Source organism: Orcinus orca, chromosome 5, assembly GCF_937001465.1.
Source record: "Orcinus orca chromosome 5, mOrcOrc1.1, whole genome shotgun sequence".
Taxonomy (NCBI): Eukaryota; Metazoa; Chordata; class Mammalia; order Artiodactyla; family Delphinidae; genus Orcinus; species Orcinus orca.
This window is the reverse complement of record NC_064563.1, coordinates 66553076-66623912: the sequence shown is the minus strand read 5'-3', so window position 1 is coordinate 66623912 and position 70837 is coordinate 66553076. Positions and strand designations below refer to the sequence as shown.

Here is a 70837-nt window from a genome sequence, read left to right as displayed (position 1 = left end):
TTCAGAGCAAGGCCTAGTCCTGGCTCTGACTGGGGAGGAGAGGCCCTCCCCAGGCTGCCCAGGGCAGTTCTGCCCCGTGAGGGCCAGCCCCAAGACACCTCCGCAGCTAGGACAGGGAACGAGGACCCATCTTCAAGTCACACCTCAGAGCCTTGGCAATCGACTCCTCCCCAGTCGCTGAGGGCCCTCAGCCAAGTTCATCCTTGAACCCTCAGGCTTAGTACAGAGCCGGAGACTTAAAAGGGAAACGGAAATTTTCAATGAATACTTGGTAAGATGGGGAGTCACAGGGGCTCCTCTGCTTCAGAAGTAGAACAGGAACAGAGACGGGGGGAGGGATGGGGCAGGGTCACAGCTGGGCAGGCCTAGGGGAGTCAACGATGGCCTGGCCCCGTCCCCTTCAGGAAGGGCACATGGGTGCCTGGGCACCTGGCTTCTCCCTCCTGTAGCACAGCAGGCAGCCCAGGGGATGGCTGCCCCCTTCCACCCATGACAGCCCAGGCCTGGGCTCCTCCTGGGAACACACGTGGGAGTCCTGTCCAGCCCCTCCCCCCTCAGCCAGGGCCCAACCTCCTCCACCCCCCTAGTAACCCCCCTTCCCCTCAGGCCAAATCTGGCCAATTTGTTCTGAGACAGGGTTCTGGTTTCATAGCCTCATTTGAATGATTTCCAACCAGAATTCCCTCCTCCTTTGCAAAGCTCTGCCCTCCCCTCCCCCAGCCTGCCTCTGCCTGAGCTGCTGCCCCAGCCAAGGCTGGTGTGGAAGGAGAAGGGATGACCCTCCACCCCCGTCACTCAGAGTGATGCCGGCCACCACCACCCCCGGCCCCGCCCCCGGCACTCCCGGCCTCCACGCAACCTGCGACCCCAAAAGAGAGGCCCTGCAGGCTGGCCACTCAGAGCTCTGTCTCAGGTCTGAGAATGTGGGGGCTTGGGCTCTGCTGTCTGTCCTTTCTGGGGCCTCGGTCACCCCACCTGCCACAGGAGCAGATGATGTTCTAGAGCTGAGCCCAGAGCCCAGCCCTGCCCTCAGTAGAGTTTAGCTGCCAGACTAGAACAAATCCCCATCCTACCAGCCGCCCCCGCCTGCCTCCGACACATTCTTTAGTCCCCTGGAGCAGGAAGACTCTGTTCAGATACCACAGCAAGGGTATCAAGAGGAAGCTGTCCCTGTGCACAGCCAGACTTGTGAAAAAATTACAGGCAGCCCCCGGGGTGCTGTCTCATGCTTCCTAACACTCCTTACCAACAGCAAGATCAGGCAGAGATCCGTTCCCCCACCTCTTTCCTAAGACTGTGTTCTGACCCAAAGTCAGACCTGCACGGTGGAAAAGGTCTCTCCCTCCAGGCCCTATGCCCAGAAGGTAGGCAGAAGAAAATTTCTACCCTTGTTTACAAACAAGGAGTATGAAGCCCAGAGATATTTAGTAACTTGTCTAAGATCACACAGCAGGACTTGAGCCCTGGCCAGTGTCCGCCACCCCACACTGCTGGGTCTGGGTCAACCTGGAGGGCACTCTTCAGCCCAGGACACCTGGCCCTCCTCCCTCTTAGGGACCGCTGAGCCACCATCTGCAAACTCCTCTCCTGGGAGGTGATCCTAGAGATGGGTCCAACAATCTGTTCTGCAGTTCAGGTATGTCATTTCCTGAGCCCTCGGGTGGGGGCTGGGTTGGCACAGATTCAGAGACTTCGTTTTATTTACTTATTTATTTATTTATTTTTGGCTGTGTTTGGTCTTTGTTGCTGCATGCAGCCTTTCTCTAGTTGCGGCGAGCGGGGGCTACTCTTCGTTGCGGCGCGAGGGCTTCTCATTGCGGTGGCTTCTCTTGTTGCAGAGCATGGGCTCTAGGCGCACAGGCTTCAGTAGTTGTGGCTTGCGGGCTCTAGAGCGCACGCTCAGTAGTTATGGCGCACGGGCTTAGTTGCTCCACGGCATGTGGGATCTTCCCGGACCAGGGCTCGAACCCGTGTCCCCTGCATTGGCATGCGGATTTTTAACCACTGTGCCACCAGGGAAGCCCCAGCAACTTCGTTTTGCACACACAGAAGAACTAGGCTCCCCGCACAGAGTGGCATGTGAAGCCAGAGCTCTGGCGCTGAGTCAAACAGAAAAGCACCCCAGTCCTCCCTGTGCTGCTGGAGCTTCTTGTCTCCTCTCCCAACCCTTGTGGGGGTCCCTGTCTTCAAGGCCCCCTCTCTAAGGTACCACTTTTGCCAAGTGTCAGATACCCTGGGTTCAAATACAGGCTGTAACCTTCAGTAGGCACGTGCCTTCAGATAAGGCAGTTTCCTTATCTGTAAAATGGGGCAATAACAAGTTCCTTATAACCTCATAGGGTTGCTGTAGGGATGAAAATACATTAAAAAAAAAAAAAGTCGAGTACAAGACACAGTCATTCCCTTCTCCTCCCTTCATACATTCTGTGTTCAAGCCCAGTACAAGCCCAGTTTAGGAGGATAAAGTGCCCCCAGCAGAGTCAAAATTCCAGCTGTTCAATATTAGAGACCTCCGTGAAACCCAAGGCAAGATGCCCAGCCTCTGTTCTTCCACCTGAAAACGTATCAACATGGTAGAGATGAAATGAGACAAGAGACGTGAAAGTAAGAGCAGTGGGAAAGGGAAAAGGTACAAATCCCAGTTTCTGGCTTCCTTTAATCCACATGCTCCCCACCTGCTCACACACTGTGGGAGAAGGCCCATTTCTGGATCAGAGGAGGAACCCTCTGCCCCTCTTTTCTTCCAGGGCCATTCTAGGGTCTCCATGACTCATCCTCCACAACAAGCCACTCTTTTTTTTCAGCACTGAGTGGGGTGCCCTTCCTGCTGGTGCCTGGCCCAGAGAGGCAGGAGCGGGGGCTGTGGGGTGGGTCTGGCCTCCACAGGGGTTCCACGGCTAGATCCCGGTCCCACCTGCACCCCGATGCTACTTCTTTCTGCCCAGGCCTTAGAAATTGCCAAGGGGCAGAAGGCAGGGGAAGGGCTTCTCCAGGAGGTTCCCATGAGGCTGTGCTGGTCCCCAGAGGCCATGGGGATCCTAGACCCATGACATCATTGTCCCCCCAAACCAACACTTCTTCCTAAATGGACGCAGAGCAGAGAGCCTTAGCTATCTACCCCTACCCTCAAGTAAAAAATGAAACCTTCACACTTTATTACCTCTTGAAAGCATTTGTTAATGGTCTACTATGTGCCGCACACTTTCTTTTCATCTTGTTTCATTTTTTCATTTTCTCAGTGACCATGTGAGGTGGATGCTATTAGTTCCCCTGCGGTAGAGCTAAGGACTTATAATTGGATGCCTTCAGAGATGGGTCCTGCCTTCTAACTCAGCAAGGCCTCATTCCTTCCAGTCTGCCTGACCGCTACTTCCTAAAACCCCTTCTCTACCTGAGAAGAGATATGGCTGTCCTGCCAGCCCCAGAGAACACCCCTCTCCCCTTAACACTGTGCCCCTAACACCTTCTGTGACGCCTGTTTCCTACTTTAATCACAACCTTCCAACCCTAGCATCTGCTTGTGTCCTGGGGCTCTGGGGTTAGGCCTATTAAAGAGACCACACAGGGGACAGAGGGAGGAGCCCCTCCTCTACCACTCACCTTCTTCCTAGGCTGGTTATTTGGAAGGAGCTTTCCCAGGCCATCAAAGCAGAAGACCAGGAAAGGAATCAGGGTTGCTGGAATCCATTCCAGGATGTCTCTGTACTGGGGGGTGGGGAGGTGTTTAGGACCAAGCTTTGGTGTCTGGTTGTGGGTTTGTGTGGGGTGGGTAAGACAGGACAGATTCCATACACCAATGTGGAAGAAATGGCCAAGAGAAGTCATAGATATATCTAGGGGAAAGGATAGAGGCTATAATTTGTGGGTTTTCTTATTCTCTTCTATAGCCCTAAATATAGGAATTCATTCCTTTATCCAGCCAACCATCTAAACATCCACTCATCCATCCAACCATCCATTCATCCAATCATCCAGTCATCTAATCATCTAATTATCTGTTCATTCATGTATCCTTTCATCCATATACCCATTGTCTTATCCATTCATCCTACCATTCATCCATATTTCCATCCACCCATTCATTTATCTACTCATCCATCCATTCATCCATTCATCTGCCTAAAAATCTTCTCAGCTATGCTTTTGTATCCATTCATCTTTCCATCCCTCCATCTATCTTTCTATCCGACCATCTATTCACCTATTCTTCCATCTCTTCTCATATTCATCCATCCATGCATTCTCTCATCCATACACCAAGTTGCCTATTCTTTCATTCATCTACTATTCATCCATCCATATATCCATTCATCTATCCATTCACCTACCCGTCATCCATTTATTCAACTATTTATTCATACAGACATTCACTTATTTATCCATCTATCCCTCTATCCATCCTGTGATTTACTTTCTCATCTACTCATTCATTCATTAATCCATCATTCATCCACTTGTTCATATATACATACATACATACATATTTTACTCCATCCATCAATACATTTATCTGTTAACTCATTTATATAGAAAAAAATTAAATAACTTAATCAAGTTCTTAGCACAGTGCCTGGCACAGTAAGCATTCAATAATGGTAATCAGAGTAGTTGTTCTTATTCTAAGATTTTATTTGAGAAGCAGAATAGTGTGGGAGTAAAAAGAATCAACTCTAGAGCTAGCCTACCTGGATTCAAATCTTGGCTCTTCCATTTACTAGTTCTGTGACCTTGGACAAGTTATTTAACTTTTCTTAGCCAAGTTTTCCCATGTGTAAAATGGAAATGGCAAGAGTACATTACCACTGAGAGTTGGAAATGTAGAGTTGTCCCGGAGACTAAATGAATTACTAAATGTAAAGCACTTAGAATGGTGCCTGGCACATAGTAAGCCCTCAACACATTACTATTATCATCCATCCATCCCTCAGGCATTAACGTGCTTCTATCTTGTGCCAGACCCACGTACATCTTCCTGGGAAATATGCTTCATAAGGACATGTTCCCTTCTTCAAGGAGCACACATCCAGGCAGAGAAGACAAGCAGAACACTTATAATGCATGTGAGAAGAGCTCTCAGAGAGGCATGAAGGATGCCTAGGAGTAATGAGGGGGACATTCCCCACATACCCACCTCAGCCTCTTCTCTTCTCTATAAACTCTCTTGGGCAATCCTACCCACTCTCTGAACTTCATCCCTGGACTCCATCCTATGCCTGATACTCCAGCTCAGACCTCACTCCTGAGCTCCAGATCGATATATTGAATGGCTTACTGGGCATCTCTCCTTGAAAGCTTCAAACTGAGCCTACTTTTCTCCTTCACACATCCTGTTCTTCTTCCTGCACTCCTGAATCCATAAATGGTGCCAAAGGACACCCAACTGCCCAGTCCTCAGAATCACCCAGGCCCAGACATCTACTATATTTCCCCTCCCACATCCAGTCAGTCACTAAGCATGTTGCTACTTACCTTTGCAAGATCCCTCACACCCTGTCTTCTCCTCACCATCTCTACAGCACCTCTTCCTCACCCCATCTGCATCCAGGACCTTATTACCCTTCCCCCAGACTGTGGCCTCCTCCCCTGCCTACCTGCCTCCATCTCAGTGTCCTCCAATCCATCCCACACCTGCCTCACTCCACGTCCCAAAACAGTGTGCTCATGATGTCACTCTTCAAAATCCATCAGTGACACCTGGAATATTCCTATATCACCCTGTCACTTGTCTTTCTCCTCCCCTGGACTGGAGGCTTCTTGAGAGCAGCTCACTTATCTACATTGCCTGAGGCTCCATGCCTGGCAAAGAGGAAGTCTAAGTGTTTGTTGAGAGGATGCATTCTTTTAGTAAAATAGGAGGTGAGAATGGAAGAAGGTGCAAGTGGGGGCTCGAGTAGTGTAAAGTCTGCACAGCTGCTGCAGAGGGAATTTTATTGAAAATTAGCAAAACAAGAAAAGGATTGCTCAGAGAGGTCATGGTGGGAATGTTTGGGAGTGGGAATAGTCCAGGTTGGGCAGGGAGAGAAGTGCACCTCAGAAGGCCCCCAGGTGAGGAGAAAAAGGGGTTTGGGGACCAGAGATTTTGAAACTAGGCAGACAGGAGGAAGTGGGGGGAGCCTGGCGTATCAGACGTGCAATCTGGAGGAGATGGCTAAGTGATAACCAGGATTGCAGTGTAGCCCAATGTGCTGCACTAAATGGAGGCCAATTAGAAATGAAAGAGGAGGTCACCGGAGGTGAGAGGTCAGCATCTGGGTGTGAAAGCCAAGAGGCTGGAGCCAGGAAGAGCGGTTGACCAGGTACCAAGTCCCAGAAGAAGCTTAACTGTGAATCTGAGGCTCAGAAAGGTCAAGGGAGGTGAGGATGGGAGGAAGGTAGTACAAGGGAAGAGTTCAAAGGTGGCTTCAAAAGTAAGTGGAGGGCTTCCCTGGTGGCGCAGTGGTTGAGAGTCCGCCTGCTGATGCAGGGGACACGGGTTCGTGCCCCGGTCCGGGAAGATCCCACATGCCGCGGAGAGGCTGGGCCCGTGAGCCATGGCCGCTGAGCCTGCGCGTCCGGAGCCTGTTGCTCCGCAACGGGAGTGGCCACAATGGTGAGAGGCCTGCGTACCGCAAAAAAAAAAAAGTAAGTGGAGAGGATGGTGGGAGAACAATGCCTGGGAGCAGTGCTGGGGGTGGCTGAGGGGAAGGAGTGGCAGGGTGTCTGGAGAAAGCAGGCTCCAGTGTCCCCCACATTCCTGCAGACACTCCCTTCCTGATCCCCTCAGGCAAATACCACCTCTCTCTCTCTCTCTCTCTCTCTCTCTCTCTCTGTCTCTCTCGCCCCAAGTTCAACGCCCAGGGAAGGAAGACAGGTCCAGGGAGAGTTGTCTCCTGCCTTTCTCCTTCTCCCTATCAGGCCACGACAAAGCAGGGAAGGGGGTCTTCCCCAGCCCCCAATAGTCAGGGTCAGGGCAGCCACCTCCGGGCTGATGTCACAGCAGGCCTCCAGCCAGAGCCCAAGTCTGTTTTCATTCCTGCTCCATGAGACAGGAATAATTAATAAGAAACAGAGAAGGGCAGAGAGGCAAAGCGGAGGGACAGAGCTGCTTGCCTGTCAGGCCGCCCCCTCCCCCAAGGTGGAACCCTGTACCATTCCTGGACTGTACTCCTGACAAGGGCCTTCAGCACCTGGGGGCCCAGCTCTCCTCCTCCCTCTCCAGTCCCTTCTCTGAAGACGGAAAGCTGAGGCAGCCCTTGCCCATGTGTGCAGAGCCCCCTCCTTGGGGGGAGAGTGTCACTCTGAAGTGGCCCAGGTGAAACACTTCTAGGTTCCCTTAGGCTCCTTTCCAAGCTGTCCTGTAGTGGGAAGAACACAGAATCGTGGGTAGGTTAGGTCTGATTCAGATCTTGGCTTTGCCATTGACTGGCTCTGTGACGTCAGCCAAGCCATGTCATCTCTCTGAGCTCTTCTGTAGAATGGGGATAGAAGGCGTCAGGTGCTCGGAAACGCTTGTAGACAAATGTGCCTTGCAGCAGGGAACAGGTAGAGCAGAGGCTACAGAAGTAGCAATGGAGAGGGTGCCCAAGTAGAGTTGTAGAACTGCTGGGACCAGGTGCCCAAGACTAGTCTTCTGGGCCGTGAGAAGTGGAAGGCCCAGCTGGGGAGGAATTATGGGAGAGGGGAAGTCTTGGTCAATGTCATTTGTCCATGACCCTGTTCCTTCCTCATCCTGAGTTGGAATGTCCTGTGTGCCCCTGGACTGCCCTGCTCTTACCTGGCACAGGACCTTTGCATATACTGCTCCCTTCTTCCCTCTTGCCAACTGCAAACAGCCTCCAAGGCTTAATTCAAGTCACCTTCTATGGCAACCTTCTTTGATGGAATTCCCAGCCCAGGTCCCTTCCTTCCAGCCCCTGGTGCTTACCTAGCTGTAGCACTTACCTCACCACGTTGTATTAGTTGATTTATATATCAGTGTCCCCCTCTGAGCTGTGTGTACCTTGAGGAAGTGGGAGCTGTAACCGGTTCATCCCCACACCCTCAGCTCCATACACTCAGACTGGCATATGGAAGAGCCCAATGAAGGTATGTTGAATAAATGGAGGGAGGAAGGGAAGGAGGGAAGGAGGAAGGGAGGGAAGATATACTCAGGGTCAGATACCAAAGGGCTAAATAAAGGGACCTGGATAGTAATGGGGGTCCCAGCTTCCTCTGCTGGGCATCAGATAACTGGTTAGAGGACCCCTGGCCTTGTCCTAGACTGGCTCAGGTCACTAAAGCTGTGATTTTATCCTGCACCCATAACATTTACTTTGCCTTGTAATTATATACATTTCTTTGCATGATTATTTGAAGAGCATCTATGTTCCTATTAGACTAAGCTCTTTGAAGCAGCATCTGTCTTTGCTCTTGTTCATCACAATATCCTAGTGCCCAACACAATGCCCGACACATAGCAAATATCCAGTAAATATTTGAAAAATGAATGAATATTGGAGGGAAGGAATCCCCTCCCCCACCCCCAAACAGACCCAGGATCAGGGCACTAAGGGGAGAAATGCAGAAACCATGGTCCCTCGGTTCCTTGGCAAGTTGCTGCATTCTCTACCCCTTAATGAGCTTCGTCACCCTCACCCTCACTGCCATCAAACCGCCCAGGCCCCAGCAGCCCTATCCCAGGAAGTGGGCCAGTGCCTGGGCTAAGCCTGCAGCATAATGTCCAGCATCCCCATGGCTGAAACAGGGTTGGTGGATTTCTCCCCGTACCTTGGTTTCCCCCCCACTATGCCACCAAACACTACTCAGAATTTTCCTATCTGTTCTTATATTTTATTTAAACGTCATACTAATAAAAATGGTAGCTGACATTTTTGAGTACTTACTATGATCCCAGCACACACTTTACATGTATTAACTGATTTAATGTTTGCAACAATCTCATGAGGTAGAAATGATTACTACACCTTTTTATAGATGAGGACATCCAGGCACAGAGGTCAACCTGCCCAAGATCAAAGACTAGGAAGCTGGGCTTTGACCCCAGGTCTGCCTATACTCTAAATCTGCAGCCGAACCCACTGCACTACCCCAGTCACCCCAGATCTCCGGTTTCTAATCCAGGGTCTGGCCACCCAGACTTAGATCCAACAGCTGCTGTCCAGGGACCTCTCCCTGGGGCCATCCTGGAGGAGGGGGATACTGTCAGGGGCAGAGCACAGTCTAGAGCAGCTTACTCTCTCTACCTATCCCTACTCTCTGTGTTCAGGCACAGAGAGAGGCACGAAATGTGTCATTTGGGGCTGCAACTCCCTCTCTGGGGCAGATGGGATGAGGGAGGTGAGGGGAAGCTGCCGGTACCCCAGGGCTAACACTTCCCCCCAGCCCCCATCCCACTGGCTTCCCTTTTTAAGAACTAACTTGGGAGATCTAATTTTCTGCCCCCAGGAATGTGTAATTAATTAACGAAGACTCTAACCAGATTAAGACCTCGCTACCTCTCATTCCTCACCTGGCCGCAGGAAAGCCAGACCCCTCCGGAGTACCCTCATCCTTCCTATGCCCTATCCTCATCCCTCTTTACCCAACTGCTCCTGGGTCTGAGGACTCATCCCAGCCCCCAGTGAGACAGACACAGGTTAGCAGGGTTAGGCGGCCCAGGTGGGACTGCACTGGGGGGGAGGAGCCTTCCAGGAAGGGGGATGGCTTTTGTCCTTCCTTCTCGGCATCCCTTCCCCCACCTCTTTTCAGTCGTGGGAAGCTCTTATGGTGTGTGGGTTGGGAGATGGGGCCAGGGAGGATCTTGTAACAGGACGTGAGAACCTGGGTAAGGGAGGTGACTTGGGGACATAGCGTGCATGCAGGGGAGTACAGATCTGATCACACGTGAAGGGAGGTATGTGTCCTGTGCTGCACAGGGCACATCCAACAGCGTACCTTATGCACCCCGATTGCTGAGTTCCAGACGCCCCTTGAAATCTTCAGCCTGGAGCGCACACACCAAGTGTCCCTTCATTGTGCGGCTCCCAACCCCCCACCCCATCCCCCACCCCCCACCCCGCCCCAGCCCCGGCGCTCAGCGCCCAACTGTCCCGCTCCCTCTGCCTACCCAGTAGGCGGCGATGCCTTACCTCTTCGTGCGGAGCCCCCAGCCCAGACTCCCGCTAAAATGATTAGAGTGAAGGAGTAAGTTAGAGGGTCACTCCAGGAGACGCGGGCCACGAACCCTCCCCCATTCCGCAGCCTCGGGAGTAGGAAGTGGACACTTGAGCAGGAGCTTGGAACGCCCCCTCCCCTTTATCTGAGCCCTCAGCCCGGGAATGCGGCGCAGGGTGTGCAGGACGCCACTCAGCACCGCGTCCCCTCCCCTGGCCGCCCGCCACACCTTGCGCCGTTGACAGCGGCGGCGCCTGGGCCCAAGGCGGCCTCGGGGCCCCGCATCGTCCCTTCGAGCCCCCGCCCTCGGCAGAGTCCCCAACCAGGGAAGAAAGGAGGGCTCGGTGGAGGAGCTCCGTCTCACCCGATCCCCGGTCCCCGGGTCCCCCCCGCCCGCCTCCTGCCCCACCCCCTCGGGTCCGCCCCTCCCCCTCTGCAGCGCTGCTGGGCTCCGTGGGGGGAATACTAAGGAGCGGCGCGGCGGGAGCAGCCCCAGAGCCCCAGAGCGGGAGCGCGCGGCGAGGGGCAGAGCGGGCCCCGGAGCCGGCACCGCGCGACAGCCGCGCCCCTGACCCTCTCCCCGCCAGGTTTTGAGCCGACGGGCCGAAACCCTCCACCTCCGCCTTAGACCAACTCCATTCCCGCCGGCCTGGCCTGCCTCCCAGGGCCGGTCCCCTGCACCTGAAATAGCTGGCTGGGCCTCCACAGCTGCAGCATCGCCTCCCCCTAGCTACTGCCCCCACTTAGAATTCCTCTACGGAGCTCTGCCCTGCCTGGAAAGATGTGCGAGATCCGTGAGGCTTTGTCCACATTCCTTCCCGGGTCCAGCCAGACCCGGATGGGCAGGTTCTTTAGAAACCTGTTCCATGCCCCACCAAGGTTTATTGCCCAAGGTTCCCTCCTTCTGACACTGGGAAAGTGACTGCACACACCTCCCACCCCACCTCCCTGTGTGTGTCTGCATCTATGGGGCCTCAGAGCCCCACGCCCACTCCACCCCCTTTCTCCTTTGACATTTATTTCCAGAAGCTGTTTTCCTAACCCTCTCCCTGGTTCTGGTTATTTATCCTCTGAACCTTTCAAGTGTGCAGGCAGTCTCTGGGTGGGAATCCCAGCCTCGGGCCTCACTTACTGGCTCAGCGACTTTGGGCAAGTTACTTAACCTCTCCCTTTCCTCCTCTGTAAAAAAGAGATAAAAATACTTCCTTCCCTGGCTGGGTTGTTGTGAGATTAAATAAGATCCGTGTATAAATGGAGCGGTTTAGCCCAGTGCCAGGAGCATAGTAACCGTTCAGTAAAGAGGAGCCGCACTTCTCCACTGACACTTGCTGAAAGGAGCTGGCCTCTGCATCCGAACACCCGTGGGTTCTCATCCCCTTTGTCCAGGGCCATGTGACCCTGGGAGCTGACCAACTCCCTCTACCCCCAGACCCCTCAGAGACCATGGGTGTGAAACACCATCTGTAAAACACCTTCCAGACTCCGACAGCCCCTGGGAAGGCCTGGGCCTTAGAAGGAAGGAGCTCTGGGGTAGTTTCCTCTCTGCTGTTACTGCCCCACTTCCAAGTCAGATGCCGCAAGGCTGAAGCATAAAAGGGAAGTGGTACTTGGAGTGGCTTGCATCTGGCCTCCCAATGACTCCTGGGAGTTCTGAAGGGCTGGCGCTGAGGGACTGTGAACTCGAGGGCATCAGGGAATCCTGCCTTGGGAGGTCGAATGAGAAGGGGCAAAAGAATCATCTTATTGCCTTTATTTCGCTGACGGCCCAGCTGGCCCCACGGCAGGGCAGAGGGCCAAGCTCTCACCCACACTCTCTGTGCAGGCCAGTGCGTACACACACACACACACACACACACACACACACACACACACACACACACACACACACACACTCACTCACTCACATCCGACCTCTGGCTCTGAGAGTCAGTCTCTGGGGGGCAAGGGGTTGCTCCTCAGCCTGCCCCTGCCTGCCCTTTTATGACAGCACCAAGGGCGGGGGTGGGGCAGGGCCCTCAGCCCCCAGAACAAGTCCCTGTGCAAACTGGAGGGGCCAGCTGGCTTCGGGATGGGGGTGTCACATTTCTCCATTCCCAGAGTTCCCTCCTCCAGTTCCTGAGGGAGGGACTGCTCTCTGCCTACCTGGGGGTCCAGACCCCTGCCAGGGCTGGGCCCTATGGAACCCAGGTGTATTCCCCACCTGACCGCGCCAGGACCTCCAGCACTGAAGAACAGCCAAGTCTGAGGTGGTGGGGATCCCCCACTGGAGAACAGGAAGGCCGGGGCCCCGAGGGGCTTGGGAGGGGTCATCACCCCCTCTCCTAATCCATCTTCAATATGAAGAGGTTTGGGGCAAACTTCCTGCGGAGGGAGCACAGGCCTGGAGGAGAAGTCCTAGCTTGGGCCTTCCCCAGACTTCCATCTTCTGGGCCACAGCCGAAGGCCAGACATCCCGAAGTCCCGAAGTCCAGCCAGCTGGTCAGAGTCCTGCACAGTCCCTGGAGGGCACCCGTCCAGTGGGAGCTGGGTGTCAGACCTGCACAGGCAGCGTCTGGTTCATCTGCAGCCGCATGTCCTGGATACTGCTGAGGATCTTCTTCTGGTGGCCCGCCAAGGTGACCCCGATCCGGAGCAGGTCTCTGCAGACGGGCCAAGGGCACAGTCAGTCCCTCCCCGACTGCCCACCACTCCGGGCCCAGCTCAGGGCCCCCAGCCCTGCCCCTCCAGATGGGAGGCACACTCACTCTGCGGTCATCTGGGCCACCAGGTCAAAGGACGCAAACCCCGCACTGACAAAGCTCTCCTTGTACCGCCCCATCTTGATGGCATCTAGCCAGTCACCAACTGTCGTGAAGGTCGTGTAGTCTGGGACCGTGCGGTCCAGGAGGGGCTGTGACATGCTGTGGGGAGAAGAGAGGGACTTGATGAGTCCTGATGTCAGGGGAAGCAGGGGTAGTGCTGCTGGCTCGGGAGCAGGGCAGGGGCAGAGGCAGAGGAACTGACCCAGACTGGGCACTGGCGATGACTTTAAGGCTGGCGGCGTTGCGGATGAGCTTGTCCAGGGTGTTAACGATCTGGGAGAATTTGGGCCTGAGGTTCCGGTCTCGCACCCAGCAGTCCAGCATGAGCTGGTGCAGTGCTGTGGGGCAGTCCATGGGTGGGGGCAGCCGGTAATCCTGCTCCACGGCGTTGATGACCTGAGCCAAGAGCAGGGAACCCTGGAGTAAGCCACCACTCTGCTCCCCAGCCAGTTCCCACCCATCCGAGCGCTCTGGCTGGCCCCACTCACATCCTGGTTGCTCATGTCCCAGTAGGGTCGCTCGCCATAGCTCATGACCTCCCACATGACGATTCCATAGCTCCAGACGTCACTAGCAGAGGTGAACTTCCGATAGGCTATGGCCTCTGGGGCGGTCCAGCGAATGGGGATCTTCCCGCCCTGGTGGGGGGGGCACACGCCCTTCACCCTATGTCTCCGGGCTGATCCCCAGCCCCGAGCCCCTGCCTGGTTGGCCCCGCCCCCAGTCTCCCTCCCGGCGGCTTCCTGTACCAGGGAGCTGGTGTAGGTAGGATCAGAGGGGTCATCCTCCAGGAAGCGGGAGAGGCCAAAGTCTGAGACTTTGCAGACCAGGTTGCTGTTGACAAGGATGTTGCGGGCAGCCAGGTCTCGGTGCACGTAGTTCATCTCAGACAGGTACTTCATGCCGGCAGCAATGCCCCGCAACATGCCCACCAGCTGGATGACCGTGAACTGTCCGTCGTTGAGCTGGAGGCAACGAGCAGGCTCAAGGGGGTGCCCATTGCCTCCTGCCTGGCCGCAGGCCCACCCAAGACCCTCCTGCCTGCCCGCCTGCCCACCCTCTCCAAGTCCTCCAAGACCATGCCTCATCTACCCCTCTGACCATGTCCCTCGTGCACTGAGAGTAAGAAAGCTGCCCTCCTATGTGGCCGGCATCTGTATATATCAACCCAATTAACCCCTGTGAGGACCCAAATAACTTACCATTCTCATTTTACAACCAAGGCAGCTGAGACTCAGAGAGGTTAAGTAAAGCCTGAGGTCACACAGGCAGTAGGGGGCAGACAGAGTCCGGATGAGAACTCTGGTTTTCCTAGCTCTGAAGGCCCAGCTCTTTCCCTGCACCATGCCACCTCGGTAAATATTTGGACTTGAATAGGGTCTGCCTGACTTGTGGGAGGGGGTGGTTTGCCCAACCTAGCTCTCTGGGGGTGGGGGGAGGAAGAGGGGGAGGGGCCAGGGGCTGGCTCTTACCCGGAGGAAGGAGTCCAGGGCACAGTTCTCCATGAACTCAGTAAGGATCATGACTGGCCGACTTTTGGTGACCACGCCCTCCAACCGGATTATGTTGGGATGGTCAAACTGACCCATGATGGAGGCCTCGCTGAGGAAGTCCCGCCGCTGCCTCTCTGTGTAGCCGACCTTGAGTGTCTTGATGGCCACAAACACTTCCCGGCGGCCAGGCTGTTTTAGCCGACCCCGGCACACTTCCCCGAACTCCCCTGCAGGGCACAGGGCACAGATAGTAAGCTATTTCTGTACCCAACCACCTCTGCCCTCCCTCGGGGTCACCACCAGCCTCTCCTCCCCACCGTGCCCCAGGGGACTCACCAGCTCCAATCACCTCCTCGATCTTGACACAGGACACATCGATCTCCTTGGCAAACTCCCGCACAGCCTCATTAGGGTCTTCGTAGGTAAAAGGGTCGATATAAACCTTCATTCCAGGAGCAACTAAGGAAGAAAAGGTGGGTGTGAGAGGGGGTGAGATCCTTGAGCTGGGGACAGTGAGGGAACTCTGCGACCCGGGATACTGCCCCAGGTTCCTCCCCCAGACAGGAACACATTCCCAGCCTCTCTGCTAAACCTGCTCCGTACTCCTCTGTTGAAGCCAGAACTTGCCCCTCCCCACCCCGCCACTGTCCTCTTGGTGAGAACTAGTAACCATGACCGCTAGACACCTAGGATTCTTCTTCTTTCTCCCTCATCTCTCATCGTGTCAAAACCTATTTCAGATCCGTCCCTCTCCTCATTCCCACTGCCCCCGACCTTGTCTAGGCCATCAACACTCAGACTACTGCAATAGCCTCCCAGCTGGGCTCTCTGCCTCTAGACTTTGCTCACCAATCTAGCCCACACACCTGTCTTCCTACGACAATACTTTCATTGTATTGCTCCCCAGCTTGAGAGCCTTTCAGATCACCGGTGGTGCAGTCAAGTCCAAACTCCTCTGCCTGCCTTTCAGGACCCTCCAAGGACTGGCCGCAACCACCCAGCCTGGCTTCCCAGCAGCTGTCAAACCAGCCTTCTCACTGGCCCCCCTGTCGGGCACTCTCCCCACCCCACCCACTACCTTCCAGAGGCTCCTCTAGCCAGGAATGCTCTCCCCCACTCTCTAAACCCTGCTTATCCCACCTGGCTCAGCTCAGCCCAAGGCTACGTCCTCCAGGAAGCCTTCCTTTTTTCTGAACTCTCACTGCCCTCTGTCCCAGGAACACCCGGCTTAACACTTAATTGTTCTCTCATTGTTTCCTGTGTATACCTATGTCGTCTTTCTTACAAGACTGACTACCCCTGAGGACAGGGGTCACATCTCACTCATCTCTGGGGCTAGCAGGCGTGAGGTAGGGGCTCAGGAAGTGGCACTTAATTGGAAGCAGGAGGGGGCAGCCAGGGCAGGAGTTAAAGGAATAAAGTCCCAGACAGGGAAAGGGGTGTCTCCAAGCCCTGCAGGGACGAAGGGAGCTTTGGGAGGTTGGGATGAGGAAGCAAACTCACTGTATTGCTGCAGCTTCTCCGTGTACTCTGAATCAGAGCTGTGCCGCTGCTTCCTGGAGGGGCGGGGTGGAGGGTAGGCATGAGACAAGTCCGCAGCTCCTTCCCTTCAGGGGACCCTTGGGCTCACAGGAGGGGCAGAGAGCATAGGGGACCACCCAGTGCCTGGTGCTATGGTCAGTGGCTACAGCTGCCACTGGGTCTCCGGGCAAGAGGCTCAGTGGACTTGGTCCCTGAGGGAATCTGCCAGTAGATTCAGGGGACAGGGAGGGGACAGGACGAGGACATAGGCATGGACTGGAGAGAGCCTTTCCGACAAGGATAGCCTGGGCCTGGGAAGGCTGTGGTTCTAGGTCTGACGTGGGTGATGGTTCACCTATGTGGCGAGAGGGCTCTAGGGCACTAAAGGGAAGCTCTAGTCAGCCCCTGGGCCTGGGAGTACCTGAGGCAGACGACAGCAATGACCACAACAGCTACCACGAAGACAAGCCCAGCTGTGGCAGAGCCCACGATGAGGGGGAGCTGCTCCTGGAGCTGCTGGGCACCAGAGCCTAGAGACGGGGAGGGACAGGTGAGTGGTGGGGTGGAAAGTGTGGACAGGGGCAGGGACAGGTGTGGGGGGTGTGTGTGTACCTCTCTCACTTGTGGTCTCAAACTCAGCCGGGTGGCTGTACTGCCCATAGCCAGCTACGGTGCGGGCGCGGACCTGGACCACGTAGCGGGCGTCAGGCCGCAGCCCGTCCAGCTGCACGGAGTTCTTCTGGCTGGTCACTGTGGAGGCGATGCCCTCACTCTGCAATACCAGGAGGAAGGCTGTGTCTCAGTGGGCCCTGACGCCCATCGGCCCCTGCCCACCCCCGACTCAGTACCCAAGGCTTTGCTCTCAAGGGCCCCTGACACTCTCTGGGGTAATCTTCTTGTCCCAAGGCTTCCTCCTGCCCCTGGAGGCTCTGACCTTCTCAAAGTACTTCATCTCGTAGTCCAGGATGACTCCGTTGGGCCGCTCTGGGGGCGCCCAGGACAAGGTCAGGCTGCTTCCGGAGCTGCTGTGCAGGTGTAGTGTTGGCACTTCAGACGGGGCTAGGGGAAGAGCGGGGGGGCTCATCACGGGCCCTGGCACCCTTCCCAAGGACCCAGTTCCCACGGGACCCCCGATGGTCTGTGCCCCAGGCAACCTCAGCTCTATGTAGGAGAAGATGACTCAGGCCCTACCCTCCTGTGTGCCCTCCTCACCAGCCTGGTTGGTGGTGATATTCACAGCCGCGTAGCGGGGGGGCAAAGGGCTCTTGCCCGAGACACCGTTGACGGCCTGCACCTCAAAGGTGTAGCGCGTGTGGGCCAACAGATGGCTGATGTGGACCCGGCGTTCTGTGAGGCCCAGCTGCCGAGGCACAAAGTCCACGTTGTCATCGCAGCGTGAGCAGGTCGCGGCGCCCCCGGCCCCAAGGCCCCCACGGCACTTCTTGCAGATGACGTTGTACAGGAGGTCGTCCCGGCCACCCAGGTCCCGGGGCTCACTCCACTCGAGGGTCAGCGAGGTCTCATTCACATTGGAGATCACACCCCGGGGCGGAGACGGCACCGCTGTGGGAAAGGTGGAAGGAGAGGACAGTGAGCTAGGGCCCTAGGACCACCGTCTGTCCAGAGTTCCTGCACACTCCAAGCTGCTTCCCACCTCCTTGCCTTTGCCTCTGCTTTAATAAGCGGAATACCTTGCCTACGCTTCTTCGCTGGGCACACTCCTATTTATTTGGCCTTTAAGGCTCCACTTGAGAGGTCACCTCCTCTTGGAAACCTTCCTTGATTCATTCTCTTCCCGTCCTCTGCATTCCTGTAACAATTCCTGGGCATCCCTCCAGCCCAGCACTTAGCACATTATATGGTCATTATCTGTTTCCACATCTGTTTCTCCCACCAGGTTGCAAGCTCCTAGAACAGTGACTGTATCTTTTCCTCCACATCCCTGGCGCCTGGCAATTCCTGGCACTAAAGGCTGAAGCAGGGAAAATGCAGGACACCAGGCTGCCCCAGGGTTGTGAGGTCCCCTCTCTGATTAGAGTTGGGCCAAAAGAATAGCAGTTCTAGACAGAGGAAGGAGTAATGGACTAGAGGGTCCTAGCCAGTTTCTGATACCCAACGAGGAGCTAACAAATGCTTATTAAATGTTGGTGCAAGGGCTAAGCCTTTCAGCTCACCTGGATTCTGGCTCAGGGCCGGTCACTTCCTACCTGTGCCATGTTGAACACAACATCTAACCCCCCTGAGCCTCAGTTATCCTATCTGGAAAGTGGAGCTATTCATAGAGACTGTCTAGGCACCCCCGGGCTGGCCCGCAGAGGGAAGGCCTGGAGTGGGAGAGTATGAGGATGCGCGTTCACTCACTGGTACAGGCACTGTCTGCAGAGTCGGAGTCTGCGCGGTAGAAGTTACTGTGGCAGGTGCAGATGCTGGAGGCTGGCGAGGTGGTGCGGCTATTGGGCGGGCAGGGCAGGCAGGGCCCCTCTCCCTGCTTTGCCTTGTAGCTCCCAGGGGGACAGGCTGGAGGAGAGAAAAGGATGGATGTCTCACCTCTATCCCTGCAGACACCAACCCGCCACACCTCTGTAGGAATCTGGCCCTTCCCAAGCACAGGTCTCGGTCCCCCACCTCCCAGACTGCGGGGGCCGTGCTGGTACTGCCTAAGTCCAGCTGCAGCTACAAAAGGCCCTTTTGCCCCGTGGAAACCCCACATCAGCAGACTCCTCCCCGCCCCTGCCCCGACCCCGACCCCCAACTCTGGGGCCTCACGGACGAAGACGTCAGCTCCATCACCCGGACAGCCTGGACTTGTCTAGGCAGGGATGAGAGGGAGGAGGAAGAGGAGGGAGGGGGACGGGAAGAGACCATTAGTGGGCTGGCAGCAGCCTCTACTCTGCTGGGGCGCCCCCACCCCTCCCTGAAGCTCGAGGATAATTATTCCTGAAGATCCTGAAGAACGCCCCAGAAGAGCCAGGAGGTGGGGCCTCTGAGTTTCACAGCCAGCCTCTCTCCCCACCCAACCAGAGCAGGGCAGCAGCTCCTTTCTGCCCTGGGGCAGGGGTGGGTGCTGAGGAGCGGTGAGAAAAGGAAAGAAGGAAAGCAGGCAGGAAGGCTGGGGTCACCTGGAGTTCAGAGGCCTCAAAACATCCACGAGGGGAACCCCAATCCCCAAAGGGAGCCCAGAGCTCAGGGCCTGAACACCCCTTCAGAGCCTCTCTTTGGGCCTGGCTCTGGAGAGTCCCCATATCTACGATGGCCATATAATTTATTATTCAAACTGCACTATTTTGAGAGTGAAAGCGGGCACCAGTAATAATCACGTTAGCATGACAGGCATAAACCAGGACTGCCCTGGACACACTAAAGCATATGGTCATCCTGCCCATATACAACTGCCTTTGGGGAGGTCGTCCGGGGTGTTGGGTCTGTGCCCTTCTCTGGGGTTTAATCTCCTTCGACTAAGGTGATATTCCATCCCAGCTCTTTTGAGCCAGTGGGAGAGGGGGCAGGGGCCAGGCCAGCCTGGTTGCTATGGGAACCATAGTGCATTTCCTGCTAGGGACCTGCAAAGTGTTAGCCGCTCTTCAGGTTGTCAGGCTCATCACCCCCACCCCTTTCTCCACTTAGGAGGAGGAAGTCTGGGGGCAGGTTCCCATAGAGAAGTGGAGAGGGGCAGGGCAAGGCACTGTTCACCTTCCCACAACAGCACCCGACACTGGGCCTCACAGCCAGGTTGGGCCTCCAGCCCCCTTACACTGAGGGTTGTGCTAACAGCCAGCTCCCACCCCTAGTAGCTTCAGGTTGCAAGTGCCAGGTGGGAGAACAGGGCAGAGAGGACAGAAGACAAGGCCCTCAGCACCTTGGCCTGCATGGTACAGCACTGGGTGAGGCTGCAGTCCCAGCTCCCACATTCCCAGCTATGAGGCCTAGAGTGCAGAGCCTCTCTGGGCCTTCTTATTGGCTCCACAGGAGACGCAGCTGGAATCTACCTTACAAAGTTGTGGTAAGCCTCAGATGAGAGAACCTCTCATGAACGGGTGTTTTAGCTGGAAAATCTAGCACGCTGGGAGGTCTTATGAGTCTCGGCAAGCCACCCAAGACAGGCCTCCTAACCTCCTCGTCTATGAAACCAGGACCAAACAAGCCTTGTCCCCCGTGCATCCCAGGGCTCCCGAGAGTCACAGCTAACACTTACATGGTGCTGTGCTTCCCCACGTCCCAGGCACTGTTCCCAGGGCTGCCATGCACTGATTCAGTTAAGCCCCACTACCACTCCACGAAGGAATCACCATTAATGTCCCCATTTTGCACATGAGGAAACCGGGGTTCAAAGAGTTAAATAACTTGCCCAAGGTCTCACAGATGGTAAGTGGCAGAGTCAGGACTCAGGACTTCAGAGACTGGGCCCCTAACCTCTGTGCTATAAATACTGCTTCTCAAGATGCAGATGAGACCCCTCAGGTTAATCGGCCAATCACGAGGTGCCTGCAGCTCTGGGTCCCACCTAATACTTGCAGGGTGAAACGTAAACGTGGCACTGGACAAACGGGCATCTCTGCTGGCCTCCCGAGACTCTGAGCACGTTCTTCAGCTGCCTCCTTGTCAAGGATTCTCCACGTCTTCCTTCCTCTCTCTTTAGTTTCATTTTTTTCTCCTGGTATTCTGGTGTCTCTCCTCATTTTCTCTCATCTCCCTCCTTGCACCATGTTTTCTGCACCTGATACCCCTCCTCCCTTTCCTCCCTCTGCCCCAGACCTAAGGCCAGACCCCCCCGTCTGGCAGGTAGGAAGCGGTGGGTAGGGGGCAGCGGGCGGCTGTGGCCCAGACCCTCCCCAGGCCAGTCCCCACTCACGGCGGCACTGGGACTCCTTGGCGGCTGGCTCGTGGCCGGTGGCACAGGTGCAGGCACCCACAGGCACCATCCACTCCCCGTCACCGTTGCAGTAGAGCTTGAGGGGTACCGAGACCTCCACGGCGTTGGCGATACAGGTGCCAGGGGCAATGACCAGTGAGGTGGGCTCAGCCCCGGTGAGGGTCTCGGGGAAGAGCGCGAAGCCTGCGGTGGTGGATGCGCACTTCTTGTAGAAGGCACGCACAGAGATGAGCGACATGCAGGCGCCCTGGTCCTGGAAGGCCAAGTAGAAGCCGGCCTTGGAGAGCGGCCCGAAGCTGCGCACCTTGGTGTTGACACGGCCGGCATCGAGCCGCGAGAAGCTCTCATCGGGCGCGATGGTGTCCACCTTCACGTAGGGGTTCTCCATCCAGAAGGGGGAGGAGGCCGAGGCCACGTCGCTGTCAGCCTCATAGTAGAAGAGGTTGAAGGTCTCCTTGCAGGAGCCAGGGATGTTGGGGATGCTGTTGCAGTCACGCACAGTGAACTTGAGCTCCACGTAGACCCGCTGCACGTCCTGCCGCCAGATGAACCCTGTGCGAAGCCAGTTGTTCTGGCTTGACTCGCGCACGTTACACACCTGGTACGTGCGGATGGGGTTCATGGCCTCGTCATAGCCGCTCACCTCTTCCCACTGTGCAAGTGAAAAAGACAGAGAGTAAGCACCGGCATTTGCCGGGTGCTTATCACATGCCCAGATCTGCTACATTTACTTCACAGAGATGCTTCCATGGTGTAGCGGTTGAGCACACAGACTACGTGGGTTCAAATCCCAGTTCTCTGCTTGTGGTGTGACTACAGGTAAGTCACTTAACCTCCCTGTAACCCCACTTCCCCATCTGTAACATGGTAAGAAGATGTATAAGGAATAAATGACTTTAAATGACTACAGCACTTAGAATGGGGCACTTGGTAAGTACTATGTGAGAATTAGCTATAATGTTTATTATCTTTATGCCTTAATTTCATTGTCTATAAAGTGGGACTGATTGCAAGTAAATGAGGCTGTGAGGAATTAAATCAGTTTAATATATGTAATGGGCTTGCACCAATACCTGATACAGACAGAGCAAGCATTCAGTAAACTTTGGTTATCACTATTACCATCACATTTAACCTTCATTGGGTTGGCAAGAAAGTTCGTTCAGCTTTTTCCGTAACATCTCACGGAAAAACCCAAACAAACTTCTTGGCCTATCCAATACATCTGTTGTCCCCACTCCAGAGGAGAGGAAGTCAAGACTCACAAAGGCAGGGACTTGCCCAAGGTCACAGAGTCAGGTCTGGTGACTAAGGGCCTATAATATCACCCAAATCCAGTGTTCCAGAACTTAGTGTAGTTGTGAAGGACATCTAGGGAGGCTAATTAGAACACTTTAGAGACGTCAGGACTACAGGAATGTAACAGTCAAGAAATGGAGGCCCAGAAAGGCAAACTGTCTTGCTCAAGGTCACACAGCAAGTCAGCGATCTGGAACCAAGGTTTCCTTGTTCCCAAGCACCCAGGAAGGAGGGAGATGGTCAGGACAGACATGCAAAGGGATGTCAGGCAGGAGAGGGATGGAAATAGGCTGAAGACAGGCTGGGGGGTGGGCAGAGGGAGAATGAGCCAAAGGTGGTGTGTATGTGGGAGGGGGGACAGAAGCAGGCTGAAGAGTCAGAGATGAAAACACTCACAGAAACGGACCATCAGGCAAAGGAGGAAGGTGACAGATGAAGAGGACGGGGATGCCGCAAGAGGGGGAACTGACAAGCAGTGGGCAGAGGCAGCCCTTCTTGAGCCCTGCTGCAGGGGTTAATTGGCAACCAACGCTCAGGAGAAATGGTGGGGAAGTCTTACCCCACTTTCTGGATGAGATGTCCATGCCAACTCAGACGTCACCCATTTTGTATCCATGAGGGTCTCTGGGGGAGCAAAAGGAGAAAAAAGGTCAGGGGCCAAGTTTAGGATGAAGAGAAAGAGGAGGTTGCCCAGGAAAGGCCAGGACGCCAGGCATTGATTCCCACCAGGTACTCCCACCCCATCCCCAAGTTCCCCAAACCCTCAGCTCCCCTGGCCCAGAGGAGACCCTGCAGCCACCCCCAGAGATGTCATAACGCCAAAGATGTCTTGTCCGGCCAGCTGGGAGTGAGTGTCAGCTGCTGACCCCAGGTCTGGGTTAATGAGGCAGAAGCCAGGGCCAGTTCACACACCTACAGGCTCTGCTAATCTCCACACAAAGGGGCTGGCAGGGCCTTTATCCTGGAACAAAGGGCCGTGTGCTTCAGACCCTGTTGCTCAGGCCTCCCTTGACTCCACTCCCAGCACAAAGGCCCAGCTCCACACACGCCCAGGGGAAGGGAAGAGCAGTCACAGGCCAGAGCCCACTCTCACCCAGCCTCCCACAGACCATCTCTGGAGGACAGGACAGGAATGCTCTTTGAGGACGGGGTGAGGGCCACCAAGGCCCAGACTAGTTCCTCTAGAGCTAGTTCAGTTCTTCCTGCAATCCTTGGATAAAAGTACTGCTGGCGTACCTCTTTTACAGATGAGGAAACTGATGCCCAGATACAGTACATATAGGGCGTAAGGTAAAACCGTTAGGACTTGAGGTGAAAAGTTGAAAGGTGACTCAAATTCAGGTCTATCTGATTCCACAACTAACCCCTTAACCAGGGCACTCTGACTGCGATATGCCCCTCTGTAAAGGGGGAACAGAGAAAACCTGGAAAGCTCCTGTGTATACTCTAAGTCCCACCCAAGATGTCATCTCCTCCAGGAAGCCTTCCCTGAACCACCGAGTCAGGGCTGGACACCTTCCTCTATGCATCCAGGGCCAGGTGCTTTGTCATAGCACCGATCCTCTTCTGAGCTTCGGATTTTTTTATCTGTTTCCTTTTGCTCGGCCACAGGAGGCGCCTATTAATGTTTCTGACTTAAACTTGCTCCCCTAGGAACCTGGATCCTGGGTTCTGGCTTGAAAACTCTCCTCTCTGACAGTGTGACCCCAACATTAGACCCAGGAGCAGAAAAGAGGCCCCAAGTCCTTTCCCATAGCCTGGAAGACAGCCAGCAGTTCTCCCCTCCACTCCAACCTGGAATGGGGCAGGGCCGCCCCAGAACTTCTGAAGGCCTCCACATCAGCAATGGGGCAGGCTGGAGGTATCCAGGAAGGGAAAGGCCCAAACCCCACAGGCTCCAGGCTTTTGGCCTTCGCCACTTTCCTGCAGTCTGGGTCTGAGCCTAGGATGGGGGATGAGGCAGCTGTGGCCCCAGGCCCTCATGTGAGGCAAAGGGAGCAGCGAGCAGCAGCCATTCACTTTGGGGAGTGAGGCTCCCTCGTCTTCCTGCAGCAGCAGCTGGTCCCTGGAGGGCCCGGCTGCAGGATGCGCTATCCCAGCTTCATCGTCGGTGGCCTGACAGGCCCCTCTGGCAGACAGACAGACACAGACATTTAGCAAGGGGGTAGAGGGGTACGGGAGGGAAGACGGGATGGGCAGAAGCAGGGGCCCCAGAAACAGGCAGGGAGGGAGACAGGCGGGCGGAGCAGGCGGATGGTGGGCGGCATCGAACTGGAGGGATGTGCTGAGCCGGCTGGCTAGGACCAGACAGCCGGGATGGCCGGCGGTGGACTACAAAAGACAGCGAGATGGAGAGACAAGGAGGCCCCAAGAGACAGACACAGAGACAGAGAGGGAGGCTGCCAAGTAGCCTCTTCGCTAGCCATTGGCCCAGAGTACCGCTGTCCCTGGGAGCCGTGGAGCCAAGCGCACCCCCTCCCCCCAGCCAGTCCGCCTGCTTGTCTGCCCGCCGCCCGCCGCCCGCCGCCGAGCAGGCCAGGGCTCCCACCGCTCCCTCGCGCTGCCTCCCTCCTCCATCTCCCTCACTTCCTTCTGCTCAGCCAGTGCCAAACCCATCTGGAACTGTTTAAACCCAAATATTCAGCCCCTCCCCCCTCCAGCCAGATTCCTCCGCAGTTTAAAACAAGCCCTGCGCCGGCTCGGAGAGGAGTGGGGGGAGGGGGCGGGGGGGTTTGGTGGGGTAGGATCTTCGTTTCTGCTTAATTTCTGGGGAGCGAGAGAGGGAGGGGGCGGGGATCGGCCCTCGGCCATCGCTCAGCCTTGGCCATCGCTCAATCTCGGCACATTTTTCCCATTAATGAGGAGAGGACTTAGATTTCGAGTCATGTGTGCCTGAGGAAGGGCTCGGTCACCCTGGTGGGGAGGGGGCTTGCTCTCTGGGGGAGGGAAGGGGCCTGCTCGCTTCAACAAGAGGGAGACCCTGAGGTGCCTGGGTCCCAGCCTCAGGAAGAACATGGGGGGTGGTCCCCAGTATCCATCTGTCTGGGGGTGGGGCGGGGAGAGACCCAGCCCAACAGAGCCCACCTTTTCTATGTGTGTGGCATGTGTGGGTGTGGGTGTGTGTGTAGGTACACACGCGGGGGTAAAGGATACAGGTACAGGGGACAAGGACAAAAGAGGAATGAGGGAGCAATCTCCACACTCCCCAGCTGACAACTGCACCCGCACCCTCCTCTGTCCCACCAAGTGGCTGCTCCCCGATACAGCCCCACCAAACCACGAAGCAAGCAGGGAAGTGGCCACCAGGCCTTTCTGGGATGTTCTGGGACTGGGGCTTCAATGCTCAGAAGGAAAGCAGCACCCCTTTCAGGTTTCACAGGGCCGCGGGGAACAGCCACGTGGCAGCAGCCGTGTGGCCCCGGCCTGTGCACACACAGACGCACACACATCACCCAGTTCTCAGTGGCTGGGCTCGTTCCCGCCACTGGGGCCAAACAGCGACAAGTCACACGTATGGTGGACAAAAACACACAAAGCCACGGCCACCCGCAAACACACACACGGCTTCACACACAGCTACAGTCCGTCTTTGACGGACACACGGATACATATGGTACAAGCAGATCAGTCTTCCTGAGACATTCGTATACAGTGAGTCTTTCCTACACACAGACTGGGCTTGCCTTAGGCAAAGACTCACTCTCACAGCCCTCAGATGTGCGGATTTCCTGAGACATATGCATACGTGAGGGCACGTGCATTCAACAGTGCGTTCTCCCTACACACCCAACTGCACACTATTGCCAACCACAAGTCACAGTCTTGAGTGTAGTCAAGTACAAACACAAACACCAGTTTCTCTGTACAGACACGGTGACATGCTCTTACACAGTCACACACAACTAGCATCAGCTGCACATGCACAGATGCCCATTTGCACCAAAACATTCCATAGGAGCATGCGGACACAGTGTAAGTATCAATATCTAGAGGTTGTGTAAAGCCTCAGAGGTGCATCCTCCATGCACATCTCACACCCACACCCACACCCACACACCCACACACACGCTACAAGCACGATCTTTCTATGAGGTGAGTTTTCAAGTGGGGTGGAGGAAGAGTTGGGAGAGGGCACTGTCTGCTGAGAAAGCAAAGGCACTGGGGCAGCCTCGGCCAGAGGCTCAGGGAAGGAACAAGCCCCAGACCAGCTTCCTGTGGCCCTGACCCAGGCAGGAGCTGTCACAGGTCACGAGGCTAGGGGTGGGGCAGGGGCGTGAAGATGATTCTGGGTGTGGCTGGGTGCAGCCTCCCCAGGTGCAGCCCTTTCCCAAGCAGCAGGCCACTTCCCGGCCAGCACAATGCCACCATCCCCAGCACTGAGCCCTTGGGGAGGGGGTGGCACGATGAGGGCATTTAGCCTCAGGAGCTTCAGGCAACACATATGTTGTGGGCCCAGCAGGAGGAGAACATCGTGGGCACCCAGCCTGTGTCTGAGGGCCTCACTGGGCCGCCCTGGTGCTGGGAGCCTGCCACCTGCCCTAGTGAAGGGCCAGGGACACACAACTTTATGGAGCTGCCAGACCCCACAGCGACCCCAAGCCCCAAGTCACACAGAGCACCCCACCCTGGGAACAGGCATGCCAGTGAGACCAGAGAATCAAACAAATCTAGAGACAGGAGCAAGAAACCCACCGGCCCAAACTCCAGACCGAGGACGTTGAGGTGGTGGGAAAGGTCACGCTCCTGGGCTGGGCCAGCAGCGCGTGCAGGGGCAGGAGGACAGAGGGGCAGGGTGCGGGCGAGAAGGCACACCCTGGAACCCTGCCTGCAAAGAGAGGGAGGAAACTCCTGGTCACTTCGGAGTTGGTCCCCCTCTTCCGCCTGGGGTCCCTACCTCAGCCAACCAATCCAAGGGATCTGTCCCATCTTCTCCCATCCTTCTCCTCCCCTGCGTGTCGGTGTGTGTACACGCGTGTACCAACCTGCACACTCCGGGTGGTCAGCCCGGGGAGAAAGGGGTCTTAGGCAGACCCTGCCATGGGACCTGGAGGGCCACCACCCGCCCCCTGCCATGGCCCCGAGGGCCTCCAGTCTGGGATGGAGGAGAGGGGAGCATCCCAGAACAGAACACATTTTGGTTTTCATTCTTCCCCTCAGATCACGGAGATTTATAATTAAATAAACCTGAGAGGGAGGAGAAGGGAGGAAGCAGCACAGGACAGGAGCCCAAATGCCTCAGTGCTCATCCACAGCCCCCCACAGCCCCCACCCCAGTTGTGGCCCTGCCAGCAGCCAGAAGGACGGATGAACAGCTAGCTTTGGAGCCCTTCCCTGGGAGCCCAGCCACAGCGGGTCTGACCAGGAGTCTGGGGGCGGAGAGGCAACAGGAGACCCGGTGCCAGGGCCAGCCCTTGGGGCAGGGGGCCTCTCCCACCCCATCAGGTGCCCAGATGTATCCAGTCTCCCTCCCCCCACTCCCAGCTGCCCAATCCCGACAAACCAGTTTGACTCAGCACAACAGGCAGGGCTACAATTTTCAAACTATGCAGGCCTGGTGATTCAGCCTCTTCATGCTGTTTAATTAGTGTAAGGCGGGTGGCGGAGGCCTTGCCCACAGCAGCTTTGGGTTAGCTCGCTGCTGCTGAGGCCACAGCAGCGGCGGTGGCAGCAGTTCTGGTTAAAGGGAAGACAGTGACGGACAAACTGGTTCCCCCCAATCCCTGCTGCTGTCCCTTGTCGCAGCTCTGAGGTGCCAGCTGAAGACAAACAGGGGCGGGGCGGGGGGGCTGGAGAGCCAGAGGCCACTCGAACAAGTGAGGAAGCCACAGAAACCCCAGCCCGCTGTCCCCTCTCAGCTGCCACCTACTCGGTGGTCACTGGTGCTGCCTCTGAGAAAGAGATGGGTCACACACTGCCTGTCCCCCGCCAGGGCCTGCTTCCACTACAGCAGCAGCTCAGCTACAGGGCTTGCCTGGGAGAAGGCTGTCCAGTCCCCCCTCTTACATCTGGTAACTGTTTCTTTTTTCTCAAAAGAGTCTCTTCCCAGCAGGGACCTCCTCACCCCATCTGAGGTATAAGGACCCTATGGTCCAGACATCCTTCCTATCCCACGCCCTGTTCCTGGTCCGCTCACCTACTGGACCCCACTCCCTGGTTCATGGTCCTGAAGGGGAGAATGGTCTTGGCTTGGGGGACTGGGGGACATTACCTGAAAGCAGAGTGAGCAACAAGGTGGCCCTGTTTCCCTGTGAGTGAGGGTAAAATCGAGGGCAATTTGTGTGTGTGTTTGGTGCGGGTGTGTGTGTGTGTGTGTGTGTGTGTGTGTGTGTGCGCGCGCGCGCAGGTGGAAATCAATCAGAGGGCAAGGAGAGAGGTGTTTCTTCAACCAAGGAGGATAAGCCAGGACCCTGGCTCCATCCTCATGGAAAACTGATGAGATATTTGGATGCAGAATCTTCATGAACCCCAAGTATATAGGGAGGAAGAACCACCAGGTGCTAGACAGCATCTAATCAATGAGACCATGAGGGACAGCGCCCACAGCTCAAGGACCCTGGGCCTAAATATAATGACCTCAGAGGCCAAGAGCCTAAAGGCTCCCTAAGGCCAAGGGCAAACCAAATCCTGGCAAAACCAAAGGGAAGGCTGGGTGGAGCAACTGAGTGAGATCCTCCACCCATAAAGCTTGGGGGGCTGAAGAGAGCTTCAGTGCTGGGCGTCCCACCCAGCCCTGTCCTCTGGCCACAGCCCAGGACCCCCAGGTCCACCCATCCCGCCATTGGAGCTCCAGAATAGGGATGGGGTACAGGCAGGAGTCAAGGACAGCTGTCTCCTGACCCTGCTCTCTTCCCATCCCATCCTTTCCCTCCCAAAGCTGGAAAAAGATGGAGGTGGGGGGACAACTTCCTCCCCAGACGAACTTTTCCTCCTCCCATTATTGCGTCCTCTAAGCTCCCTCCAGCAGGGCAAGGGTACACACCAGTTTCACTTTCTGGCGCTCCCCAAGGAGCAGACCCTAGGGTAATAATAATAACAGTTAATCCTTGAATAACAATGGCTGTGCTAAGCACTTGACACACATTAAGGATTCAATCTTCATAACAGCCCTAGGAGATGGGTTCGACTACTATCCCATCTCACAGTGAGGGAGAGCAGGAGTGTGGTTAGGTAGACCACTGGGCTGGGGTCAGCACCCTGAGGCGTCATCTCTCTTTTTCCTTTCATTCTCACGCCAGCGGAAGACCCTAAGTTCTCATATATGGCAAAAGTGAAGGAACTCGTGAAAGCCACACTTGGGAGGCACTGCTACCTTCCTAGGGGCACCCCACACTGGCCTGGCCTCCCAGCCACCACCCACCCAGCCAGGGAATAGCCCCAGATCCCACTTCACAGCCTGAGGGAGGAGGGGACAGAGTAGGGGCAGTGGTCCCACTGTCCTCTCTTTCCTGGGCTGCTACAGCTCATCAGGCCTTTGCCTCCTGGTCAGCCCTTTGGGTCCTGGGCTTGGAGGCCTGGATGCCAGCTCCCAGCTAGGGCCTGCCAGCTGGGGTCTAGAGGGACCAGCAGATTGTGAGGGGTGAAAAGGAGGACGAAAGGAAGGGAAAGAGGAAGAAGGGAGGGAGGAAAGAAGGGGTGAGCCTTTTCAGGTACCCCTTGCTCACCTGACCCAAACCACGCCCCCACTCCACTCTCCGAATCAGCACCCACCACGCCCCACAACAAGGGCTCTGGGGCCTGGCACACACAGTCCTGTAAGTGCGTGTGCCTGTGTCGCCTCTCCCGGGCTAAGACACAGACCTGGGAACTCCAGCAGGCTCCCTGGCTCACACCCTTGAGGCAATCAACAACAAAGCCCCACACCGGTTTCTCACGCCTGTGATTCTATCACACACATGTGGGAGAGCGTGCACAAGCGTGGGCGCGACCTCGGTGTGTCTGTCTGGATTTGCATGCGTCCACCCGTGTGAATCAGTCTGTCAGCACCAATGGGCTCAGAGATAAAAGACGTTCAGAAGAATGTGTTTTTCCCCCTGGAGAAAATGAGAAAGAACCAGAGAATGCCTTTCTCTCCGAACTCTGTTCTTTTTTCCTTCCAACCTTCAAGTTTACCGATTACGAACATATGAACAAACCAAGTCGCATGGAATTCATATGTTTGTTCTCAAACTAAGAAAGTGACCGGATTTGTTAAAGATACCAAATATAAGTACTGCCTATAATCCCAATTTCCCCCAAATTTCTGTGGTGTCCTTCCCTCCACCTTAAGGAAGGTTTATTTTCCCTCATTTAATGGCTCCAAAAATTTTGGGAACTGTGCGTTTGTGTCTGCATCTGTCTGTATGTCTATTGTTTAACCAGTGTCAGTGCCTCTGTCCCCTCAGGCTTGTGTCAAGTGGATGTGTGTGAACTCTCCCACCGGGGCCAAAAACACTTGGGCTGTCCATCCAACCACAGTCGTTTGGAAGTTGGAGCAGTCTCGGCAGGTTTCACAGAACCCATCGAGAGAAGCCCGGCCTTTTCCCACCGGCTAATGCGTAAGGCACCGGCTCCGGCACTACCTGGGACAAGCCCCGGAACCTCAGGGGTTCGGTGGAGACCCCAGCACACGGGGTGTCCTGCTAGAAGGCAGAGGGGGTGCCGCAGAGCCGCGTGTAATGCCCGGTGAACACAGCACCTCGTGGATAGTTGGCGCTCGTAAACCGTAAACAATAACAGGCCCCCGCCTCTCCATCCCCGCAGCCATTCCCTGACAAAGCGGGGTGCACGCACTCACACTCTCACTGATCACTCCAAGGGGTTCCGAACCAACGCCGCCCCTCAACCTGGGGAGTCCCGCTTCGCCTCCACCCTCCACAGCCCCGCATCAGCCTCAGAGCCCCCGCCTCGCCTGGTGGGTCGCCCACACTTCCTTGCCTCCAGAAGGTGTCCGGCGCCCCGCTCCTCTGCCCTGAGTGCGGGGTACTCCCTCAGAAGCTCACGGCCGGGCCATGACTTTCGGGGACGCTCTCCCGAGTTGAGCTGCCCGCGATCTCGCAACCGGCGGACTGCCTGCCACAGACGTAGCTGGAGCCTCCGAGGCGGCGCCGAGAGCGTCCTCCCCACCCCATCCTCCGGACCCTGGAAAGGGCGCGGGTGACCGAGCTTCCTCTGAAGTGCGCCCAGCCCTCATCGGACCAACACCGCAGACCCTCCCCGGCCCACGCTCGGGCGACCCCGGACACCTTAACCCTTGGACGCACCCCCCGACGCCGCTCACCTTCCAGCGCCCGGCAGCCGGAGGGCAGCAGCAGGGGCAGCAGCAGCAGCGGAGAGAGCAGCGGCAGGAGCCCCGGCGGCGGCGGCGGCGGGCGGGCTCGGGCCATGGCCGGGGCGGGCTCCGGGAGCCGAGCCGAGCCGCGCCGGGCCGCGCCGGCGGGGCTGCGGGCACCCGCGGGAGGGTCCGCTCGGCGGGCTCCGAAGAAGGCTCGCGCACGGTGGTCCTACGAGATCCAGGCAAGGAGAGGGTGCAATCCAGGCAGGCGGCTCCGGGACCGAGGCGGCGCCCTGAGCCGGGCGATGCTGAGGGATGCGGGCAGGTCGGTCCCAGGGGAATCTGGACGGACCGGTCCTGGAGGATCCGGGGCGCTTGGAGAGCTCGGAACCAGTGGACTCGGGGGGGCGGGCCGGGGAGGGAGTGCGCAAGTGGTGGTAGTTCGGTGTGCACAATAATCCAGAGGTCTGCTGCGGGTCCGACTCGGATCGGGGACTCCGGGTGCGCGCGCCGTCCGGGGTCCGAGCTGGGTTCTTGCTGCGCCGCTCACGTACTCACTTCTGCTGTCCCCAGCGCTGGCGCGGCCGCTCTGGGCGAGAGGGGTGGGGCCGGCCGCCTGCCTGTCATCTCTGAGGCCCCACCCTTAGCCATCCTCCACCCACTCACAGACCGCCAGGCGCGCTGGTTCGGCCTCGAGAGCACTCTGCCGGAGTTCAGTTGGCGGCGGCTCCATCACGCCCACCTTCGTTCTCTGAGGACTGGGGTGGGCGGGGCCAAGGAAAAGATGAATCAGATTGGGCGGAGCGATACTGTCCGTCAGAGGGAGAAGCCCGCCTCCTGTCCCCCATTGGCGTTTAGTAACCGAACCTGTGTCCGGCGAGGTGCCATCCACGTACAACGAGCCGGGGGCGCCCCCGTGTGGTCTGTACGTGCCCAGGGCCGCCGCCATGTGGCTGTGTTTCCAAGCACGTCCTGACACTAACGAAACTCGGCTTAGGCAATACCAGGTGGGCGTCCTCCGCGACGCATCCTGCAACGAGGGCCTTCTCGCTTGTTTATTTATTCATTCATTCACCTGTGTATTTCATCATTCTTTGAGTCAAAGACTCTAGCAACTTCTGGCGATACAACAATGGATAAGACAGAGGTTCGTGTTCTCTTGGAGCTAGTTTAGCGATGGAAGCAGGCATGAAGTTATCAGAGCAGAGTGTAACTTATTATTATGGAGGAAGGACAGAGTTGCTGGAGCACATGTGAGAGGGACGGCTATGTCTGGCCCTGAGGAAATGACATTCAAGCTGAAATGTGAAAGATGAGTAGTAGGTGAAGGATGTGTGTTTGGCGGGGGCAGTTTCAGGCAGAGCAAACTGTGTGAAGTCCCAGGGGCAAGAGAAACATTTATCAGAGGAAGCCGAAAGAAGTTCAGAATATCTTAAGCGTAGAGTTGGAGGCTGAGGGGGGCCAAAAGGAAGCTTGGAAATCGGTGTGGGGGACCAGAGGAATTTTTTTTTAGATTCATAAGGCCTTCCTGGGGTGAGGGGGGGAGGGTTGGGATTGACATATACACACTACTATATATGAAATAGATAATAAGGACCTACTGTATAGCATAGGGAACTCTACTCAATACTCTGTAATTGCCTACATAGGAAAAGGATCTTAAAAAGAGTGGATATATGTATATGTATAACAGATTCACTTTGCTGTACAGCAGAAACTAACACAACATTGTAAATCAACTATACTCCAATAAAAATTTTTTTAAAAAAGGCCTCCCTGAGAGCTAGGGTTTGAAGCAGAGCCATTACTTTATCAGATTAACATGGCTTCTCTGGGAAAGAAGAATGGGAGGAGGAAAGGGTGGAAACGGGGAGATTAGAGAGGAAGCTGTGCAGTGGTCAGGCAGAGGAAGATGGTGACTTGGACTAGGGTGGTGGCTGCGGGGATGGAGAGAAGTGGGCAGGTCTAAGATATTTTAGGGGGCTTCCCTGGTGGTGCAGTGGTTGAGAGTCCGCCTGCCGATGCAGGGGACACGGGTTCGTGCCCCGGTCTGGGAAGATCCCACATGCCGCGGAGCGGCTGGGCCTGTGAGCCATGGCCACTGGGCCTGCGTGTCCGGAGCCTGTGCTCCGCAACGGGAGAGGCCACAACAGTGAGAGGCCCACGTAACACACACAAAAAAAAAGAAAATAAGATATTTTAGGAGGGCTTCCCTAGTGGCGCAGTGGCTAAGAATCCACCTACCAATGCAGGGGACACAGGTTCGAGCCCTGGTCCAGGAAGATCCTACGTGCCGCGGAGCAACTAAGCCCGTGCGCCACAACTACTGAGCCCACGTGCTGCAACTACTGAAGCCTGCGCGCCTAGAGCCTGTGCTCTGCAACAAGAGAAGCCACCACAATGAGAAGCCCACACACCACAACAAACAGTAGCCCCCGCTCACGGCAACTAGAGAAAGCCTGTGTGCGGCAACAAAGACCCTTCGCAGCCAAAAATAAATAAATAAATTTATTTTTTTAAAAAAGATATTTTAGGAGGTAGAGTCACAGGATTTGTGATTGGGTGGTTGAGAGGTATGGGGCAGATAGAGACATCAAGAAGAACTCCCAGGTTTCTGGATTGGGCAAATGGACTTGTACCCCATTTGCTCAACAAACATTTGCAAAGTGCAATAAACACTCTGAAAAAAAGTCTTGTTTATTAAGAAGTAGAAGTTATTATAGCCTCATTTTACAAACAAAACTGACATCTAGAAAGGCTTAGTGACTTGCCTCAAGTCACAGTGCTCATAAGTGGCAGGGTGGGATTTGAATCAACGATTGTATAGCTTTTAGACTCACTCATTCTACTTAATCAGAGACCTAAGGATCACCTAGGTTCTTGTTAAAAACTAAGAAGTCTGAGCCACCCACCCATCTTGGATGATGGGACTCAGAATCTCTGGGGTATGGGGCCCAGGATTCTGCATTTCAAATAAGCATTCCAGGTGATTCTGATGCACATTGAAGTTCAAGAGTCACTATCACCATGCAGCCTCTTACTGTCCTAACTGGAGAAACATCCCTCCATGGTCCCTCTGAACCTTCCCCAGCTACCCTAAGATTCTGAGGACAGAGAGTGTGAGAGATCAGATTCTAGGTGGCCTTGGAAGCAAGATGGTCACTCTTAATCCTCTGACCATGAAGTACCCTAGATGTGGTGCTAAAAGCTCCATTAGTGTAAATGAGGTCATGGATCCATTGCTCAAAGACATTGCTGCTCTAGAGAGCTCAAGCCTCCCGGCCAGAGGTATGCATGGGTACCTGGGGCTGGGGTGGGGGTGGGGGGAGGAGGATGCCATGAGATTCCCAGATTCCACACCCCCACACCCCCCCATCCCCAGGAACTTCTGCCTTCGATCTCTTCTTAAGCCCTAGAGACTTCCAGCAACATCATTCAAGGTTCTAGACCACAAAAGGGATCTTGGAGATCATCTTGTGCAACTCCCGCATTGTAGAGCTAGAAAGCCTGAGGCTCAAGAGATAGGTCAGCTTGCCCTAGAGCCCCCTCTGCCCTGGGGCGCTGGTTGCAGCAGGGCAGGGTAATATTTCGGCAGGTGACCTGGCAGTAGCAACACCTCCCAGCTGAAGCCCTGCTCGTTGTAAGGCAGATCCGTGAGGCCGACACTCCTGTTTGCCCAGCATCTGTGCCAGGGTAGGCCTCGCCCTGGACAAACACAGCCTGTCTGGCGGCAGGCACAGTCTCCTTTGTTCTTGGGCCTGATAGCAGAGGCAGCCGGGCCAGCAGGTAACAGAGGGCCCGTCCTCACCGGATGTTGGCACCATGGTTCCCACGGGAATGGTTCCTGATCAAGAGGCCGACAGCCTGGAGGGCACCTGAGTACTGGCTACAACAGCCTGGGGCAGGAAGTTGACCACCTGGCAACAGAACAGACATGAAAGGAGGGCAGGTGGAGGGATAGGAACTAAAAGCCAGGCCAGATAAGGAGAGCTGGGACACCTCCATCTCTCCAGGCCTGCATGGGCAGAAGGTCCTAACCCTCTTATCTTTCCAGGCTGACGAGGTACCAGGGAACCCAGGGAGTGGGCCACAACCTTTGATCCGGAATGAAGGAAAAACGTCCAGACTGAGGTCAAGATGCCTCTCTCTGTGCCCATCATTCTTTGTCCATTTGTTTCTAGGAGGAACCTGAATATAGAAGCAAGACCTTGGCCTTTGGCATCAGAGGGACCTGAGTCCAAATCCTAGCTCAGTCATTTACCAGCTGGGGAACTTGATAAGAAGCTGAACCTTTCTGAGTCCAAGTATCTACAGGAATGAAGGTGGGACAATAATCATACCTCCCTTGCAGGGCTATTATGATGCTCTGGCCAAAGGGTCAGGAGCACTGCAGGTGCCTAATAAATGCAGGTGCCTTATAGCAATTAACACTCAGGCCCCAGAACCAATCTTGAAACACGATCAGTTTAGGGATAATTAGAAGAATGTGTGTGAATTGAATTGGGGCTTAATACTCCTGTGGCTGTGACCAACTCCAGATTCTCTTTGAAAAAGATAATAAATATGTGTCCCTGGGTTTGCAGTTTGGGGATAGTGGCAAGAAAGACAAAACTGGGAGAAGAGGGCTTTGGGGCAGTAAGTGATGGAGGGATGAGTGCTCTTTGGGCTTCAGTTAAGAACTAGGGTGGTGGCAGGGAGACCAGTGAGGAGGGCACAGGCAAGATGTGATGGTGACAGGGCTGGGGTCATAGCACAGTAGTCTGAGCAATGGGGTGGCTGGTCATTTATGGGAAGAGAAGTAAAAACTTGGGGAGGAGCAATTTGGTTGGGGGAGAGGGGAAATAGGGACGGAGGGTGTCATTTTGGACTGGCTAGGATCGGGAGGCCTGTCAGCATGGAGCAGATGGCTGGCTTCACCACTCCCACCTCCTCCACTGACCCTCTCCATTGCCATCTAAGCAGCCTCAGTTCTGGTCTCTCTCTGTCCCTTGGAGGCACTACCTCAGGACCTTGGCACTGGCTGTTCCCTCTGTCTGGATCTCTTCTTCCAGCTCTTACAGAGCTGCCTCTCAGAATTTAGGTCTCCGCTTAAATATCACCTCCCTGACCACTTGGATCTCCTCCCTCCTCCCCCACACCATCACTGTCTATCCCATTGCACTATTTTATTTTCCTTATACTACTTAGCACTAGTTGAGATTATATTAGTTAGCCATTTGTTTACACGTGCATCGTCTGTCTCCCCTTCTAAAACGTTAGCTTCCTGAGAATGAGGGCTTATTTCCCACTAAATCTGCAGTGTAAGGACCACTGCCCTGCATGAAGTAGCAATTTACTAAACGAATCAGTAAGTACAGCAAATATGTGTGATTCCTGCTGCCACGTCCTCTTCCCAAGCCTATGGCAGACGTTGTTCATCAATTATGGGCTCTTTCCTCAACGTGATGCTGCAGACAGCCCTTGTCAATCTCAGAGTTGGCATAGAAGTTCCACCTACCTGCCATCACTGTAGTGGACAAAGGCCCTCTGCTGGCTACCGTGTGACCTTGCATGAGTCTTTTAAAGTTCCTTGGGCTTCAGTTTCCTCATCTGATGCCTCATCCAAGAGGTAGGGGAGATTTCCACCCCTATGGGCGGGGCCTCCTGTCAAAAACTGACATCACGTGCAGACATGCCAAATCCCCTCAGACAGGATGCTCAGTTGAGTCACAATCACTCCTGCACTTTTCTGTCTCTCTGCTTTCTCCATTTTCTCATCAGCCCCAGAAGGCAAGCCTAGAAAGGACCTTTGACACCTGGCCCAACAAAACCCTCATTTTCAGATGAGGAAACTGAGCTCGGAGAAGAAAAGTCAATGGAGCCAGAAATCTAACAAAGCCTAGTTGTCCACACCCAGTGCTTTGGCCGCGGCCATCCCTCTGCCCTGATCCCCACCAGGCCAGGCACTCGCTGCCATCAGCACCTCCTCTCCCGGATGGGAGCCGGGCCGCAGCTTCCTTATTCTTGGGCACATTCCCAAACTCCAGAAGGAGGGCGGCCTGGCTTCCCTCCAGGCCCTGGACAGTTGGCCGGAGAAGGATGCCCCGTGGATTCCTGGCTCCTTCCTCCACTTCTGAGCTGCCCATTCAAGGAGGTGAGAAAGGTGCCAGCCTCCTCCTCCACAGTTGCTTTCGGAAATTGGAAATTGCCTCGGGGTGTTTGGACCAGGACGAGGTTCTCAGCTGTTCCAAAGCCAGCTGATGCCCTGTTGGCAGCTTCTGGCCCTCATCTTCTTCTGATCCAACCTGGATCATCCCCTCCACTCTCTTGAAACTATTCTGCAGCAAGTATCCTCCCTGACAACAGCTCAGTTCTGGCTTCCCTTGAGAAAGGGCAGAGGAGGAAATAGATGTGTTGACTAAACCTCTCTGTGATCTTAAGTGGAGGTGCTCTAAACATCTCCCAGAGAGGGGGACACCTCAGTTGCCTTTGAACCTGCCTGTGCAGAACTCTTGTTTGCAAACTGTCTTTTCTTGTGGAGACGCTGCACTTCCTTTTCTAGGAGCTATTTGGGGAAATGTTTGCAGGAACAGAGAGCCAGCTCCCCGCTCAGGAGGATAGCAAGCACCCAGAGGGATCCAGAAGTGCTAATTAAAGACCAATACCCATAGACATTTGGGGAAAGTTTCAAACACAGAAAAGACTGGGCCTTTCATGTTTAATTAGGAAGGAAGAAATATCAGGGACTAAGGGTGACTTTTAGGGAGACAGATTTTAACTTGATATTTATCATTTCAGACATTTATTGAACAGTTACTGTGTGCCAGGTGCAGGGGAACAACTGTGATCAGGGAGGTCATGGTCAGAGGAGGAGGGCGCGTGTCAAGAATTCACAGGACAAGCCCAGGACAGCATGGGGCCCAGGCACAGATGGGCACCCAGTCCACCTTGTCAAGGAGAGTACCATGACGGGGTCCAGGAAGGCTTCCCAAGGAGGCAGACATGGAGCTGAGACAGGGCTGAGGCCCGGAGAATAAGAGGAGTTGGCCAGGAGAGGGTGACACAGGGGAAAAGTCTGAGCAGCAGGGGTTCTCAGCTTAGACACATTGGAGTCACCTGGGCGGTTTTTAGAAATGAAGGCTACCCACTCCCAGGGATCCCCGACTGGGGACAGGGTCTGGCACTGATGTGTTCTCAAAGCTCCCCAGATGGGTCTAATGTTGGGGGAAGGTAGGGAGAAACACCAGATCATAAAGCACGTATTGGGGGTGGGGTCAGCAGTGGCCACGTTGCAGAGGACTTCACCAGCCATGTGAAGGAGATTGGAGTTCAGCCCGAGGGAGATAGGAAGCCCGGGATAGGTTTTAAGGTTTCAAGCAGAGAAGTCAATCAGTCACATTTGTTTTTTAAAAGAATGCCTTTCAGTCTTGCCTTTCCCTTCTTCCTCCCAAACCTCCACCTGATGTGGAAGGATCCCTAGAGAGGCCCACTCAGGACCTCTCTGAGTGGGACCCCCTGGGGGCTCTCCTTTCCTCTGCAGAGCTCAGGCCTTTGCCAGGTCCTGCCTCGGGTCCCTGGGCAGTGCAGGTCCTTTGTACCTGCCCCAGGTGGGGAGGGGTCATTGGAATGTCCAGTCCTTTCTCTCCGATTATCCCTGCTCTCCAGCACCTGCCCTGATACTGGCTCTAACCAATTTCACCCCAGGCTTCTTCCCCAGCCCAGCCGGAAATGGTACTTGATCTGCCCCAGAGTTCCACAGGCAGAGGAACAGGTGAGGGATTTTCTTCTCCCTGTTTGCCGAAGCTACCATTCTGGGGTCAGACCTAACAGCTTTTTCCTTTTGGGAATGTATTTTGTCAGGCCTGTCTGGGTTCCTGCTGCTACTGTCAGAATCCGCACCACACCTCCTGCTCCCAGCTGAAGGGAGAATAGCACGGCGAAAGAGCAAGGGCTTTGCAGTCCATCAGACCTGGGTTACAAACCTGACCACACCTTTCATCAGCTTTGTGACCTGAGCAAGTCGCTTCATCTCTCCGAGTCTCCATTTCCATATTTCTAAAATAATGACACCAACCTCATAGGACAGTTGGGAGCATTAAATGGGAGAAACATGTAAAAGCCTGAATGGAGTACCCAGCACACAGTAGGTCATCAATAGATGGTAGTGCCATTTACCATTATTAGTTAATGTTAATTATTATTATTGCTAGCGCTGGGCGCTCTGCTAAATGACAGAGTTTCTTTGAACAAAAGTTGTAGAATAAGGGGAAGACATGCTATCAGCTTGTAGAGTTGCTGTGACATGTAGCATGCAGGCAGTTTGAGAGAATTTTTTCAGATCTGGAGGCTAGTCGTGGGCCAAGAAAATGCTGACTACCTAATAGGCCCTTCAGACCTTTGGACTCCTGCTTCGTTCTGGAGGTTTCCACTGCTACTTGCTGGCAGGAGCCTTTCCAAATGCATCAGGATGAAGCCCGGGACTGTGGTAACGTCACCATCGTCTGGCATAACGTGTGTGGACTGTGCCCACGAGAGCACAGCCCAGGGTTTGCATTGTATTCGAAGCTCCAAGACAGATCCTCCCAGGGACAGATCGTCATAAACGGCTGGAGGGCAGAAGCCAGCTCTGGTCTGTGCATGTCTGCCTTCCTTCTTTCCTTCTTTCAACTGATTAAATGAGGTAAGTGGTATAGTAGATGGCCAAGTCTTGCCCTCCCATCACCCCCCTTTCCACAAAGTTTCCAAGGCAGTGAGGATAAAAACAAGTGAGAAACCAACTTGCCTCTTTATTATCAGCTGGGTGAGTGCATGACTGCCCCAAAGCGGGTGTCTCTTTGAGCCGGTGGGGCAGCTTCTCAGCCTCACAGCCCAGACCAGGGCCTTACCAGGGGCACTGGCCTAAATGAGGAGCCCTCCCCAGTGCCCTGTACTCGTGTGGAAAGACAGGAGAGGAGAAGAGGCCAGCTCCCAAGAGAGCCCAGGCTGTCACAGATTCAGGAGCACAGGTAAAGGAAGTGGAAGAAGAGTCACAGGAATGTGGGTGCGTTTTAATACCCTGTGACCCTGTCCCTGTCTGAGCCTTGGAATCTGACCAAGTAAATGAGCATCGCTGGAAAAGGGAGGGGAGTTTCTCCACCTCCTACAGGGATACAACAATAAGCAAGACAGGCATGGTTCCTGCCCTCATGGAACCTCAGGTCTAGCAGGGAAGATATTTACTGACCTCGTTAAGTTATTACAATGTAGTAAGTGCTGAGGTGTCATAAAGCTCGCTCCAGAGGCCAGGCCAGGCTATGCTGAGGAAACGCTGCGGACGCTGAAACGTTAAGACTGACTTACAGGCCGGGTGAGGCAAGGTGGGGAGAGGCGGGCAGGGCAGGAAGAGGCAGAAGGAACCACAGTGATGCGCAGTAATGAATGAGATCGCTCCCTGATATTTTCTCACGAAATCCGGGCCCTGGAGAGTATTCTGAACAACGCTTAGATGCTGTGATCCCCAGGCTTGCCTTTCTGCTCCTCAGGCCTTTGTGAGTCTCATGCTACACAGTGCCCTCGGGGACACCAGCTATGCCGGCGGCTCTTACCCATGCTCCAGACCCCATCTCTCCACTGGCTCCTGGACATCTCCATCTGGGTGTCCTTCAGGCTCCTCAAATCCAACATGTCCAAAGTTATCCTCATCTCCCTTCTACGCCCAATCCCACCACCTCCTCCTCTGGGTTCTGCTCCTCCGGGAAAGACAGTCCCATCCACCAAGTGCCCGCATAGGAACCCTGAGCATCTGCACAGACTCCTTCTTTCTGTCCTACATCCCACTTGTTATCAACCATGACAGGTTTTAGCTACTTAACATTCCTTTTCCTGCTCTCCAGTCATTCATGTCCTCCTGTCCATCTCAGCTCCTGCCTTGGTATAAGTTAGTTCTTCCTCTCCTGCCTGTTTGATTGCAATTAGCTTCTAACTGGTCTGCAAACTCTTAACCACTATGTTATTCTGTTAAATTACTATTTGTGGTCAAGTGAGGTATGCCTGCAGTCCCCCTTCCCTGGCATAGAGGTTAAGACTATGGGCTCTGCAGTCAAGCAGGTTAGGTTTAAGTCCTGTCACTCACTGTCAGTGTGACCTTGATCAAGCCATTTAACCTCTCTAAGCCTCAGTTTCCTCACCTGGAAAATGGAGATAATAACAGCCTCTAGGTGGTACACAGCTGCTGTTTTTGTCCGCCCCCAATACACTTCTCTCCTTCTCACCCTTCCTTTGGATGGCAAACCCTTCCTCAACTCCACATGACAGGGCTGCCAATCACAGAATCTGATCCCAGAGCTGGGCACTGGCCCAGGTCAGGCCAGTCAGAGCCTTGCCCTGGGAACTGGACTCTTGAGAGAAGTCACAGGGACTGAAGGTAGAGGATGCTGAGTCAGTCCACACGTAACCACGGCAAGACCTGGTCCCGTCCCAGCCCACCCCAAAGCCTGGCTGTTCACGGTTTCCTTCAGTTCTGTGAACTCTCTCTCTCTCTCTCTCTCTCCCCCCACCCCTCCCCCACACCCCTACCTCCTCTCTCCCTCTCTCTTTCTTTGCTTACCTTAGGGCCTGTTTCTGACTCTAAATCCTGAAATCTGCATCACAGCACTGTTGCCACAGTGAAATGGAGCCGTGCCTGTCAAGCCCATTTCCAAGAATGTTAGCTGTTGGGAGGATGACCCCACCCCCATCGTCCTGGAACCAAAGCCTGCTGGGAGGGGAGGCTCCGTGAAGGCCATTCAGTGGACATGGGCGTCCAGTAGAGGGCGAGCCACGGGAGGGCACGGATGTGTCCTGTTTGCTGACCACTGACCACTCCCACCCCCACCAGGCCTGCACGGTGGCTGGTATGAAGCAGACCCTCAATAAACATCTGCTTACCGTTGACTGATGTCCAGAGCCCGCACATATAACAACCTGCTGTTCTTGCAGAGCAGATGGTCCTTGTAAAACGTGGCTGGGCCTACGCTCCTTGGCTGTGGTTATTAGAGGTGCAAGAGTCATTCCTCCTACAAGAACGGTCCTCCAACTCTGAATCTCTCTTCCTAGGAATTCCTCAAGCCTTGACGCTGTTGCTCTAGATGTCCGTTATCTCTGTCTCTTCGGGATCACCTCACCTACCCCCTCTTTGGGGAACTGCTTCTTCCCCACGGCAATCACAAGATTCTAGTGGGCTCTCCAGTCAGAGGACCCTGCCCCATGGCCTCAGGGGTGGTCAAGGAACTAGGGGAAGACCATGGAGCTGCCTTCCTTTCCCAAAGCTGAAATGCTGTAATTTAGGGCTTGCTGGTGACCATCCTCCCCAAACATGGAAACATTCTGTTTGCATAACAGAAGATGAGAGAGACAAGAAATGAAGAAAGCAAAAAGAGACTTGATAATATCATTTGAGTTCCTCTATCCAGTCAGCTTCCGGGATTAACCCCCTTTCGGTGAAGGATTGACTCATTTCTTCAGTTAACAAACTTGTATTCAGCACCTAGGGCATAAAGGGGAATACAGAAAGAAATGAGATACGGTCACTGTCCTTGGGGGAATAAGCGTACTGTGACAGGAACGTGCATGTGTATGTACGCACACACACACACTCATCACGGATCACGGGGCAGGCACCAAAGCAAGAGGGTACACTATTATCTGGGCCTAGGTCAGGGTGAGGGCAGCTCAGTAAAGACTTTGTGGAGGTGGTGACCCCCAGAGGCATCTTGGAACGCCGCTGGTAGGCGTCATCCTCAGTGGGTCTACTCTTTAAAGTAAGAGGCTCGGCCGCTGCAGCTGCTCAGTTGGAAATCCCATGTGGATTTATTTCTAAGGATAAGCCTTTGTCCTGTGAACACACTGCTGAGCTGGTGGCCTTTACCTGGGAGGTGGCCCCATGCTGGAAGGGAACCCCTGAATGCCGGTGCCCTGAGCTGTCTCCCACCACAGATCTCCCATTGTGACCTGTCATTTCCTCCGGAAGTTTTAATGCTGGCAGGCTGCCCTGACCTACCTCTTCAGGTTGATCAAATGGCCCCATTATCCATCTAGGATCCCAGATTGTCTTGAACTGAATGGACGGGAGTGAGGGGGCTGTCTAGAAAAGGAAGCGCCAGAGGGAGTGCAGCCACCCACAAGCTGTTAGCTGGAGCCGGCTGTCCACAAAAGATCTCTTTGTAATTCCAGGAGGTGTTGTCACAAGAGCTTGGCCACAACTCACGCAGCACATCCAGGAACTGTTTTTGTGAAAAGGCTGGCAGGGAGCACTGTCTGGTGGCTTGGAACGGCTTCTGATCTTGAGGAGACTGGGAGGGAAGCACCCGCCAGGCTGCCCGACACCACCTGCCCCTGGAGCTGGCCATGGGCAGTGACCAAGAAGCACGGCCAGGCCTCCTCACTGAGAACACCAGACCTCCTCAGGGGAAGGGCTTCTGGGCTGTGGTCAGCTCCCTCTCTGAAAGTTTCCGAAGGCTCCTACCTCCATCTTAAATCTTGCTTTGGCAGCAACAGCGGATTCTCGACACCTGGGCTCTTGGACCCTCCATCATCTCTACATTGACCCCAGCAGAGTATCAGAAATCTGAATACTTTGGATAGGAAGCTGATCTGAATTGTCGCTCATAGCTACAGTGACCGTATAATTTATCTTTCAGACCTAAGCACTCTGAAGAGTCAAAGGAGGTGCTCTTAATAATTTCTCTGGGACAACTGGCATGAACTGGGATCACCGCAGGCAGACCCAGAAGTTTGGGCTCCCTATTTATTGCCTCAAACCAAGGTCAAGACAACAGGATGGTGCCTTGAAGCAGATTGCTGGTGGAGAAGGCCGACAGGCCCGTCCAAGTTCCCAGCGCGCTCCACGTCTCTCACTCCATGTCTCTTAGCAGGATGTTCTTTCTCAATTAATAACGGCACAGCTTGCCTTAGCGATCTCCATCCAGACTTTGCTGAGGACTTAATAGCCAAGAACATGGTCTAGATGCATTCCCTGTGTAACTGTTCTTCTGTCGTTTTCATCACAAAAGGCTATTTGGCACAGAATAGGAAGGTAGGCTTGTACATGTGAGATCTGGCTCCACCGAGTGTGGGTGAGGGCATAGGGCAAAGGGCACACAGCTGGCATGTAGACTACACAGGAATTTGAAGTGCACAATGCCCTAAGCCCTGTAACTCCACTCCTGGATGGACACCCACCCTTGTGAAACTCTCATGTGTGTGTACAAGGACACCCATACAAAAATGTCTGTGGCAGCACTGTCTATAATAGCAGAAAACTGAGAGCAACCTAAGGGTCCCTCAACGGAATCATGGCTTTTAAAAAGTGATGATACTCCAAAATATACAAACAGCTCATGCAGTTCAATATCAATAAAACAAACAACCCAATCCAAAAATGGGCAGAAGATATAAATAGACATTTCTCCAAAGAAGATATACAGACTGCCAACAAACACATGAAAGGATGCTCAACATCACTAATCATTAGAGAAATGCAAATCAGAACTACAATGCGATATCATCTCACACCGGTCAGAATGGCCATCATCAAAAAATCTACAAACAATAAATGATGGAGAGGGTGTGGAGAAAAGGGAACACTCTTGCACTGTTGATGGGAATGTAAATTGATACAGCCACTATGGAGAACAGTATGGAGGTCCCTTAAAAAACTAAAAATAGAATTACCATATGACCCAGCAATCCCACTACTGGGCATATACCCTGAGAAAACCATAATTCAAAAAGACACATGCACCCCAATGTTCATTGCAGCAATATTTACAATAGCCAGGACATGGAAGCAACCTAAGTGTCCATCGACAGATGAATGGATAAAGAAGATGTGGCACATATATACAATGGAACATTACTCAGCCATAAAACGAAACGAAATTGAGTTATTTGTAGTGAGGTGGATGGACCTAGAGTCTGTCATACAGAGTGAAGAAAGTCAGAAAGAGGAAAACAAATACCAAATGCTAACACATATATATGGTTTCTAATGCTAACACATATAAGTTTCTAATGAACCTGGGGCAGGACAGGAATAAAGACGCAGAGGTAGAGAATAGACTTGAGGACACAGGGAGGCGGAACGGTAAGCTGGGACGAATTGAAAGAGTAGCATTGACATATATACACTACCAAATGTAAAACAGATAGCTAGTGGGAAGCAGCAGCATAGCACAGGGAGATCAGCTCGGTGCTTTGTGACCACCTAGAGGGGTGGGATAGGGAGGGTGGGAGGGAGTCACAAGAGGGAGGGGATATGGGGATATATGTATATGTATAGCTGATTCACTTTGTTATACAGCAGAAACTAACACAACATTGTAAAGCAATTATATCCAGTAAAGACGTTTAAAAAAAAAGTGATGATAAAAACAATTGAAAAATGGGCAGAGGATCTGAATAGACATTTTTCCAAAGCAGACATACAGATGGCCAACAGGCATATGAAAAAGTGCACAGCCATTTGCAACAATGTGGATAGACTTGGAGGGTAATATGCTAATTGAAGTAAGTCAGACAGAGAAAGACAAATACTGTGTGATCTCACTTATATGGGAAATCTTTAAAAACAAAGAATGAATTCATAGATACAGAAAGCAGACTGGTGGTTGCCAGAGGCGGGAGGTGAGGGGTGGGCAAATGGGTGAAGGCGGTCAAAAAGCACAAACTTCCAGTTATCAGGTAAGTCCTGGGGATGGAACGTACAGCCTGATGACTATAGCTAACAACACTGAATTATAGATTTGCAAGTTGCTCAAAGAGTAGGTATTAAAAGTTTTCATCACAGGAAAAAAATTTGTAATTATGTGTGGTGAAAGATGTTACTTAGACTTAATTGTGGTGATCATTTCACAATATGTATAAATATCAAATCATTATGTTGTACACCTGAAACATACAATGTTATATGTCAATTATATCTCAATTTTCAAAAATACATAAATAAAAAATTTTAAGTGATGATAAGACATTAATTAGAGATATATGTATCAACATGGATAAATGTCAAGAGCAATTTTGAGAGAAAAACGCCCAACTGCAAGAGGGTTTCATTGCTATGACACTGTCTTTGTATACCTTTACCATACACTGACATGTATGGTAAAGATATATAAAGATGCATGAAAACGATAAACACCAAATTCAGGAGAGTGGTTGTAGGGGAGAGAGGTAAGGCGTTCAGGAGGGGAATACAGAGGCTTCGACTGTGTCCGTAATATTCTATTTCTTAAGCTGGATGGTGAGTAAGGCAGACTCTTTCAGGTTTTGCCTGAGACAGGTCCGCATTCTAATGCAGTCCCGTATTTAACTTCAGGTGCCTTAGACACACTACTTAACCCAGTGCACCCATTTCTTTCTCTGTAATGGAGGTACTCCTGGTACCCACCTAATAGGGTGGCAGTGAAAATCCTTCCACAATGTTTTGTAAGGATTTACCGTGGTCCCTACATGAAAGCGCCATCTTGGCTCCTTCCGCAATGCACCTGGCAGCAGATGCTCCAGAAATGGCAACAGGATTGCGTGGCCTGGGGTGCAGCCGGGCCTGTGTGATGCGGCCATTTGCAAAGACACCTGCCCCCAGCCTGGTGTTCTCTGGCCAGGTATGCTGCTCAAGAAATCTCTCCTTGTCTCCTTCTCTCTCCCTCCCTCCTTCCTGTTCTTCCTCCTGATCATTCCCAGGACCACAGAGGTAGATGCCACAGGCACAGCTATCAAGAGGCAACACCAGGATCCTAATCCAAGTGTCTCAAAGATGAAACTCTTCCCAACTAAACCAGGGGTCCACAACCTCATTCACCTTAGAACCTCCGACGATCTTTAAAAACCTGCCAAGCCTGGGCCCCACCCTTGGAATCTCCAGATACCACAACCACATGGTTCCCTGGGTGATGCCGATGCCCAGCCAGGGTTGAGGTCTGACACACTCCAGTTCCTGTGTGCTCTGCCTCTCACTTACCCACCCCCCCTTCCCCAGTCCAAGTATCATCCTTAAGGGACTGTAGCTGCTAGCCAGCCCAGATCCCCCTGGTCTGTGAGCTTCCTGACTGCACAGTTTGCACTTTGCATCTTTATGCCCCAAACACGCAGCACCATCTCCAGCATACTTTTGGAAGAGTGCTGAGAACTCTGCAAGGAGGAAGAACTGGGGCCGAGAAGAGGAAGTTTTGGGGAGGCAGACAGACTTGGCCTGCCCAACATCTCAAGTGTTGACCAACAGAAAGGGCTGCCTGTCAGCTACTGCGCTCTACATTGGAGGAAGTGTTCCAGAAGAACCAGAGGCTAACACTTCCTAAACAGCTACTGCCTATCTTCAGATTCTATTTATCTTGCCACCACCAGTAAAGAGGGAATTTCCTTCTCACATTTCTTATTCCTAGAGATACAGAATTCTGGTGCGGGAAGGCAGCAGGAGATTACCGCTCCAGCCCCCAGGCAACCTCGCACAGAGATCGTCTCAGGAGCAGCTCTGCACTGTCCACAGCAGGACCTTACCCTTTATTGGGAAGACAACCTGAACAGCTTTGATTATTAGAAAATTCCTCCCTTCCTTGGGTCAAAGTTCAAGCTCTGCAACTCCTATCATTTGGTCCTGGGCCCACCCTCTGGGGTGACATCTTTCTACACAATGCATCTCGTAGGCCACAGGAAAGAGTTTGGATTTTATTTCAAGGGAAATGAGGGACAAATGAAGTATTCTTTTATTTATTTATTTTTTTTGCGGTACATGGGCCTCTCACTGTTGTGGCCTCTCCCGTTGCGGAGCACAGGCTCCGGACGCGCAGGCTCAGCGGCCATGGCTCACGGACCCAGCCGCTCCGTGGCATGTGGGGTCTTCCCGGACCGGGACACGAACCCGTGTCCCCTGCATCGGCAGGCGGACTCTCAACCACTGCGCCACCAGGGAAGCCCAAATGAAGTATTCTTAAACAGGGGCATGGCAACGTGATCTGGTTTATGATTTTAAAAGAATATTCTGGGGCTTCCCTGGTGGCGCAGTGGTTAAGAATCCGCCTGCTAATGCAGGGGACACGGGTTCAAGCCCTGGTGCGGGAAGATCCCACATGCCGTGGAGCAACTAAGCCCGTGTGCCACAACTGCTGAGCCTGTGCTCTAAAGCTTGCGAGCCACAACTACTGAAGCCCGTGCGCCTAGAGCCCATGCTCCACAACAAGAGAAGCCATTGCAATGAGAAGCCTGTGCACCTCAGCAAAGAGTGGCCCCCGCTCACCCCAACTAGAGAAAGACCGTGTGCAGCAACAAAGACCCAATGCAGCCAAAAATAAATTAAAAAAAAGAAAGGAACATTCTGGTGCTACATGGAGTCTGGATTGTAGGGGAGGAAGAGTAGAACCCAGAGGGTGGGCTGGGAGGCTACTGGGATAACTCAAACCAGAGATGATAGTGGCTTGGGCAATGGTCTGGCAGTGAGAATGAATTTGGGTTGTGTTTTGGATCTAGAACCAACAAGACTTGCTGATGGATTAGATGTGAGTGTGCAAGCATTAGCCTGATACAAGAGAATTTTTATCTCTATGTGCCATCTTGTCTTAGGTACCCTTTTTTAATTAACAGAATCAAGGCATCAGTTGAGTCATTTCTTCCTGAGAAGAGAAAGAGAAGAGAGGGATGGGGAGAAACTGTGTGGTCTGGCTTTCCCCTACTACCCTGCCCACAGGCTCTCATCTAGTTGACTGACTTCAACCCTCTCCCAAGTATGACCCCAGCCTTGCCCCCGCACAGCCTCAGCTCCTACTGAGCCTTGCTCTCTGCAAGGCAGAGGAATGACCAACAGCAATGGGGGCCAAGCCCAGCTGGATTCCCAGGACTGACTTCTGAGCTTTACAGCTCAAGGACTATAATTTAAGAAGTTCAGAGAGAACCCACTAGAGGGCACTGCAGCACTACCCAGAAAAGACCATCCCATGACAGCTTTTTTTCTTTTCTATTCAGTTAGGGAAAAAGTACTACAGAATTGAGCACCCATTTAGCCAAGGCCCTAGGTTAGATGCTTAGATACAAATATCAGGGCACAGGTGCTGTCTGCAGTCAAGTTGGAAGAGCAGGGAGGGGCTCAGAGCCCTCAGAGGTGGGTGGTGGTGACACCCAAGGTGAACCCAAGTCTGTGGTTCTTTCCTGCTTCTGGGGACTTAACTGTAGGACACACATATATACATACAATACATAAATGGCACACACACATACATACAAACAACACACTTATGCACACACCACACAAACCACATATACATACACGCTGCAGTCCTGGACTTGGGGCACCTGTGAGACCCCAGGCTGCAGAACAGGTAGGCTGGAGACCCCGAAAAGAATGTGGAGCAGAGCAGTGGCAGGTTTACAACCTGAGAGAACAACCCCACAGCCCCCAGATGATCCGCACATCATTAGAGTCACTATAAACGAGCCTATTAAAACGCACACACGTTAACCACAGGTGACCCAAGGGTTCCATGAACTCATTGACGCCCACTGACACATTAGCATACATTTACTGAGCACTGGGGTTGGGGTGGATCTTGTGTCAGAGGGTCACAGGGAAGGACGCTAGCCAGCCCTTAAGGAGTGCTGACTGTGCGCAGACGCCACTCGGGGGCCTGTGTGTTTTCTCTCTTAAGGCTCACAGCGCCACGGTGGGCTCTGACTTTATCCCCGGTTTACAGAGGGGGACGCTGAGGCTTGAGAAGTGAGGTGGCTTGCCCAGGATCGCAGAGCTATATAGGTAGAGGAGCTGTGATCCTACTTCTGCCCTACAGGAAGCCACAGCTCGTTGGGAGATGTATACATAAAAATATCCAAAACAACACGCGATGGGCCGGCAAAGAGCAACTTCATTTCCTTTCTCTGTTTCTCTCTCTTTTTCTAAGAACTTAACACGTTTAGCTTGCAGAGCCTCACCTGAGAAGGAAAGGGAAGCCCCTCTCCGGGGGCCCCACTCTAGTGTCTGCAAGTGGCCCTGTGTTACCCGACATGCAAGCAGCTCTGTCACCTGAGCCATATGACCCAGCCGACATCATGGTGCTGAAGCTTTCAGTGGTGGGAAAGGTGCCTTGTGGGGTGGGTGATAAGCTCCAGTGGGATACTCACAGTGAGACCCCTGGCTTCACTAGCAAGGCCATGTTCTCTGCAGCAGAGAATTATGCTTCCACCGACAAAACAAAGCAAACATCTACGGGGCACCAAATGACCATGCAGCCAGAACTGCCCATTGTGAACTGGGTCTTGTCAGACCTTCCACGTTTTAAGATCCAGCAGGCCCAGCATCGGTTCACTGTAAGGTAGAAATGGCACAGCCAGGGCTGAGCATGGGCAGGACCAAGAGGAACAGGCCAGCTGCACGGCCCCTGCCACTGTGGTCCCAGTGCCCCTTCTTCAGCTCATGCCCAGAAGGGATTCCTGTCCAACCAGCCAGAGGAGGAAGAAAAAGCCCGAGTTTGGGTTACAGATGAGCCAGCTTTCTACGCATGTGTGAACTGAAAATGATGAGAGCTACACTACAGCCTCCTCAGGGGTGGCCTTGAGAAAACAGGGAGGAAGCCCTCCAGTATATAGGCAGAGTTTCAGATGGTGCATCTCATCATCCTCTTTGTGTGGAAAGAGAAGAGTCCTGAAGATAAAATACGTACAATGTCCAGGCAGTGGCTGATGGCTTGGCTGACTGGTCAGGGGCCTGGAAGGAAAAAGATTGGAGGATGAGGACCAGGAGTGGGCAGAGGATGTGAGTAGACGTATGGGAGCGGGTCCCAGTGTGCAGATCTCGGTATCACATGGTAATATCCATCAGAGAGCATCTAACATTGGAGAGGCACAGAACAACCAAGTAGATGAAATGACCCAGTCAACAGACATCAGCCAGCCTCTGTCATTGGACACCCCAGCATCAGCATGATAGGCACAATGGAGATATGGAAGTTACACATGGACCCAACGGCTGGATTCCCCTTACCACACCCCATCTAGGTGCATCTAGGTACTTCCTGCCCTGAGCACCAACCTTCCAGGATACCTGTGAAATCAGAGCGGTTCCTAAGAGTCACCACCAGGAGGCACTAGTTGAACAGTTGCAAACTTCGGTGGCAAATGACCCACCAAATGTGGAGAAACCCAACGTCGGCAGGACCAAGTGTTTCTCTTTTCCTAGGTACAGAGAACGGAGCCATGGAAACTCTGGGAATTGGGAAGACACGGACAGAAAAATCAACCTCTACCCAGACTCAATCTCCCCACAGTTGGATCTGTGGTCTTAAGCAAGAGTCTCAGGCTTTCTCTGTGACTGTTTCCATCTAACGGTGGGAGAACGAGGTAGGCTTAGTCATCAGTCTTCAAGCTTTTATCAAGTAACTTCACTTGTGCAGCCAGTGGTGCACTGGAACCAGAGTGCATCAGAGACCCTTGTTAAATGTTCAGAGCGCAGAACACTGCATGCAGGCAAAGGAGCAGTTCTCCACCCTCACCTCAGGTGGGCCTCAGCACTGCCCAGCAGCCTGATTACAATCCTCCAACCCAGTGGCCTTCAACCTGGCTGCAAAACCACATCTCCTGGGCAGCTTCTCAGTGATGCCAGGCCCAGCTCACCCCAGGCTAAGTGTGGGGCCCTTGGCAGCACAGAGACTCCCGGGTGATACTCATGCAGGTCAAGGACCCCATCCTTCCACCACTGAGGGGAAGAGCCTGTCTCCTCTGGATACCCCCTTGTCAGCACAGAGGAGGGGCTATGTGACTGAAGAGAGGGGGAAACAAGTTTATCCAACGTCTTTCTTCATGAAGCATCAGAGCAGTTGACACAGAGGGAAACTGAGGCACTGAGCGCCCCCATCTCTCCCTGCCTAGCACACACAGAGGTTCACAGGTCAAGCCATGGTAGTCCTGGGGTGTAGCCTCAGGCCCTTGTCATAGTAGAAGCAACGTGGTTTAAAAGGCCCAGGTCACCCTGTACACCTTAAACTTATACAGTGATGCATGTCAATCATTTCTTAATAAAACGGGTAAAAACTAATAAAGGGCCCTGGGATCAAGGCTAGGCTCTGCCTTCTCTCTAACCATGAGCTGTGGGACCTTAAGTCAATTAACTCCTCTGATCCTCTATTTCTTCATCTATAAAATGAAGATAAATACCCACTTCTTCAAAACAACTTCAAGATTGTTTTGAAGTTTGAATTAAAACCATCTATATATGGATGTTCTGACAACCTTAAAACACTAATACAATACAGTATGTTCTTTTTAAAAACTTTAAATTTTACTTATTTTTTAAAAAACAAGAAATAGATGTATATGGAAAAAATTCAAAAAAATAAATGGGCCTCCCTCCCTTGCCCCCGGTAACCATTTCCATTTCTGGGAGGCAACTACTGTTAGCAGTTCCTCGGGTGGAAACTAATGTATTCCTAACAGGAGTTCTGCTGTGCCAGGCAATTCCCTGTGCAGACCACGAGGCTCCCGAATGTGCCAGATTCAGGCTTCCGTAATGTTATGGAGCACTTAATACATGCCAGGCTCTTGCACACATAACCTCTCTTTTAATTATCAAAACCAAAACAGAACAAGAGAACCTATAAGGTAGCATTAAGACTCCTGCTTTTCAGATATAGAAACTGTGGTTAAGCAGTTTGGCTAAGGTCACTCAACAAGATAGTCATAATACCAGGACCCAAATCCAGGTCCCGTAACTCGCACGCCTTAACCACTGATCCACGGCCACCCCCAGAAATCCACCCACATGCCTGCCGTTCCCCGCCTGCAAGCGCAATCCCAGCTTGCTGAGTCTCCGCGGGTCCCTAGTCAGCCAGGTCTCCACTGCGCATGGCTGTTTTCACGTCATTTACGCTTTTAGTGAATACGGTGCCCGTAAGAAAGCCAGCATGCGTACGTCTTTCCTTTCTAAGGAGACTGCGCTCCCTGAGGAAGGCAGCAGGTGTGGTAACTCCCGTGGGCCTTTGCACCCAAGCCAGTGCAGCCGCCAAGACCAGATGCATCAGCGGTATTGGCTGGGACCAAGGCCTCTTACTACACGTGCACCCACACACCCCACTACACAATCATTCTGATCTTGTTTTCCCTGGAATCTCCTCCCCTGCCCTAGAGGAGGTTGCCACATCCAGGTGGGGACAGCGGAAGCCATGCGTCCCGAATGTAGGATGTGATCCAAACTGCATCCAGTGTCTGGCTATCCTCAACTCCATGCTGTGCCCACAGGAGCACCAGAGAGAAACCCCTGGGACCTGTCTCCCCATCAGTCCCTTGAGAGCAAGCGCTCAGCTTCCTATGGTATCTGAGACTGAAGGACAGTCATCAGGGGACAGACGACCCCTGTGACACATCCCTGTTCCACACGAGGAAAGGGAGCCTTAGGATAAGGGTTGGATCTAGGAAGGAATTTCTCATTTAAACAGATGGGGCCTGTTGAAAGCCAGCCTCTCCCTTCTGAGAAGTTCAAGAAGGTTCCCAAGGGTGTGGCTTGAATGACAGGGAAGGACTGAGACAGGCAGGGAGGGTTGGGCCTGGGACGGGCTGGGAGAGTCTGTGGGAGAGGGTGAAGGAAGAGAAGGAAGGGAGGAGGGTTCCCCAGACACCTGGTGGGAGAGCTTTGAAACCGAGAAAGAGCAAGTGACAGAATAGAAACTACAATGGACTTCCCGGTGGGTCGGTGGGTCGCCCCTTCTTGGAAGGTCATCAATCAATCAACATTACATAGCCCATCCCTCCCACTCGCTTTCAAGAAAAGTTAGATTTTCACCAGACTAGTTAACTTTCCATCCTATTCCATATTTTCACCTGAGAAACTAAGAGTATTTTAGGATTTTGGAATTATCTACCTGAGTGGAATTCTCACTCTACCCTCAACCCTGTCAATCAAAAAATCTAAAAAGAGATAAACTGTGTTAATGAGGTTTCATAAGCTATTTTGTTGGGGATGGTTTTCTGCTTTTAAAGGTAGTGCATCCACATTGAATGTCTCCAAGCCCCAGTTCCCTCATTTGTACAACAGGGATATTAACAATATATACCCCATAGGTTTGCCTCAAGGATTAAATGAGACAAAGTATGTAAAGTGTTGAGCACAGTGTTTGAGGGTGTTTGACTCACAGTAAGCACTTGGTAAGTGTAGGTATTACTTTGTAACAGCCGAAACACTTCCAATTTGCCAGCTCCCAGTTTGGTCCTTTTCTCTATCTTGACTTTAACAGCTGCTAATTGTTCACAAGCTAAATTTTCACTTATTGAGGCATTTCTCCTAGACTCTCTTTGAGGGCAGGCTCCCTTAGTAAGTAAAACATGTGATTCAATTTATAAAACTTCTATTTTTGTCCCCCCGTTTTTAGAACTATCTTATTCCATCAGCTGAGTTGGACCAGATAAAGCTGTGAAATCTTTTCCAATGAAAAATTGATGATTCCGTTGTATAAAGTGAGGAACTGTCTGTCTACTCAAGTATCTTAGGGCCAAATATCAACAAAAGCAGATTGATATTTTGTAGAGAGTAATTTGCAGACTGACAGAGCTGAACCAAAACATTTAACATCCAGTGATGAACGTCTTGTCAATAATGAGGTCCTTTGTATGCAATGCATAATTCAGAAAGGAAGCAGAGTTTCATCTGCCTAATTTAGCAAACTTTAAAAGATAAAAAAGAATGAATCCTAAGGAATTAATCTGTGATGGAGGGGAAATAAAACACTGTTAAGATGTTCAGCAATGCATTACTTACACAGGCCCCAATGACACATAATCTAAATCTCTCCCAATATGAAAATGGTTAAGTAAAATCTGGCTCATCCAAACATTTGGAATATTATGCAGTCTTTAAATGGATGCAGCATAAAATGGTGGTTACGGCCTCATTCTCTAGGCTTAGGCTGCCTGAGTTCAAATCCAGACTCCACTTCTTATGAGCTGCATGACTTGGACAACTCATTCAATTTCTCTACACCTCTGTTTCCTCACTTGTAAAATGGAGATTAAACTAGTATGTACCTCAGAGAGTTGTTGATTAAACGTAAAGCTCTTAGAACAGTTGCTGGTGAACCATAAATACTGAACACATGTTAGCTAATATGAGAGTTTAATAACACAGTGTGTTAGCAGTGTGTCACTGCTAACTTAACATCAGTTCCCTTTCATCGTCTTCTAGGGCTCTTGGCTAGACTACAAAATGACCAGCCTTTCTTCAGTTAGGTGTAGCTATGCAGCTAAATTCAGGCCAACAGAAGGAGAGCAAAAGTGATGCATGTCCCTGCCAGGCATGGTCCATACAGACTTCACATGTACTCTCTCAGCTTTAACCCTGCTGCTGGCTTGATGCAAACAAATGCAATGATCAGGAGCTCCATTTGGGCTTCCTGTGAATGAGAAACACTTTAGTGCTAAGACAGTGGAATTTTGGAATTCATCAATTACAGCAGGAAACATTCACTACTGCACAAAGGGTTTTTTTTTTATGTTAAGTGAAAAAATATAGGATATATAAATGACATGCCAAAGACTGGGAGATATCAATATTTGTTGACAATATTTGTTTTTCCATTTTTTTTTTTGATTGAGGAAAACTTAAGCACAGTGAAATGCAAAGATCTCAAGTGAATAAGACAAAAGGTTTTAATGAATTTTTATTCCTATATAACCAACACACTAAATCAAAATATAGGCTATGTCCATCACCCCAGAAAATTCCCTTGTGCTCAAACCTCACAGGCAACCACCATTCCAATGTCTATCACCATAAATCAGTTTTACCCCTTCTTGAGCACCATATGAATGGAATCATGCATCATATACTCATTTGTATCTGGTGTCTTTCACTCAACAAACATAATGTTTTTGAGATTCATGCATATTGCTGCATATAACAATAGTTCATTCTTTTTAAGTTGTTAAACAGTATCCCATTGTCTGACTATGCCACAATTTGTTTATTAGTTCTCCTGTGGCTAGACATTTGGATTATTTTTAGGTTTTTACTATTGTGAATAAAGCTACCAGGAACATTCATGTACAAGTATTTTTGTAGTGTTTTTTCGTTTTCATTTCTCTTGGGTAAATATCTAGAAGAGGAATTGCTGAGTGTATTAGTTTTCTATTTCTCCTGTAACAAATTACCACAAACTTACTGGCTTAAAACAACATGGATTCATTATTTTATAGTTCTGTGGTCAGAACTCGGACACAGGTCTCACTGGGCTAAAGCTGTGGTCATCAGGGCTGCGTTCCTTCCTGGAGGTTCCTTCCTGGAGGCTCTAGGGGTGCCATAGTCAGCCTGGCTGCCATAATGAAGTACCATAGACTGGGTGGCTTAAACGATAGAAATTAATTTTCTCAGTTTTGACACCTGGAAGGCTGAGATCAGAGTGACAGCACAGTCAGGTTCCAGTGAAGGTTTTCTTCCTGGCTTGCAGATGGCCACCTTCTTGCTGTGTGCTCACAGTAGAAGGGGGGAATGGGGATGGAGGGGGTGGTGCTCTCTGGTGTCTCTTTTTTGAAGGGCACTAATCCCATCATGAAGGCCCCACTCTTATGACCTCATCTAACCTTAATGACATCCCAAAGGCCCCATCTCTGAATACCATCACACTGGGTTTAGGTCTTCAACATATGAATTGTGAAGGGTGACAGTTCAGTCCATAGCAAGGGTGAATTAGTTTCTGTACTTTTTTCAGCTTCTAGAAGCTGCCTGCATTCCCTGGATCATGGCCTCCTTCCCTTGTGATTACACTGAGCCCACCTGGATAACCTGAGACAATTTCTCAATCACAAAATCCTTAATTTAATCACATCTGCATGGCCTGTCCCTTTTGCCACATCGTGTAATATATTCACAAGTTCTGGGGATTGGGATGAGGACATATTTGTAGGGGGTCAGAGGATATTGTTCTGCCTACCTCACTGGGTCATAGGTGGTATATGTTTACCTTTATATAAGAAACTGCAACACCGTTTTCCTAAATGGTTGTCCCATTTACATAGTCACCAGCAATATGTGAAAGTCCAGCTGTTCCACATCCTGCCAACCCTTAGAATTTTCAGTCTTTTTAATTTTAGTTATGCTAAGGGGTGTAAAGCAATGTCTTATTTTGGCTTTAATTTGCATTTCCCTGATGACTAGAAAGTTGAACATCTTCTGTGCTTATTGACTGAGAACTTTGTTTTGTGAAGTTTCTGTTTTCAAGTCTTTTATCTATCTTTAATTGGGTTATTTGCCTTTTTATTATTGATTTACAAGAGTTGTGGGGTTTTTTTTGGGGGGGGCATGCCACGTGGCTTGCAGGATCTTAGTTCCTTGACCAGGAATTGAAACCATGCCCCCTGCAGTGGAAACTCGGAGTCCTAACCACTGGACCACCAGGGAATTAATTCCCTACAAAAGTTCTTTTTATATTCTGGATAAAAATTCTTTGTCATATATAGGTACTGTGTTGGGGAGGGGGAAATCCCTCTCTATCCCTCTTGAGTTCTTTTGGCTGGTCTAATAATTAAATTGACATAAGACAGATTAGCAGGAGAAAAAAAAAACAATTTAATTCCTACACACAGAAGTCTTGTAGAACTGGAACCCCCAAAGTTTTCAAAGCAGGCTGTTTATATATCATTTTTAGACAAAGAAACAATTATTTGTGAAGATTTAACAAAGGAGCTTGTGCCTGGGGTAGCAGATGAATGAAGAAGTAACAAAGTTTGTTTATCCAGCTTTCTTAGCCTTGAATTCCCTAACTCTAGTGATAAGGATGCTTTCTATTCTCCTGGTACAGGGAGGATACTTTCACATGGGAGATTTAGTTCCTGCTTTCAGGGGGAAATAGGAGAGTCAGAGTGGTTTTTTTTTTTGTTTGGTTTGTTTTTTTTTTTTTAATATCTTTTTTTCCCACCAGCTGTTTCTCACATAACATTAATTCAAAATAATCAAGACACCATTGTGGCATATCTTAAGGCAGTCTGCTCTGAACCCCAATGGTTCCCTCCACATATTGAAAGCTAAGTTGGTGGCTGTGAAGAGCAAAACCAGGTGAGTGCTGAGAGGTAAGAGATCTGCAAAGGGGGGAAAGACTGTAGATTAGAATGAGGATGAATAAACAGAAAAGAAAAAATTGAAGCACATTTCCCCAACCCCATTAATCCAGTTCCCCAATCCTGGGATTAGATCAGTCCAATAAAATGCCTTCATTTATGTGATAGAGAGTGTTAATCTTCTATTTTAATAGATGTAAGTTAGACACTACTTGTCTGGTTTGATTAACATAGAAGCAACATTTTTCACCAGTGACTGGACAAGCTCCTCCTTGCTGATCTGCCAGCATGTCCAGAGCACGTCAGTTCTGGAGCATCACAGACTCTAAGCCATCAGCTTCCGACTGGAGTGTTTTTGAAGTCTGCATAGTGATATTGAACTCTTGTTCCCTTATCATGGAGAGATTTAAGATAGCTTTTTCCAATTCATAATCTCCAAAGCTTGGGAATAAGACCCTCAATGCTGAAAAGAACTTGGAGTTGTGACACACAAGGGGATTTTCTACAGTTCTGACTGCCATGTTTATGTGACACAACTTTAGGACCAAAGGAGCCCAAGTCTATAATTTGGCTGGCATTTAGGGTGGAGTATTTGGTGACAGAAGGAGCCAGGTACCCAAGTCCGCGTCATCCTGACCATTTAGATGGGAACCCTTTATATACTTTGTTGCCACATAAAACAAAAAGACCAGTGTGGTTTACAGACAAGGTTAGAGTGGAACCTGTAATCTCCAGGGTCTGCAGTATTCCATGGCCTTTGCCATTGGGACTGTTAGCATCCATACACCTCCATTTTCCATGTGCTCCTGTCAATCTGTGAGAGCAGAACAGATTCCGCAATAGCTGGTATAGGAGGCCTGTAGTGTGGTTTTGACAGCTATAAAGCTTAGTTCTGTCATACAGATTTTTGGTCCACTCATATAGAGTTTGTGGTATTTAGCAGTTTAATCAGGGCAGCAGCTTTAATACCCCAAGCTGTACAAGGACGGCTTGCGAACTACCCAAAACAGTTGGTGATTTGGCAGACGTTCGTACCAAAAAGGGTGGTGCTAGAGTCACTTACAATCTCCCTGAGAGGTTTGAAGATGCCATTTGTGGAATCAAACCACAAGGTCTGACTGCAATATTGTCTTGGTATGTCACCCAGAAAAGGTCCAGTGTCATGTTTGTTTTTAATACAAAGGGAAAAATTTTCACCTATTGTCTTTATCTGGGCAAGAGACACTCCTTGAGCTTCTATACAGGTTTGCCAGGGCCCAAATAGCTCACCAGAAGGAGAGGCAGGGTGATGTTTTTCTAATTATGGATACCATACCCTGTCATCCAAGCACCTCCCACCTAGTCCACCAGGTGTTAACATCAGCAGGAACCAAGGCCAGTTGAGGTTCTCTTGCACTACCTAGATGCTGACATATCCAACAGTCAGACTGACTGGTTAACGTGGCCAGGGTTTTGTAAAATGGCATAATAGGGTGTTTGGTTAGTGCCCAACCCGGGTTAATAAGGGTAAGACATAGGCTGAAAAAGAGCCATAGTGTAGACTTAGAGGGGGAGCAGGATAGATGGAGACAAGCATTCTCCAGCCAGCCTTCTAAAATGACTAATACATGTGAGGAAAGTGGCCATTGAAGAGAAGGTGCGGTTTTTGTTTGTTTTTGTTTTTTAACATATATACAGGGAGTCTTAAAAAAGGGGGGGAAATAGGTGAAAGCAAAGTTTCTTTTTTTTTTTTGGCTGTGTTGGGTCTTCGTTGCTGCATGCAGGCTTTCTCTAGTTGTGGTGAGTGGGAGCTACTCTTCGTTGCGGCGTGCGGGCTTCTCATTGAGGTGGCTTCTCTTCTTGTGGAGCACGGGCCCTAGGCACGCAGGCTTCAGTAGTTGTGGTGCACGGGCTTAGTAGCTCCGCGGCATGTGGGATCTTCCTGGACCAGGGATCGAACCCGTGTGCCTTGCATTGGCAGGCGGATTCTTAACCACTGCACCACCAGGGAAGTCCAAAAGCAAAGTTTCTTGATCTATGAACTTGGGAAAAGCTGTCTACTTCATGATGCCAGCTGCTTCTGGGGCCTGGGAATTGGCCCTGGAAATCCTTACTTTGAGGTCACCTATAGGGATTGTCTCCCAACTGTTTTGAGAGCAACGATCCAGGTCTATTTTGGTATGGCTTGCATGAATGCAGGAGGATTTTTCTTTTATTTTGTTAGTAGTGTATGTGGTCAGCAGTACCTCATAAGGCCCTTCTCAGTGAGGTAACAGCACATGTTTCCTTCTAAGGACCTTGATGTACACCAGGTCTCTTGGTCGAAAAGGATATCAAGGCTTGTAGGTAGGTAGAGACCATGCCCCTTTTTCCTGTTGGCAATATGCTTTAAGTACACTGGTTAGTTCTTGTATCTAGCCGGTCATAGCATCAAATAGTTCACTCACATTTCCATAACATTCACTTAATCCAGGAATGGAAGGTTTAGACATGCCAATAAGCACTGGGTATCCAAATACTATTTCAAAAGGGATTAATCCATGCCTCCTACTTGAGTATTCTAGATCTTTCAAGGGCCAGGGGCAAAGGTTTTGGCTATTTAAGTCCAGTTTCTTGACAGATCTTTCCTAAAGTACTTTCTATGGCTAGATTTTTACATTCCACTTGCCTTGATGATTGAGGGTGGTATGGGGCATGGAATTTTAATGAGTGCCTCAAAGTTTTTGCAAGCAGTTCGTTCATCTCTGCTGTAAAATGAGTTCTTGCTCTGATTCAATCCATAAAGGCATACCAAGACGAGGAATAATCTAGGTTATCAACGTCTTTACCACTGTGATGGCAGCAGCATATCCAACCAGTTAGCATTCAGTCCATCCATTAAACAAGCAGACAATAACCAAACAGTGAGAATAGCCTAAAGCTGGGATCAAATCTATAAAATCCATTTGGAGTGCTGAGAAGGGCAGTGTGGGCCTGGGCGAACTTCCCGGGGTGTACTGACTTCTTCCAGAAGTTTGGTGAGATTTACAAGTTGTGCGCTGGGAAATAATTTGGTCTGAAATTTTGTGGATGCGAGGGCAAAACCAATTGTCTTTTGGTTCCTTAACTATCCCCTGTCTATACATGTGTCCCATTTGATGAGAGTTAAGTGCAAGCCAAAAAGTCAAAAGAAAAGGAGTACAGGAAGTCTGTTTGGACCAATGTATAATCAATCTGATAATTGTTTGGCACCTTTTGTATCCATTTGTCTTTTTTGGATTGTGGGGCCTTTGCCTGATAGTTAATAATATCAATCAGAGATAAAGCCAGGTTTAAAGATTGGGTGGAGAAAGGATAAGGGGGGTCCATTTGCGTTGCATGTTTAGTAGCTCTGTCAGCTCTATTGTTTCCCAAAGATATAGCATCACTCTCCTTAGTATGGGCTGAACAGTGAACAAGAGCAATTTTAGAAGGGAGGTGACTAGCTTGTAATAGGGCAGCAATTATATGCCCATTAGCAACAGGAGTACCTGCAGAAGGTAAGAATCCATGGGATTTCCGAATTATGCCAACAGCTTGGCAGACTCCAAGAGCTATGAGCTCGACAGCTTGGGCTGGTTTTATAGTGGGCAAAGATAGGCCTCAAGTGTTTCATGTGGGGAAACTACGGCATAACCAGTTAGGTTTCCTCAGAAATTTCGTTTACAAGAGTCATCACAAAATAAAAGTAAGTCTGGGTTGTCTAAAGGGATGTCTGAAAGATCCTCTCATGGCTTTGAGACCATATCTATAGTTGCAAGGCAATCATGTGGAATGGAATGGGGCTCTCCATCATGAGGCAGGGGGAGTAGAATAGCTGGATTTAAAGTGTTACAACAATGTATGGTGATGGAAGGGTAAATTAAAAGATCCTCGTCCTAGGTGATCTGTCACTATGTAGAGAGGTGCTGCATTCTATGAACTTGTAAGATAGCAGACACAGCGTGGGGAACATAGAGATGAATGGGAGAGCCTAATTAGAGTACTGGCTTTGTCAGTCAAGGTGGCAGCTGTGGCCACCACACAGCAGCATACTGGATGGCACAGGGCCTAATTAGCATGAGAAATATACTATATGATGTATCTGAGAGGCAAAAGGCTATCCTAGAATGCCTGCAGCAATCCCATTATTTTTGTGGCAGTACTGATGAAAAGGTTTATTAAAAGTAGGTAAGCCAAGAACCAGAGGTGTGACAGAGTTAATTCTAAGGCTTCAAAGGAGCGTAATGTCTCTGAAGGCCAGGAAATGGGCTCCGGGGTGATATCTGGGAGGAATGCATACAGAGATTTAGCAAGAGCTGCAATATTAGGAATCCACTGGTGACAGTAGCCAGCTGCCCGTAAAAATTTATGTAACTGTTTTTTTCGTTTTGGGGAGAAGGATGGCCTAAAGTGACTCAAGGCATTTGGGGGTGAGTCTTTGAATGCCCTGAGATATGTCATATCCTAAGTAAGTAACAGTTATTTGTACCCATTGAAGTTTAGATCTGGAGATTTTATGGCCTTGTTCAGCTAATGCCTTTAGGAGAATGAGGGCATCTATAAGTGCTCCCTGCTTAGTTTGAATACAAAGTAAAAGGTCATCAATATAATGGACAAGCGTGGAGACCTGGGTAAAGGCTATGGTTTCTAAGTTGGCTCTAAGGACTTGGGAAAATGTTGAGGGAGATTAACAATATCTCCTGAGGTATTCGAGTCCATGTTAACTGTCTCCCTTTAATAGAAATGCAAAAAGAAATTGTGAGTCGGGGTGCAATGGGATTGAAAAAAAAAGCTAAACAGAGCTCAGTTATCGTAAACCAGGCTGCATCAGCAGTAATTGAGGTGAAAATAATAGCTTGGTTTTAAGGGGGCATCAGATTGGGAACCCAGAAATCCAGAAGATCTTCTGGAGGGTCAGAAACAGGGAGCTGGATAAAGTGGAGTATAAAAGGGAAGAGAAGGGGTATTTACATCAGATTCGGTTTTTAACTTTTGTTCCAACTTCTATCTTTCATTTTATTAAGGGACTCCCTAAGGATATAGCTGGTATGCTCTTTTTGTGTTCTCTTTTCAACTTAGTCCTCCCATAAGTACCAATATGACAGCTGTTTATGATGAGAGCTCTCCAAAATTTTTTTCAAATACAGAAGTTTTTCCAATTCAAAAAATTTGGCCATTGATGAGTAGGCTCTCCTTTAGCATATTTATTCCAATAGTGACTCAATTCAATAAGCCTTTTTATGGAAAGACCTGGAGGAAATTTCCAGGCTTAGAATAAATCTTTACCATGGAGGCAAGATGAGTTCCTGGAGAGGGTACAGACAATAAGTCCTCATAATCCAAACGTTCACTCCCAAAGTTAGTCTAAGAAAGCAAAGGCCTTCACAGGCGGTAAGGATGGTGTAGTAAAAACAGTGTCTCCAACCTCTCACAAAAAACGTGAGATGCCTCGAATTACAGACGAACTAATCTATGACACCAGGCAGGCACTACTGGAATGGGACCTTACCAGTACTAACAAGCAACAAATGATGATGTGACAAAAGCCCCTAATGGACTGGGACTCCTTATGACAACCAGCCCTATGACCTGGCACGGCTGGACAAAGACAGTGCTGCTTATGACGTCATGTCTCAGAACCCCAGTCTATTCAACTGTCAACCAGATGCACCCCGATAAGTGCACCTTACAGATAACGGAGACCATAGAGACTATTCTCACTAGTCACAAAGCCAAGCTCTCAGGACGTAAAATGAGATGGAAGGAAAAATCTCATCCAGTTTACATAGGGAACCCAAAGCAAAGTTTGTCTAAACAGACGCCATTCTGGTGAGAACGGTTAACTCACCCAGTCTGTGAGGCCAGCTCAAACAGCAAGATTATAAAGCGTTAATGCCTGCATTTTTCTCTATGATTCTTCCTCCTAATGACAAACAATACAACAGACAGAGACAAAGAAAAACAGTGACCATCTCTGAAAGGAGAGAATCCATAAAAACCTAGAGTACTCATTTCCCAAACACCAGAGTTGGTAGGTCCAAGGAATCAGTTCCACAAACATTTTCTCCCGTTAATCTAAGTTTAGAAAGAAAGAAAAGGGACTCTCATGACTTTCCGTTCCACCAGAGACCCAGGTAAGAACTCTTACATTCTGCCAGCCTTTGTCAGAGGTTTCAGGATTTCTCAGCTGCAGCAGCCTCAGGGGGGAGCCTGTCCAGCCGATATCCTGCCCACTATGCCAACTGCTGAGGAAGGGGAAATTCCCCCACCCCCCACCCCTCTTGAGTTCTTTTGGTTGGTCTAATAATTCAATTGGCACAAGACAAGTTAACAGGAAGGAAAAAAAAACAATTTAATTCATACACATGGAGGTGACACAGAAATGGGACTCCCAAGGTGAACAAGCTGGGTGTTTCGTATAAAATTTTTAGACAAAGAAAACAATTATTTGTGAAGATTTAGCAAAAGGACTTGTGCTTGAAGCAGCAGACCAATAAAGAAACAACAAAGTTTGTTTATCCAGCTTTCTTAGTGTTCAATTCCCTAACTCTGGTAATAAGGATGCTTTCTATCTTCCTGGTACAGGGAGGATAGATTCACATGGGAGATTTAGTTTCCGCTTTCAGGGCCAAAGGGGTGGGGATTGCGGGGGTCAGAGTGTTTTTTTAATATTTTTTTTCCACCAGCTATTTCTCAAGGAACTTTACTTCAAAATAATTAATATGCCATTATGGCATATCTTGGGCAGCCTGCTCTAAGGCCCAACAATTGCAAATATTTTCTCCCAGTCTGAGTGGTGAGTTTTCATTTTCTTCAGAGCATCTTACAATGAGTAGACTTTCTTTGGTAAGTTCAATTTACTTTTATTTTCTTTTATGGTTTGTTCTTTTTGTATCCTAAAATCTCTGCCTATCTCAGCCTCACTGTGGCAGACTGTAATTTCCAAATACAGCTGCAACAATATTTCTTATCCACGTGCTCTTCTACAATATGATCTTGCCACGCCTTCCATTTCCCTTAAATGCTTGAGAGAATTCACTGATGAGACCATTGGGGCCTCCAGCTTCTTGTGTGGAAAGTTTTTTTAAAAATTATTATTAGAAATTCAATTTATTTAATGGGCATAGGGATATTTATTTATTTTATTCATTTTTTTAAAAATACATATTAGTGTATATATGTCAATCCCAATCTCCCAATTCATCACACCACTACCACCCCCCCGCCACTTCCCCCCCTTGGTGTCCATATGTTTGTTCTCTACATCTGTGTCTCTATTTCTGCCCTGCAAACCGGTTCATCTGCACCATTTTTCTAGGTTCCACATATGTGCATTAATATATGATATTTCTTTTTCTCTTTCTGACTTACTTCACTCTGTGTGACAGTCTTTAGATCCATCCACATCTCTACAAATGACCCAATTTCATTCCTTTTTATGGCTGAGTAATATGCCATTGTATATATGTACCACATCTTCTTTATCCCTTCGTCTGTAGATGGGCATTCAGGTTGCTTCCATGACCTGGCTATTGTAAATAGTGCTGCAATGAACATTGGGGTGCATGTGTCTTTTTGAATTATGGTTTTCTCTGGGTATATGCCCAGTAGTGGGATTGCTGGGTCATATGATAATTCTATTTTTAGTTTTTTAAGGGACCTCCATACTGTTCTCCATAGTGGCTGTATCAATTTACATTCCCACCAACAGTGCAAGAGGGTTCCCTTTTCTCCACACCCTCTCCAGCATTTGTGGTTTGTAGATTTTCTGATGATGCCCATTCTAACTGGTGTGAGGTGATACCTCGTTGTAGTTTTGATTTGCATTTCTCTAACAATTAGTGATGCTGAGCAGCTTTTCATGTGCTTCTTGGCCATCTGCATGTCTTCTTTGGAGAAATGTCTATTTAGGTCTTCTGCTCATTTTTGGATGGGGTTGTTTGTTTTTTTAATATTGAGCTGCATGAGCTGTTTATATATTTTGGAAATTAATCCTTTGTTTATTCATTTGCAAATATTTTCACCCATTCTGAGGGTCACCTTTTCATCTTGTTTGTAGGTTCCTTTGCTTTGCAAAAGCTTTTACGTTTCATTAGGTCCCATTTCTTTATTTTTGTCCTTATTTCCATTACTCTAGGAGGTGGATCAAAAAAGATCTTGCTGTGATTTATGTCAAAGAGTGTTATTCCTATGTTTTCCTCTAAGAGTTTTATAGTGTCTGGTCCTACCTTTAGGTCTCTAATCCATTTTGAGTGTATTTTTGTGTATGGTGTTAGGGAGTGATCTAATTTCATTCTTTTACATGTAGCTGTCCAGTTTTCCCAGCACCACTTACTGAAGAGTCTGTCTTTTCTCCATTGTATATTCTTCCCTCCTTTGTCATAGATTAGTTGACCATAGGTATGTGGCTTTATCTCTGGGCTTTCTATCCCGTTCCATTGATCTATATTTCTGTTTTTGTGCCAGTACCATATTGTCTTGATTACTGTATCTCTGTAGTATAGTCTGAAGTCAGGGACTCTGATTCCTCCAGCTCCGCTTTTTTTCCCACAAGACTGCTTTGGCTATTCAGGGTGTTTTGTGTCTCCATGCAAATTTTAAGATTTTTTGTTCTAGCTCTGTAAAAAATGCCATTGGTAATTTGATAGGGATTGCATTGAATCTGTAGATTGCTTTGGGTAGTAAAGTCATTTTCACAATATTGATTCTTCCAATCCAAGAATATGGCATATCTCTCCATCTGTTTGTGTTATCTTTGATTTCTTTCATCAGGGTCTTACAGTTTTCTGAGTACAGGCCTTTTACCTCCTTAGGTAGGTTTATTCCTAGGTATTTTATTCTTTTTTTTTGCAATGGTGAATGGGATTGTTTCCTTAATTTCTCTTTCTGATATTTTGTTGTTAGTGTATAGGACTGCAAGAGATTTCTGTGCATTAATTTTGAATCCTGCAACTTTACCAAATTCACTGATTAGCTCTAGTAGTTTTCTGGTGGCATCTTTAGGATTCTCTATGTATAGTATCATGTCATCTGCAAACAGTGATAGTTTTACTTCTTTTTCAATTTGTATTCCTTTTATTTCTTTTTCTTCTCTGATTGCGGTGGCTAGGACTTCCAAAACTATGTTGAATAATAGTGGTGAGAGTGGCCATCCTTATCTTGTTCCTGATCTTAGAGGAAATGCTTTCAGTTTTTCACTATTAAGAATGATGTTTGCTGTGGGTTTGTTTTATATGGCCTTTATTATGTTGAGGTGGGTTCCCTATATGCCCACTTTCTGGAGAGTTTTTATCATAAATTGGTGTTCAATTTTGTCAAAAGTTTTTTCTGCATCTATTGAGATGATCATATGGTTTTTCTTCTTCAATTTGTTAATATGGTGTATCACATTGATTGATTTGCATACATTGAAGAAGGCTTGTATCCCTGGGATAAATCCCACTTGATCATGGTGTATGATCCGTTTAATGTGTTGTTGGATTCTGTTTGCTAGTATTTTATTGAGGATTTTTGCATCTATATTCATCAGTAATATTGGTCTGTAATTTTCTTTTTTTGTAGTATCTTTGTCTGGTTTTGGTATCAGGGTGATGGTGGCCTCAAAGAATGAGTTTGGGAGTGTTCCTTCCTCTGTCATTTTTTGGCAGAGTTTGAGAAGGATGGGTGTTAGCTCTTCTCTAAATGTTTGATAGAATTCACCTGTGAAGACACCTGGTCCTGGACTTTTGTTTGTTGGAAGATTTTTAATCACAGTTTCAACTTCATTACTTGTGATTGGTCTGTTCATATTTTCTATTTCTTCCTGGTTCAGTCTTGGAAGGTTATACCTTTCTAAGAATTTGTCCATTTCTTCCAGGTTGTCCATTTTATTGGCATAAAGTTGCTTGTAGTAGTCGGGCATAGGGATATTTAAATTTTCTGTTTCTTCTTGAGTCAGTTTAGGTAAGTTTTGTTTTCCAAGGCATGTTCATTTCATTTAAGTTGGTGAATTTATTGGCATAGATCATTCCATAGTAAACCATTTTAATTTTTTCATAGTCTGAGAATCCTTATTGACCTCCATCCTTTGTTCCTGATATTGGTAATTTGTGTTTTCTCTCTTTTTATTTTCTTGACGAATCTTATAAAAGGTTTATTGTTTTTATTAAACTTTTCACAGAACCAACTTTTGGCTCTGTTCGTTTTCCTTATGGTTTGACTATTGTCTGTTTTATTGATCTTCACCCTTATCTTTATTATTTCCTTTCTTCTACTTACTTTGACTTTGATTTACCCATATAATTCTTATTTCTTAAGCTGGAAACTTAAATCATTGATTTTTAAACCCTTGTTGCTTGTCTGATGTAAACACTTAAACCTGTAGACTTCCCTCTAAATGCTGCTTAGATGCATCTCACTGATTTTGCTGTTTCATAATTTCAGCCTTTATCATTCAGCTTTATTTTCTAATTTATTTTCTAATTCTTCCGTGTTTTCTTTTTTGACCCCTAATTTATTAAGAATTATCTTGTTTAATTTCCAAATACTTGGGGATTTTCTTTTTTTTTAATTTATTTTAATTTTTTTAAAAGATTTTTTTGATGTCGACCATTTATAAAGTCTTTATTGAATTTGTTACAATATTGCTTCTGTTTTATGTTTTGGTTTTTTGGCCACAAGGAATGTGGGATTGTAGCTCCCTGACCAGGGATCAAACCCACACCCCCTGCATTGGAAGGTGAAGTCTTAACCACTGGACCACCGGGGAAGTCCCCATTTGGGGATTTTTCTAGCTATCATGTTGTTACTGATTTCTAACTTACTTATGTTATACTTAGAGAACATACTCATAAGATTTCAGTCTTTCAAAATGTATTTCAAAATGTATTGAGACTTACATTATGCTCCAGCATCTGGTCTGTCCTCTTGAACGAAAAGGACGTGCAGTTGTTGGATGTGATGTTCTATACATGAGTTTCTATCTAGTTGAACTTTTTTTTTTTTGGCCATGCTGCATAGCATGTGGGCTTTTAGTTCCCCCACCAGGGATTGAACCTGTGCCCCCTGCAGTGGAAGCATGGAGTCTTAACCACTGGACCACCAGGGAAGTCCCTCGTTGAACTTTTCTTGTACTGCAGTTTTGCAGGCAATGAGTTCTCTCAGCTGTCATTTGTTTTATCACTTACTTTTAAATGACTGTAATTTATCCTCATTTTTGAGGGGTATATTCACAGAATAGAACATTGTGGATTGTCAGGTTTTTCTTTCAGCCATCTGAAGATGTTATTCCACTATCTTCTGGCCTCCATTGTTTTTCATGAGAAGTCAGCCACCATTCATTTCATTGCTCTCCTGTGTATAATGTGTCTTTTATCTGGCTACTTTTAAGATTTTCTATTTATATTTAGTTTTCAACAGTTTGACTATGATGGACCTGGGTATGGTTTTCTTTTTATTTATCCTGCTTGGAGTCTCACTGAACTTCTAGGATCTGTAGGTTGATGTTTTCATGAAATTTTGGGAAAATGTGGCCATTATTTCTTCATGTACTTTTTTTTTTTTCTACCGCATTCTCTCTTCTCTTTTCTTTCTGAGATCTCTGCTTTTAACTATGTTAGTTATGGCAAGTAGATCTGGGGGCGGGTGGGGAGAACAGCTAGTAATTACAGTTTTCACATTCCAGGCAGCAGGAAAAGAAAGCAAAGAGAACTAGAGGCACAACTCATTTGCTTCTGCTCATACTCCCTTGGCCAGTTCCCTGGACGGCTGCGTATCCAAATAAAATTCTCTACCTAAAGAAAGAAGTGATTTTGATGATATCCCTGATGGAGTAACTGATATCAGATTCCCATCACCACCACCATAAACAACTATAAAACTAGACAAAATGTATGAGGCAGCTGTTTTCAGGCATCGGACAACAGGCAGTACCAGACTGCAATCCTGGACAGAAAGAAAACACATGCAGTGAATCCCACATTGGCCCTGGCTTTCTTCCTGGGGGTACCTCCTGGGCCCAGTGCAGGGAGACGGAGTTTATACAGAGCTAAGCAATCTTGCTGAGCTGAAGAGGGTAGAAATTCAGGGATGCTGAATTGGCTAAAATTTTCAGGGCAAGGTAACAAAGATGAGGGAGCTGCATGGGGAGAAGGGTGCTAGAACATTTACATGGGGGTTCTCCAGCGGCCCTTGGCTGAGGGCCTGGCTGAGCACGTGCAGGTAGGACACCATGAGGCCTAGAAGAACGTGGCTGCTACGGGGCTGCAAGCTGAATGGGAGTATCAGAGGTCGCACGGTGTTGAAAGATGGGGGAGTTCTAACCAATCCATGGTTAGGAGTGAGGACCATGCCCTAGAGTAAAAACAATTCCTTAGGACTAAGGACTAAGCCAAAACAGACCAAGCCTGAGAGTCCATAAGATCCACTAGTAATTTAACTGCCTTTCAGAACAAAAGGGGCAGAGTCAGAAGCCAGTAAATTAAAGGACAGAATTCTCCTGTGTAAAAAC

General features: G+C 50.5%; 1 protein-coding gene and 1 long non-coding RNA gene across 3 annotated transcripts in view; one reads left to right on the top strand and one right to left on the bottom strand.

Moving 5' to 3' along the window:
• Positions 1-11866: 11866 nt before the first annotated feature.
• Positions 11867-32393, bottom strand: EPHB3 (EPH receptor B3). Of its 2 annotated transcripts, none has more exons than XM_033403191.2 (16): positions 31372-32393; positions 22675-22739; positions 20796-21468; positions 18308-18463; positions 17159-17509; positions 16881-17005; positions 16559-16718; positions 16368-16476; positions 15929-15981; positions 14762-14884; positions 14405-14652; positions 13682-13897; positions 13421-13591; positions 13135-13328; positions 12876-13031; positions 11867-12770 (listed from the first exon to the last, which is right to left on the bottom strand). In XM_033403191.2, exons 1-16 carry the CDS (start codon positions 31475-31477, stop codon positions 12662-12664), a joined length of 3015 nt encoding a protein of 1004 aa, XP_033259082.1. In that variant the 5' UTR covers positions 31478-32393; the 3' UTR covers positions 11867-12661. The 2 variants fall into 2 exon arrangements, with proteins under 2 accessions (XP_033259082.1, XP_004278489.1); XM_004278441.4 differs by having other exon boundaries at positions 13421-13570; positions 31372-32104.
• A 31894-nt stretch (positions 32394-64287) lies between these two features.
• LOC125964430 (uncharacterized) overlaps positions 64288-70837 on the top strand; it is an 8084-nt gene continuing 1534 nt past the window's right edge. Inside the window, exon 1 of the long non-coding RNA XR_007477412.1 lies at positions 64288-64484. This is a non-coding gene — a long non-coding RNA (uncharacterized LOC125964430). The remainder of the gene's footprint in view (positions 64485-70837) is intronic.

Bases quoted from the DNA above. Each gene is read 5' to 3' on its own strand.
- EPHB3 (XM_033403191.2), bottom strand. From the start codon at position 31,477: ATGGCCCGAGCCCGCCCGCCGCCGCCGCCGCCGGGGCTCCTGCCGCTG. The intron at 13,592-13,681 runs GTACAGGAAGCC...CATAGGGTGAAG, and splicing joins CTACCTACACCAGCTCCCTG to GGCGTGTGCCCCCCCCACCA. The intron at 13,329-13,420 runs GTGAGTGGGGCC...CTCTTGGCTCAG, and splicing joins GGGACATGAGCAACCAGGAT to GTCATCAACGCCGTGGAGCA.